At 34.4% G+C, this 70,082-nt stretch overlaps 8 protein-coding genes across 15 annotated transcripts; 3 read left to right on the top strand and 5 right to left on the bottom strand.

Moving 5' to 3' along the window:
* Window positions 1-20,008: 20,008 nt before the first annotated feature.
* Window positions 20,009-21,554, top strand: LOC18054505. The gene is made up of 3 exons (XM_006450849.2): window positions 20,009-20,702; window positions 20,809-20,981; window positions 21,085-21,554. The coding sequence occupies exons 1-3, from the start codon at window positions 20,208-20,210 to the stop codon at window positions 21,227-21,229; spliced, it is 813 nt and encodes a 270-aa protein (XP_006450912.1). The 5' UTR covers window positions 20,009-20,207; the 3' UTR covers window positions 21,230-21,554.
* Window positions 21,555-22,052: 498 nt separating this feature from the next.
* LOC18054504 (equilibrative nucleotide transporter 8) lies at window positions 22,053-24,053 on the bottom strand. The gene is made up of 2 exons (XM_006450848.2): window positions 23,513-24,053; window positions 22,053-22,770 (listed from the first exon to the last, which is right to left on the bottom strand). Exons 1-2 carry the CDS (start codon window positions 24,009-24,011, stop codon window positions 22,076-22,078), a joined length of 1,194 nt encoding a protein of 397 aa, XP_006450911.2. The 5' UTR covers window positions 24,012-24,053; the 3' UTR covers window positions 22,053-22,075.
* Window positions 24,054-27,953: 3,900 nt separating this feature from the next.
* Window positions 27,954-32,605, bottom strand: LOC18055404 (tRNA 2'-phosphotransferase 1). Of its 2 annotated transcripts, none has more exons than XM_006450847.2 (10): window positions 32,503-32,605; window positions 31,825-31,954; window positions 30,323-30,684; window positions 30,091-30,198; window positions 29,782-29,929; window positions 29,522-29,611; window positions 29,292-29,346; window positions 29,071-29,193; window positions 28,374-28,430; window positions 27,954-28,217 (listed from the first exon to the last, which is right to left on the bottom strand). In XM_006450847.2, the coding sequence occupies exons 3-10, from the start codon at window positions 30,514-30,516 to the stop codon at window positions 28,093-28,095; spliced, it is 900 nt and encodes a 299-aa protein (XP_006450910.1). In that variant the 5' UTR covers window positions 30,517-30,684; window positions 31,825-31,954; window positions 32,503-32,605; the 3' UTR covers window positions 27,954-28,092. The 2 variants fall into 2 exon arrangements, with proteins under 2 accessions (XP_006450910.1, XP_006450907.1); XM_006450844.2 differs by having other exon boundaries at window positions 30,323-30,672.
* A 1,551-nt stretch (window positions 32,606-34,156) lies between these two features.
* Window positions 34,157-38,474, top strand: LOC18055402 (protein WVD2-like 6). Of its 6 annotated transcripts, none has more exons than XM_024178177.1 (9): window positions 34,157-34,496; window positions 35,419-35,674; window positions 35,753-36,031; window positions 36,179-36,267; window positions 36,417-36,488; window positions 36,579-36,675; window positions 36,779-36,850; window positions 36,945-37,055; window positions 37,738-38,474. In XM_024178177.1, exons 2-9 carry the CDS (start codon window positions 35,423-35,425, stop codon window positions 38,149-38,151), a joined length of 1,386 nt encoding a protein of 461 aa, XP_024033945.1. In that variant the 5' UTR covers window positions 34,157-34,496; window positions 35,419-35,422; the 3' UTR covers window positions 38,152-38,474. The 6 variants fall into 6 exon arrangements, with proteins under 6 accessions (XP_024033945.1, XP_024033946.1, XP_006450905.1 ...); XM_024178178.1 differs by having other exon boundaries at window positions 34,157-34,501; XM_006450842.2 differs by having other exon boundaries at window positions 34,158-34,496; window positions 35,753-36,028; window positions 36,179-36,240.
* A 7,722-nt stretch (window positions 38,475-46,196) lies between these two features.
* LOC112095442 lies at window positions 46,197-49,955 on the bottom strand. The gene is made up of 5 exons (XM_024177373.1): window positions 49,373-49,955; window positions 48,788-48,985; window positions 48,001-48,628; window positions 46,695-47,859; window positions 46,197-46,556 (listed from the first exon to the last, which is right to left on the bottom strand). Exons 1-5 carry the CDS (start codon window positions 49,953-49,955, stop codon window positions 46,197-46,199), a joined length of 2,934 nt encoding a protein of 977 aa, XP_024033141.1.
* Window positions 49,956-50,637: 682 nt separating this feature from the next.
* On the bottom strand, window positions 50,638-51,366 carry LOC112095440. Its single transcript, XM_024177369.1, has one exon. It carries the CDS (start codon window positions 51,364-51,366, stop codon window positions 50,638-50,640), a length of 729 nt encoding a protein of 242 aa, XP_024033137.1.
* A 1,297-nt stretch (window positions 51,367-52,663) lies between these two features.
* Window positions 52,664-60,063, top strand: LOC18055401 (nuclear pore complex protein NUP1). Its single transcript, XM_006450837.2, has 8 exons — window positions 52,664-53,050; window positions 53,292-53,344; window positions 53,833-53,999; window positions 54,504-54,711; window positions 56,101-56,412; window positions 56,505-56,588; window positions 57,581-58,270; window positions 59,324-60,063. The coding sequence occupies exons 1-8, from the start codon at window positions 52,771-52,773 to the stop codon at window positions 59,771-59,773; spliced, it is 2,244 nt and encodes a 747-aa protein (XP_006450900.1). The 5' UTR covers window positions 52,664-52,770; the 3' UTR covers window positions 59,774-60,063.
* Window positions 60,064-63,431: 3,368 nt separating this feature from the next.
* LOC18055400 (axial regulator YABBY 5) lies at window positions 63,432-66,876 on the bottom strand. 2 transcript variants are annotated; one of them, XM_006450832.2, is made up of 7 exons: window positions 66,635-66,876; window positions 65,883-66,011; window positions 64,734-64,878; window positions 64,608-64,656; window positions 64,399-64,474; window positions 64,203-64,271; window positions 63,432-63,720 (listed from the first exon to the last, which is right to left on the bottom strand). In XM_006450832.2, the coding sequence occupies exons 1-7, from the start codon at window positions 66,710-66,712 to the stop codon at window positions 63,673-63,675; spliced, it is 594 nt and encodes a 197-aa protein (XP_006450895.1). In that variant the 5' UTR covers window positions 66,713-66,876; the 3' UTR covers window positions 63,432-63,672. The 2 variants fall into 2 exon arrangements, with proteins under 2 accessions (XP_006450895.1, XP_006450896.1); XM_006450833.2 differs by having other exon boundaries at window positions 64,755-64,878.
* Between the last annotated feature and the right edge of the window lie 3,206 nt (window positions 66,877-70,082).

The following is a 70,082-nucleotide window of genomic DNA, read 5'->3' as shown; positions in this document are numbered from 1 at the left end:
TTTTAATTTTCATTCTAAATATATAATTTTATTGGACTTTAAATTTATTAGGATGAAAGTCTATATATTCCAAAAAATAGTTTTATACTTTACGGGTATTTCAATCCTTACTAACAAACGAAGTACCTATTTGATAAAAATAGATAAGTATATTCTAATAAGAAACATAGTAACGTGTGAAACAATGTTTATCCGAAAAGTTTTAAACAAAATTTCAAGTCTCTTACGTGTTATTTTACTAAATCTATTTATCTATTAAATAAAATATAACAAACTAATCATAAACACGTTTTTTAAACTACTTAGAATTAGAGGTCCAGCTATTTTTTGCCTTTGAGGTTACCTACCCCGGTATTTTGTCTCATTGTAAATTAGTGGTTAGATTCATTTAACAAAGGGTGTGTTTGGTTATAGTATTAGGAGGGTATTAAATTATTGTTCACGTTAAATTAATGCAAGTATTATGTTTGGAAGAACATGGATATGGGTTAAGGGAATTGTGCTAATGTTAGCTAAACCCGCCTGTGAGTCGGGTTATTAGCTTGCATTTTGTTTTTTTTTTCTTCTTTTGCTTTTGCTTTTTATTTTTTGCTTTTGTTTTTACTTAATAATTATAATAATAATAATAATAAATAAATATGACTTTTTAATTTAATATAATATTTTTATTTTTACATTATAACTTATTAATAAATTTATAATATAATATAACTAATAATAAATACTTAAATATGAATATATTTGAAAAATATTAATTTAAAATTAATAAGAATATAAAATATTAATATAATATAATATATAATTTAAATTAATCACAAAAAAATTAATACACTATAGTGTAGCACCAAACATTGTATAGTATTATTATAATACAATGTTAATAATACAATATAGCATAATATAATACACCAGCATTAAAATAATACAATACAGTGTGTCAAACGTACCCAAATGATAAATAGATATTGTAATGGGACACTGGCAATATACAGTGGGGAGAGAATCGTGGATACAATTTTTTTTTTTTAATTTTTAACTAAACAAAATCTAGAAATATTAATTAGAAAGAATTTAAAATGATGCATTTTGTATTTTTATCTTATCCTTTGCGTTAGATACCTTTATTGGGCAATTATTTCCTACTCCTAAATCACCAATACAATTTTTTGTCGAGGCCCACCCGACAACGCAAATCCAACTTAATCTAGACTTCACCAAATGAATAATCTTATTCTCACGTGTACACAATCACGGAAGGCCTGACTTTTAGTCGTGTTGTCAATGGTTTTAGTATAATAGGGTAACCAAGTTCAAATTGAGAGATGAATCCTGCATCTCGAGAGTTTTTTTTTTTTTTTTAATTAGCCATTTTTATTTGATTTCTCTGTTATTTGAGACAGGTAATTATAATATGCCACATATTTAATTTTTAATGTCTTGATGGATCAAGAATTTAAAATTAGAACTTTCTTTTTTATAATTATATGGGTGATTATTGAAGTCAAGTCGTCCACGATAAAATTGTTTTAGATGGCTGTTATGTTAACGCACGCTCTAGATTTGTGATTATTTTGATGTTTGCCTCTAATCTATTGAAATTCATAACAGAGCATATGTTACTTGGAATCATTTGTTGCACATACTATGCTTGCTTAGGAACCCTTACTTGCATTGAAGCATTTGTTCCATCTATTATTAGAATAAGAAACCGTGACTTATGTGGCGTACATTCATTCGGGAATTACTACAGTGCTGTCACCACTTCGTTGTAAGTTTTTAGCTAAGAGTTATTTTTTATAGCAAATGACATTTCAGTACCAACTTATCAGGTAACTTAAAAAGAGTGCTGCTGCCTGTATGCCTAATTATTAGACGTTGGATATTGATGTTATCTAACGGTTGCAAGTAGGCGTGGCCCTTAAAATTATCTTTAACAATATTTAAAAACTTTTTTTTATAAAAAAAAAAAATATTATTTTCATTCATTCAACAAAGCGGATACGTTCATAATTTCTGTTAGAAATGAGCCCGACCAAATAACAATTTCAAAATATAATCTAGTAAGAGTGGGTAATTACATTATAAGATCTTGAGGTATGTTAGAATTTTAAAATTACAGAGATCTTTACTCTTATCTTGGATCTCTGAAATACATAAATTAAACAAAAATAATTGTAACACAATATTCAACAAAAGAATTAAAACGGTTTGTTACGGAGAAATTTTTTTAAAAAAAGTGCTTCGATAAAATATAAATTATTATTTTTAAATAGTAAAGATCTATATATATTACAATTTAGGGATAATAATTTTACCAAAATTAGCTTTGAAATCTGCTTCCACTAGCAATATCTAGGAAGAAATCTATACTAATTACATATTTTGTAAGAAGAGGAAAGAGCTCTCGTAGATACTTGAATTGGTATATAATCGTAGACACCAACCTACCGTTAGGTAAATGTCGAATGACACATGACTGATTTGTTTACTTTTATTCAAAGTTTTGGTTTTCTGTTTCATTCTTAAATCTTGTTGTATGATAATATGATATAATATTTCTATAATAGCAATGTGATTGTCCAAAGAAAGTCTTTTAAAAAAAATTATTGTTTTAGGATATAGTTTATAAATTTAGGGCCAGTTTGATAACACTTTACGTTTTAAAACAATTAGTTTTAGCTATATTGTAGAAATTATCAATTGTGAATAAAATCAGTTAAATATTTAATTATTTTTTTTAAAATATTATGAGTCTTAAAAGCAACTCTATATTTTGGTAAATCTTACCATTGAACTGCAATAAAAATACAAATGATTAAAATAAACATAATGTTGAATATAATTTATTTATACATTTATAAACATGTATATATAATATTTTTATTGTGTATAAAATAATTTTTGTTTTATTAACTTTATTTTGTTATCGTAATATAATAGGTAGTAATAATAATCTCCTTAAATTTAATATTTTTTTTCTAATTAGATTTTTATAATATATTTGAGTGTCTATATGGAAAGGTATCATATATAAACATGATTCTCAAAATCAGATATTGAAAGCTATTTCTTTGTTTTTTTAAAAAAAAAAAATCTGCTATAAGATTAGGTGATTTTGACAAAAATATTTTTTAAAAAATTAACTAAATATCAAAATTTAGGTTTTACCTTTTCAAAATAACTTTAAAAGTATGTTTGGGATTGCTTTGGATTGTCAAATAAGTGATTATTTGACAATTTAGCACAAAAAGTTTTTGGTGAACACTTGTTAAAACAAATTATTTGAGAATCATATTTTCAAATAATCTTTTTTTTTAACTATAAATTAAAGTGTTAGGATTAGCTTTTGAAAATTGGATTTTTTAAGTCTCAAATATTGTAATTTCTAATACCAATTTTATTCTTATTTTAATAATATATTTTCAAAAATATCCATGCATCAAAGCAATATAATATATAATATTTAGAAATTTAATTTTTCAAAAACAACAAAATGGCAAAGTCATTACTTGTGTTGGTAGTGTCGCTGATGCTGTCATCGATGTCTGGCAAAAGTGCTCCTAGTGCAACACCACGAATGCTATTAAACTCTAAATTTTCTTCCCTACGCAATGGCTATGTCGTCGTCAGTAGAGAAGAAACGATGGTGTCTCACATGCTTCCCAGATAAAATGGCAACTATAGTGCTACCATCAAATAGAGACAAATGAATGTGAGCCATCACTACTATCTGATATATCGCCAAATGCCGATCGTTGAATGATTGCCACATTGTTTTTAATTATTAGATAACAATTATATTTATTTAATAAAAATTTTATTTATTACACATGTGCTTTATTTGTTAATAAAAGATGAATTGTTATAATTTTAATAATTGTTTATTAATCAATTTGAAAATTTAAATAAAAATATCAATTTCTTAACAAAAAAGGAGGATATTTTAGTCATTGTACATGGACACCATGTGTTTAGGACCAGTTTATCAAACATGTATAACAATTTTTTAAGAACTGTTTTCGACAGATTTTGGGGTAGGAAAAGCCAAACCTATGTAGAACAATGAATTTGTATTTTTTGGGGAGACGGGGTATCTCACTGGTTTGTTGTGTGCGGTGCGGTGTATCTGAAATTCGGAGGAGGTGAGAAGGGGAGAGGGAGTGGTAACAATGGTGAAAGGTCAGAACTAAGAGAGACGTCCCTCGAAATGAGCTTCACGCCTGTAAAACAGTGAAATAGAGGTTAGAGGTGAAGCCGGGGTACCCCAGCGTTCACACTCCGACGCTCCAGTTAGCAAACTCAAGCTTTTATGACAATGAGAGCTGGCTAGGCCTCTGTAAATTAAGGTTTAAGGTTGAAGAAAACCTATTTTTTAGAGTGTGAGTGTTAATGGTGAATGAGAGCCTGATGGAGAATGAAACCTAGGCACCTTTATATATGGAGTACCTCAACTGCCATGTGGCGTACCCTTTTTGGCTAACGTCCTTTTATCTTTTTATGATTTTTGGGCCGTTATGTGCATGTTTGAGGCGTATCCATCCTTTGGAAACGTGGCGCGCGTTGGAGAGTAGTCTAAGGTACCTCTGCAGTAGCTGTCGGGTAGGCGGCTGAGGACCACTGTCCTTAGGATAGTGTCCTTGACTTTTGGCAAAGGTGGCTGGCGGTTGTTAGAGATGGCAAAACCCCGAGCCGGGTCCGGGTATTGCCATGACCGGACCTTGCCCGGAAGTAACCGGTCCGGGTCCGGGCCGGGTTTTAATCCGGATACCCGGATTTTATATTTTTTAATATTTTATGTGTATATATTTTTTATTTTTTGGTAATTTTATAAGTTTTAAATTTATTTCAATAAAATTTGACATAAAAATATAAATTTTAAGTGTTTAAAACTTTATATATGTATAATAAATAAGTCAAATAAATATAAAATATTTAAAATAATATATATTTTATAATTTTTTTAATAAAATCCGGGTTCCGGATTTATCAAGTGATGCCCAAGACCGACCCGGCTTCATACCCGGCCCGCAACGCCTGGGTACGGTCCGGGTCCGGACCGGGCGGGTATTTTTGCCACCTCTAGCGGCTGTCCCTCCTTTTAGCACAACGTTTTTTTATTTTTAATTCTGACAAAATCGAATAATATCTTTTAAAAGGTGGAAACGTTTCTTATGGCGGATATTTTCGGAGAACTCTCTTGCATCCGATCTATCGGGTACCTCTAATTGTGCGGGGTACCTCTATTTGTGTGGGGTACATCTAATTGTGCGGGGTATCTCGTATTATGTCGGATACCTCGAATCATGCCGAGTACCTCGAGTTATTATGGCTACCTTAAATTCTGCTGGAGTTATTCTGGGTACCTCGAGTTATTCCGGGTACCTTGAGTTATACTGGAGTTATTCTGGGTACCTCGAATTATAAGGGGTACCTCAATCTATGCGGGGTACCTCAAGTTATTCTGGAGTTATGCGGAGTACCTCGAGTTACTCTGGAGTTATGTCGGGTACCTCCGATTATGCCGAGTACTTTTAATCATGTCAGGTACCTCAGATTGTGCGGGGTATCTCGTATCATGTCGCATACCTCGAATCATGCCGAGTACCTCGAGTTATTCTGGGTACCTTGAATTCTGCTGGAGTTATTCTGGGTACCTCGAGTTATTCCGGGTACCTCGAATTATAAGAGGTACCTCAATCTATACAGGGTACCTCAATCTATGCGGGGTACCTCGAGTTATTCTGGAGTTATGCGGGGTACCTCGAGTTACTCTGGAGTTATGCTGGGTACCTTTAATCATGCCGGGTATCTCGAGTTATACGAGAGTCATGCGAGGTACCTCCAATTATGCCGGGTACCTCTAATCATGCCGGATATCTCTAACTGTACAGGGTACCTCGAATCATGCCTGGTACCTCGGATTACACTGAAGTTATTCCATTCATCGACATGTGGCGTTCTGTTATCTTTCTTATTTTTTCGCCAAACACCATGTATTGGAGTACACACAACAACTAGTTTGGTAATCGCGGTGGAGGCTTTTTGTGCGCTTCCCTACAGACGGTGCCAATTGTTTTCGACAGATTTTGGGGTAGGAAAAAGCCAAACCTATGTAGAACAATGAATTTGTATTTTTGGGGCAGACGGGGTACCTCACTGGTTTGTTGTGTGTGGTGCTGTGTATCTGAAATTCGGGGGAGGTAAGAAGGGGAGAGGGAGTGGTAATAATGGTGAAAGGTCAGAACCAAGAGAGATGTCCCTCAAAATGAGATTCACGCCTGTAAAACAGTAAAATAGAGGTTAGAGGTGAAGCCGGGGTACCCCAACGTTCACACTCAAACTCAAGCTTTTATGGCAATGAGAGCTGACTAGCCCTTTGTAAATTAAGGTTTAAGGTTGAAGAAAACCTATTTTTTGGAGTGTGAGTGTTAATGGTGAATGAGAGCCTGATGGAGAATGAAACATATGCATCTTTATATATGGAGTACCTCAACTACCACGTGACGTACCCTTTTTGGCTCACGTCCTTTTATCTTTTTATGATTTTTGGGTCGTTATGTGCATGTTCGCGGCATATCCATCCTTTGGAAACGTGGCGCGCGCTGGAGCGTAGTCCAAGGTACCTCTGCAGTAGCTGTCGGGTAGACGGCTGACGACCATTGTCCTTGGGACAATGTCCTTTACTTTTGACAGAGGTGGCAGGTAGCTGTCCCTCATTTTAGTACGACGTTTTTGATTTCTAATTCTGACAAAATCGAATAATATCTTTTAAGAAGTGGAATCGTTTCTCATGGCGGATATTTTCGGAGGATTCTCTTGCATCCGATCTGCCGAGTACCTCGAGTTACGTCGGGTACCTCAATTTATGTGGGGTACCTCTAATTGTGCGGGGTACCTCGGATTGTGCGGGGTATCTCGTATCATGTCGGGTACCTTGAATCATGCCGAGTACCTCAAGTTATTCTGAGTACCTTGAATTCTGCTGGAGTTATTATGGATACCTCGAGTTATTCCGGGTACCTTGAGTTATACTGGAGTTATTTCGGGTACCTCGAATTATAAGGGGTACCTCAATCTATGCGGGGTACCTCGAGTTATTCTGGAGCTATGCGGGGTACCTCGAGTTACTCTGGAGTTATGCTGGGTACCTCCGATTATGCCGGGTACCTCGGATTGTGCGGGGTATCTCGTATCATGTCGGGTACCTCGAATCATGCCGAGTACCTCGAGTTATTCTGGGTACCTTAAATTCTGCTGGTGTCATTCTGGGTACCTCAAGTTATTCCGGGTACCTTGAGTTATGCTGGAGTTATTCCGGGTACCTCGAATTATAAGAGGTACCTCAATCTATGCGGGGTACCTCGAGTTATTCTGGAGTGATGCGGGGTACCTCGAGTTACTCTAGAGTTATGCCGGGTACCTCTAATCATGCTGGGTACCTCGAGTTACTCTGGAGTTATGCCGGGTACCTCCGATTATGCTGGGTACCTCTAATCATGCCGGGTACCTTGAGTTGTACGGGAGTCATGAGGGGTACCTTCGATTATCCCGGGTACCTCGAATCATGCTGTGTACCTCAAGTTGTACGGGAGTCATGTGGCGTTATGCTATCTTTCCTATTTTTCCCCCAAACAGTAACATTTCATAATTTAAATTTACAAAATATACAACCATAATTACTTAGAAAATTAATTATTTCAAAATTTATCCTAAATAATGCAACCCTAAACATACCCTCGGTCCAATTCATTGTACAGCGCACACTTCAATAGGTGACATCGTTGGGTTTGTGTTGACCACCAAGAAAAAAATGTTTTAAGTTTCGGAGGCATAGCTAAGCTTCTATTTGTCTCGAATTAAGGGGAGCAAATTTTTTACACCTTACCTATATAGAATAGATGGATTAATTAACGAGATGTGATGCCTTGACGAAGGTAATGATGATGTGACATTAATGTGTTAAGTCATCTTATACAACTGATGATGTCAGGAATTAACGATAAAATTTATTTAAAAAATGATACGACCATTCATAAATTTAAAACTAAGATCGCTTAAATAAGATATGAACATGTGTCGATTACTTCTCAATTTTTAATGTATAATTTGTGGAGGGAAAGATCAGCGATAAAGATGTCCGTAAAAAGACCGAGCCACAATTTGTTTATTAAAGATTGACAAATTGGCTGATTTTTACAGAGTATTTAATCGTGTGGATAAGAAGGGAGAAGACAAATTTTGATTATAATATTGAGAGATGCATTTTTCAACTTAATCTTAAAATAGAGATTCAAGCACACAATTTCGTCACTAGTGCAGTCAATTAGGAAGAAACAGTGGTCTTATTAATATTACATTAGTATAATACAAATTTATAAATTTATTGATAGATGCATAACTAAAATCTTACTCGGACCTGCACAATATATTATAGGCTTATTTATAGTTAAAATCTAGTATGAAAATATGTCCTGTTACAAAAGAAAATTTTTTTTGTTACAACGTATGTTGAGAACTTAGATTTTTAATTTTACTCATAAGAAAAGGATTTGTCCACTATTATACTAATTAAAAGATTAATTTTCTTATTAGCATTACTAATAAATCGCTAGGGCAATACAATTTGATGAACTAATGATGCGTAAGTAAGGGATTCGTTGGCCAATAAAAAGCCAATGATGCGTGTCTAAATATTATTCAACAACACAAGCTTACTGCGCAGGTATGGCGAATTCGCTGAGATAACGACAAGTATTGCAAAAGAAACTAAAATACAAAGCCAAATCAAAACTCACCTATATTAAAACCAACCCTCCAAAAGAAATGAAATGTTTAAAAAATTCAAAAGAAATGAAATGTTGGATTCCTTTATTTCGAAATTTTGGTGACTGACATGATTATGGGAGGATTCTTTACCGGCAAAGCCCAAATGTTTTATGGAATTTTATTAACAAGATCACATCCGTCAAGGCCCAAATGTGAATAGCTTAACGTAGGTATCCAAATTAAAACGGACCCATCATATTTCGTGATCAAATCATCACTCTTGTCATCCTAAAGAAGACCATTACTATTGAAAATTTTCAAACTGACGACAGTTGGGCCAAAAAGCCGCACCAACAATAGGAAAAAGATTTGGGCCATGCTGGGCTGCGTCTCTTAGCCCAGGTTGAATTTTTTTCAATTGATTTTTTAACATTTTTTTATTACTAAAATTTAACTATTAGAAATTGCTTTTAAACAACCAGCTATGATTTATATATAACACCCACAGAGTAAAGCCATCAAGATTTTAAGCGCTAAAAGCCTACAACGCTCTTTATTTTGTCTAGTTAACATGTTAAAATATGTATTTTTTCATCTATTAGTGGCATCCTCACTTTATTGAAATAAAGATGTCCTCATTAAATTATTATTATTATTATTATTATTATTATTATTATTATTATTATATCGGTTGATGCAATAATAAAAACAATAAAATTTTTTTTAAAAAAAAACTAGCATAACATCAACTCTCATAAATTGTATTAATTATTGTAAGATTTGGCTAAAATCGTATCAGTGCACTTGAATGCATGGCTGTTAACATTTTTCTCTCTTTGTTCCTATGACAAAAAAAATTGAAATTGAAAATGGAAAAAAAAGGGGGTGTATCTAGTTAAAATATGAGGCCTTGTCAAAAAAAAAAAATGTATGCTTTCCTGATTTATTTTCACGTCCAGCCCACACCACCACCCACGGTCCATGCATGCATGCCTTTATGTATGCGCATTGAGTAATAATAATATTTGATATCTTTAAATTTGAAATGTCTCAAATACTCACAGGAGGAAATAACTTTAAATTTCAAATTTTACCCTTTCTTCTTCCTCTCTTCCTCTCTCTCTCTCTCACATTCTCCCCCTCTTTCCTGCATCTTCATTTTCGTTAAAAATGGAGGACTACCATACTTTCCTTCATTTTCTGATTTTTCTATGTCTATGGGAGCAATAATTTCACATAATCGAACAACCCTTTTCTATCCAAATCATAGTTATAAGCAAAAGTAACAATAGAAAAATCATGATACGGAATCTTGATCACATTCTCATTCTCAATGTGAAAGGTGTGCTAAATAATAATAATATTTTAATAACTCACACACACACACGCACACGCACGCATCTCCTGGTCTCCACTGATTGCTGAGAAGAGAAGTGGTTCGTGTCAGGTTCCGAGAAGACAAGTAGCCGGTGTGAGTGCATATTAAGTAATTACGACGACTGGGAATTGCTGAGAATGGATCTTGTTGAACAACTGGCAGATTCACCATTGATGAGAGAATAAAAAATATTAACTTTTTCAGTAAGCGTAATCCTGAAAATAATTATAATTAATTTAAAAATAGAGGTTAATATGATAAACTGAGTCTTTATGTATTAAGTTTTTTTTTTTTTTAATTTGAATTCCTATTTACCCTAGTGATTTCACTAATTTACAACAATTAATGTTTTTTTATTTGGTAGTGAGTTTGAATTTGATAAAGAATGACTAATGAGGAAAACAAACTGAAGTTTTAGTCATTGACCACAATATTGAAAAAAAAAATGATGTTATTTCTTGATCTTAAATTAGAAAGATGATGAAAATGCACTTGCCCGTCATTTAAAAATTATCAATGTTAGCTTTGCTTATTGTTTGTTAACGGAAAAATGAGAAAAAAAATGGAGAGTGGAGGCATTACTTTTATCTCATCCTTAACTTCCGTAAGTGGAGGAGAACAAAGGGGAAAAGAGGGGAGTGGGGTGTTACCTTAAAAGGGTGATTTATTCATTTTTTCGGGGTGCTGGAGGGCATCTTTTTCTCTCTTCCTCTCATGGAAAATCTTTTCTTTTACACTCTATTTCATTTTTATGCAAATTACTTAAAAAGATTTTGGTTTTTAAGGCAATGTTTATTAAGCCATATGAGTGGTGGCACAAGTTTTTTTGGCAAAGGCCCAGAAACTAACTTAAGCGTCGGAGGGTTCACGCCGGAAAAACTTCCGGCGTCTCTGACCGTCTTCTATGATTTTAGGTATTCGCAGGTTAATCGCTAGTGGTTGCAGGACATCTTGATGATTGACCAATCGATTCTCTACCAAATAAATCTAATGCTGATGCGGGAGTCTGGTATCAAGTCACTAACCGACTCAATCGGATTTCGGCATCAACATTTGGCGCCGTCTGTGGGGAATCGGTACAAAAAGCCAACTTCTTGTCTTTACCAATTTTTCATCTGGCCAAGCCAAAGGCAGAATATTATCATGCACAAATTGATAAGCCGTCTCAAACACGGAAGCCAATCAAGGCTGGATGGAATGCTTACCTGTAAAGGTTTTGGCTTATTTGTCGCTTTAAGTATATTGTCATTAAAATTCAATTTCCAATTGCTATGATGATTGATTTATCAAATCAGAGATGATTGGAAATTCTTTAATAACATGCATGTTTCAATATCGTGCATGATATATTTGCTGAAATTGAATATTATCCCTTGGAATTCGTTGATAATGTTCCTTTACAAAATTAGCTTGTTAGAATGGGCTTCATTCATAATTCAAGATTACTTGCTATTATACTTGCAAATGAATTAATTTAATATTTTCCAACAACATGCTTGACATAATGTTAACAGTTCAGATTTATTATGGCTAATTATTCAGTTTTGTTATGGCTAATTAGATGGGTAATGCTCCTACTATCATTATTTTGCTGATGTATTTATATTTCTTGATTGATTGTTCTCTTTTCATCGAACTCAAGATATAAAGTCTGTCCAAAAGAGCAATCGATTTGCGGTATTATCAATGTTCAATTTCTTAAAATAAAGATTACACAGATAGTTAAATTCATTTGGTGGTAAGCATAAAAAATCCACGGATCTTTGGTTTCTTCAAGATATTTCCTGCTAGTTTTACACCCCATCAATCAATCATGCAGCTAGTTTTCATGTTAAGAATATGCAGGGAAAGTATTTAGACAATTCTGGAATGAAACTCAGTTCTTTACAAGTTGAGGCAGAATTGTTAAAATTCAAATCAGGAGCTGTTCGTTAAATCGCCTCAAGGGATATGAAAGTTCAAAAGTGAGTTTGTTGCTTATTACACTACATATACTACATATATGCTTGAGAGAATGCTGCCCAGGAGCCAAGATCTAAACCCAGGTTCTGTTTCAATTTATTCAATATAAGTATCAAACTGATTGAGAGCATGAGTTATTCTTAACCATAGCTTTATTATATTTTCACAAAGAGAACATTATAAATTATGCATATATACGCTGTCTTTTGATGGTAGCTGTCATCCACTTTGCACAAATTCTCATAATCGTTAATGAGTGTTGGAAGAAGTATAATTAGCATAATCTGGATGAGGTCGAGTATTGGTATTTTGGCTTACTTTAATAATGGTTTTAAAACAAAACAAATTTTTATTGATGATGAGAATTGATAGGCATGTCTTCAAGGTTCAAAGAATTGATGAAGTTGGATTTTTGTTTCCTTCATATTTTATTCGTTTTGTGCCCGTGTTACAATATTGCAAGAATAATTCTAAGAAGGGAGCAAAGCAGAGTCAAGCTTGGGATTTGTTTGATGAAGTACCAATGAAATAATGCAGAGCACAATCTCAGGTGCACTTGCTCTAAAACCTCAGTTTTATATTTATCATTTAAATCCACTACCTGACTTCAAAAATATGATGGATGGGGTTTTGACTTATTAAGTCGTTAATAGAAAATAGTTAAGATTACATATTATAGAATATATAGCATAGTCATATATTAGCACACAACATGCTTGACCGAAGGATTGATGGAACTTGGGTTAGCATGAGATCGTATTTCCTTGATACAGTGATATGACTTTGCTTAAACTTTTATGTTACCATTTATTTGTTGATTACATATTTTATATAATATGATTTATTTTATATATAAATTTCAATATCTATAGTGTTAGTAAATGGTGCTCTGCACCTTTAGCAAAGGTCTTTAATAATCTTGCTAACCAAATATTATAGATGGTAATAAAAACACCAAAGATGTTTATCCATCAAAGGCCCAAACATATATAAATAGCTAAAGCACAAGTTGTAAATGTGAGCTATTTTCTGGACAAGTTATAAGTTACAGGTCAGGAATTAAATTTTTGATGGTTATCCATATTTAAGGATTTAAAGCAAAAATCTCAAATAAGAGCACATTGAACGCACACAAAGGCTTCAAAGTCTCAAAGCATGTTTTATGACGAGACAGGAAGCCAAGCATGCCAGGATCTGCTCGACCAAGCGAAGATGAGTAGACCACAAAAGTTCCAAAAATCTTCTAAGGCACACAAAGACTCCAAAGTCTCAAAACCTGTTTTATGGCGAGACAGGAAGCCAAACATGCCAGGATCTACTCGACCAAGCGAAGACGAGCAGACCACAAAAGTCTCAAAAATCTTCTAAGGCACGCAAAGACTCCAAAGTCTCAAAGCTTATTTTATGGCGAGACAGAAAGTCAAGCATGCCGGGATTTACTTGACCAAGCGAAGGCGAGCAGACCACAAAAGTCTCAAAAATCTTCTAAGGCACGCAAAGGCTCCAAAGTCTCAAAGCTTGTTTTATGGCGAGACAGGAAGCCAAGCATGCCAAGATCTGCTCGACCACGCGAAGACGAGCAGACTGCAAAAGTTTCAAAAATCTTCTAAGGCACGCAAAGGCTCCAAAGTCTCAAAGCCTGTTTTATGGCGAGACAGGAAGCCAAGCATGCCAGGATATGCTCGACCAAGCGAAGGCAAGCAGACCACAAAAGTTCCAAAAATCTTCTAAGGCACACAAATGCTCCAAAGTCTCAAAGCCTGTTTAATGGCGAGACAGAAAGCCAAGCATGCCAGAATCTACTCGACCAAGCGAAGGCGAGTAGACCACAAAAGTTTCAAAAATCTTCTAAGGCACGCAAAGGCTCCAAAGTCTCAAAGCCTATTTTATGGCGAGACAAGAAGCTAAGCATGCCAGGATCTGCTTGACCAAGCGAAGGTGAGCAGACCACAAAAGTTTCAAAAATCTTCTAAGACACGTAAAGGCTCCACAAGTCTCAGAGCCTGCTATATGGCGAGACAGGAAGCCAAGCGAGACAGGAAGCCAGGCATGCCAGAATCTACTCAGCCATAAGAAGGCGAGCATACCACCAAAAGTTATAAAAAGTTTAAAAAGCATGCAAAGGCCCCATAAGTCTCAAAGCCTCCTCGATGGCGAGACAGGAAGCCAATCTCGCCAAAATCTGCTCGACCATGTGAAGGCGAGCAGACAATGAGAATTCCAAAAAAGTTTCTAAGGCAAGCAAAGGCTCCAAATTCTCAAAGCCTCCTCGATGGCGAGACAATAAGCCAAGCTCGCCAGAATCTGCTCGACCATGTAAAGGCGAGCAGAGAACAAAAATCCCAAGAAAGTTTCTAAGGCACACAAAAGGCTTTAAAGTCTCAAAGTCTGCTTGATGGCGAGACAAGAAGTCAAAAATCCCAGAATCTGCTCGACCATGTGAATGCGAGCAGAAAGTAAAAAAAAATAAAAAAATAAAAAAAAGGGTACTACAAGTAAAAGGCTTACAGTCTCCAAACCTCCTCGCAATGAGACGAAGTCAAAGTTTGCCCGCTCTTGCCCGACCAAGATTAGGCGAGCAAGAGTTATATGAGTAAAAAATATTCTAAAGCAGATAAATGATTAAGTCTCAAAACCTACTTCAAGTGAGATAAATACCCGAACTTATGAAACCTGCTTTACATGATTATGCGAGTAGGAAAATGGTATATTTAAAGGCATGTAAAAGTTTAAAACTTGAAACTTTTTTGTTAATAGCAAGGTTAATTTTAGCAATCCCGAGCCGATTTATGCCAACCACCTCGAGGTCACTTTAAAATTCATATAGTTTCCAGTCTTGATTCGTTAAAACTCTCAACACTAGAAACTGGGGACTGGTGTTTGGTAACGGAAAAATGAGAAAAAAATGGAGAGTGGAGGCATTACTTTTATCTCATCCTTAAACTTCCGTAAGTGGAGGAGAACAAAGGGGAAAAAATGAGAGTGGGGTGTTACCTTAAAAGGGTGATTTATTCATTTTTTTTGGGTGCTAGAGGGCATCTTTTTCTCTCTTCCTCTCATGGAAAATCCTTTCTTTTACACTCTATTTCATTTTTCTGCAAATTACTTAAAAAGCTTTTGGTTTTTAAGACAATGTTTATTAAGCCATATGAGTGGTGGCACAAGTTTTTTGGCAAAGGCCCAGAAACTGACTTGAGCGTCGGAGGGTTCACGCTGGAAAAACTTCCGGCGCCTCTGACCGTCTTCTATGATTTCAGGTATTCGCAAGTTAATCGCTAGTGGTTGCAGGACATCTTGACGATTGACCAATCGATTCTCTACTAAATAAATCGAATGCTGATGCGGGAGTCTGGTATCAAGTCACTAACCGACTCAATTAGATTTCGGCATCAACACTTATTATGATCCAATAATTATTGTTGGGTCTTTTGCTTTCTATGAAATATGAATTCATGATAATGGCCAAATGATTTTTTACTTCTACAACAATTGTTTTTGAAAACTTACTGTATATTTGACAAAAAAAATACTTATGTATAATATAACAAAATTATTATTATTACTATTAAGGTTGTTACGTAACAGTTGCCAGCAAAAACTTTAATTTATCATATTTTTTATCCTACTTTGGTGTTGCCTAATGTCGTGATTGAGAAGAAATCAAAAGATTTTTGTTCTTCTTAAGCTTCCTCTCTTTAGGTCATGTTTGGTTGGGAGGAGAGAATATATGAGAAGAAAGTAATTTAAATTTTCTTTTTATTTTCATTGTTTGGTTTGACAAAATATATAAGAATTTAATTTCCATTAGAATTTAATATCCATCATAATATATAATTTAAATTCCACACTAAGTAATGAAGAATTTAAATTCCTCCTATATTAGAAACTAAAGTTTCCAAAATTACCCTTCATCTTTTTAACTTATTTAATGTCATTAATAATTATTATTTTATTAATTTAATATTATAAATGGACCACCGCCGGACCACCGTCGCACCTCGCCGGAATGTTGCCGGACCACCGGCGAGGTCGCCGGATCACCGCGGGGACCTTGCCGGAATTTAGCCGGACCACCGCGGGGACCTCGCCAGGAAATCGCCGAACCTCCGCCGCCGGCCATCGGACAGCCATTTTATTATATATTACTAATATAAATAGTTTAATATTTAAGGTAAATGATAAATTTGTTTAAAGAAAAAAATTATAATTCATTACCTTATCAAATTTTATATCAAACCAAACACCAAAATTTAATTTCACTACTCTTCTCCATTCCTTTCTTCTCACTTTCTCTTCATTCCACTCTTTTCATCTCCTCCATTTTCTTCAAACCAAACATGACTTTAGTTCCTTAGTTTGCAACAAAGCCATAAACCCTCAACTAAAAAAGACCTTTTTATTTTTTCATACTAATATACAAGATTATTACTGATATTACATATCGTGTACGTTAATCGTCTAAAGTACTACTCAAATTTTTAAAACCCTTATTAATAATAGAAGGGTGTCTACTATTATCTTATCTCTACTCAATTATTTATTACATCTCGTGTACATTAATCTTCTGACGCAATACCTTGATTTTTTATCGACACTAACCCCTTTAATATTTTTATGAAGGCTCGAACAGATCAAGTGTTCTCCCATTCCGCCAGTGGCTGTTTGGAAAACTAAACAAGATGTTCAATTGTAAATTGATGAGATTTAAAATAAATTAATTTAGAGGGGTCTATTTTAATTCAGGAAAAATTTGCCATGTAAGCAGCCATGTCATTCCATATGTGCTTGGGATTAAGATTTAAAATACTTTGCATTGTTGCAATTAATCAAAATTATTTTGCAATTCTTCTTCGAATTAGGACAGCTAGAAACGTTGATCATTTTGAAGCATAATTTTAACTTTTTAATACACATAATTTCTCTCCTCCAATATTTTGAGCTCTAATAGAATTGTCAACATATTTCAATTTATGAGAGCATGACTTGCATTAGTCGCTGGTCCGATATCTAAGTTAACAATTTGAGTGAAATCCATCTGTATTCAAAGCAAATGTGCTCACAGGGACTCGAATCGAAATTTGAATTAATTATAAGGCAAACTCAAATCAAAACACAGAAAAAGGTCATGTAAAAGATAAAAAGGTCACTTTAGCAGTCAATTATATACACAGCAAATACATTGGAGAATAGGCCCTACTAAAACGATCTTTTAATTTTAATTGGAAGCTGTAAGGAAACAGAACAAAATGATATACCCATTTAGGGAAAAGCTTGGGTTTGATTTTGATACGACTGTGAATGGTCTCGATTTTGCTTTGAAAATTCATTTTGAGGCTCAGATTTGTACTTGCCGACTAATGCCCATCCTCCTTGTCATAATTATAAACTTCGTATCTTTCTCTGTGCCCATTCACCAATAAGAAGATATTTCTTTCAATCTCTCTCGTGCTAGTTCAATAGATCTTTCACTATCTCTTGCTTTCATTGGCCTTTATACTGATCACTGATGGAATTATTATTATTAGGCTCGGTGCGGTCTACTTTTTTAAACGTAACTGTTAGTTAGTTTGTTTCTTCTGCTAATAGTTATTTTAATTTATATATTAAATTAATATTTATTTATGTTGAAACTGCTCTACCCTAGAATGTTGATAATATCTGTATGATCATAGAAAAAATTAAATCTGTCTTTATTATTATAATCTAACGAGTCATCATCAATGCTTTACAATAGATTAACTTTACTACAGCCACCGCCTTTAAATTATTGATTCGTGCATATTAATGACCTAATTAACTCTTGGTACAGTTGTCAAAGAAAAAAAAAAGGAAAGAAATGAGACAGAGAAGATAAGTGAGTTGACATTTATTTTTGGGATCATTTAAAAAAATTTATGATGCAATTATAATATCGTATTATAATTACATTCAGTAGTCGTTGAATGTAAATAAACTCTATTTATTTGAGTACATTCAACGGTTTAATATAATTATAATACAATACTATAATTATACAGTAACCGGACTCTATTTATTTTAAAATTTTTACATAATTAAAGTACTGTTATATATTTTAAATTTTGTTATTTTAAAAATTATCTTAATAATATCATATTACGATGGGATGCTTGAAAGTTGAAACTGAAATTTAATATAAAAAAAATAAATAAACAAATGAGAAAAAAATCAGTAAAAAGATCTCGTGTGGGAAGGCACAATGCTTGACAAGAAAAGAATAAAATAATTGACACGGAATGACGGTATCGCCCTTATGACGGCAAGTTGCAGCTTCACATCTTGACAAACGATCCCAAAAATAATTGACAAGGGGGCTGAATGATCATGCTGAATTAATTGATGATGGGTCCTGAGGCGCACGGCTACCGTTGAATCTAGGCATGGGCTCCACCCTGAGGCAACTTTTAATTCTCAATTGGCTACTGATATTACGTAGTGCGTGGACCCGCTCAAGCCAATTCCGCCGCCACTCATGCGCGCTGGTGGTATTTTCGTGAATATGAGAACATTCAGGGGTTCTTTATATTTAGTCCCCATACCGGGGAAAGGCTCGCGGTATTTCTCTTTCATGTTGCTGCCAGCAGTTTCGTGGAAGTGGAAGGGGGAAGGGCTTCACGTGGTCAGACTGAATCATAGCCGTAGGAGTCCATTATGAGTTGCATCAGACGGCAGATAAGGGGCCTATGCCACGTGATAATGTTTATCTAGGGCCTACTATGGTGGAATGTCAACCGGGAAGAGATTCTGTCCTGTGTACGGTTGGAGATGGTTCACTAGAATTTGTTAGGGCGTGTTTGGGAGATTCAGAACTAGAAGTGCTTCCAATTGGAATCCACATTGATACTTGTTTTTCTAAAGAGTATCCCAATAAATTCCTACGTTACATATAAATATATATGCAATATTCGTTGCTTATGAGATGGTACTATGTACTTTTTTCGTACACTTTAGAACATGTTTAATTCATCAAAATTTTGTTTATATCAAGAGATTATAAATACAATTAATAACTATATACGTGCCAAAATTTTATAAATTATTTTTCAGAAAACTTAAATAAATAATACCAATTTGCATGAACAATAATTGTAGTAGTAGTAGTAGTAGTAGTAGTAGTAGTAGTAGTATATTAATAATAATAATAATAATAATAATAATAATAATAATAGTAATAATAATAATAATTATTATTATTATTATTATTATTATTATATTTTTCACTGAACTATAAAGTTTATAATATTTTTTAATTATATAACCTAAATAATCAAATCCCCCTCTCATTAATGTGAGTGAAATTTGAATCATATGCCTCTCTTTTTAATACAGTTTACTAAATCAATTAGTTGGCACCTGTAAAATTTTTAGTTTTTAAGAAGTAAGGGGTAAACAAACCTTAAATAAATATTTTAGCCCTTATTTTTTCATGATTTAAATTTGAGTGACTATCTAACAAATGTTGATTGAAAAATCACTAGTCAAATTCCTTAAAAAAATAGTGTAATACAAAGTAAAAAAATCATAATATTAGCTATTTTGTATAATTATTGATTTTTTTCTTAAATAGTCTACAATAAATGGAGTAAGTTTTTAATTTTTTTTTCTCCATAAAAAAAGTTGATTAGTTTGATATCACTAAATATAAATAATATTATAATAGGAAATGTCTATGTTTAATGATGCTAAATATATAAATTTGTAACGCTAGTTTTCTAAAAGTGCTTGTTGAATACCAAAAGCACATTTGAACACTTTAATAGCCGGAGGTCGCCAAACGACTCGTTAAAAATCCCAACAATCAGAAACCTGTTATTATACCACGTGCGTCCACTGAACCGTATTTGTTAACTTATGATTCACCCGATCAACGGCCCAGATCCGTCCAGCAGTCTCTCCTCCTCTCTTGCTATAAAAATGACGCAAATTAGTTTTTCTTCTTCGTCCAAAACAGAACGGGCGTGATATCTTCCCGTTTTATAATTTCTCCTCCTGCTTGTCTTCTTGGGGAAAAAAAAGAACAAGAAAAAGAAAACTATTTAATTTTTTTTTTAAATAAAAAAGGTAAAAATACGAAACAGCAAAAATGCTTCTACGAAGCTCGTCAACGCCAATTCTGAACTCATGGATACCTCATGCGAAAGATTCATCACCGGTGTCCTTCACGTTAACGGCGTCATCATCTCCGTGTGATTCGTTAAAGAGCATGACGAGGACGCTGTCCGAGACGGATCTCCGGAGCCTCCCTCTGCCGAAGAAGAAGGCGACGAGCAACGTCTTCAACGGGCTGGCGCTGGAAGAGAAAGAAGACGAGTCCGAGACGGCGTCGTTCGACGGTGGGTGGTTAGGGAAAGAAGCGTGTGAGATTGGTGTTTTGGTGGGTGGTGGGATTTACGGTGGCGGCGGTAACATGTGCGGCGGTGGCGGTGGATCCGACGGTGGAGATGGCGATGGGAGGTGGGGTTCTTGGGATCCCAACAATCATGGAAACAACAGTACTGATCTTTACTATCAGAAAATGATCCAAGCTGATCCCCGCAACCCGCTTCTCCTCAGCAATTACGCAAGGTTTTTGAAAGAGGTAAACTTCTGTTCAAAAAGCTTTTCTTTCTATTGAAAAACTAATTCGGAATTTTTTTTTTTTAAAAAAAAACTGATCTGTTATGATTCGGGTGAACGGGATGCAGACTCGTGGGGATCTTTTGAAGGCTGAAGAGTATTGTGCTCGAGCAATTTTGATGAGTCCAAATGATGGGAATGTTTTGTCAATGTATGGTGATTTAATTTGGCAGAGTCATAAGGACGCTTCCCGTGCGGAGTCTTATTTTGATCAAGCTGTTAAAGCTGCTCCTGATGACTGGTAACAATCATTTCTTCTTCTTTGCATTCTTCATTGCTCAAACATTGTTGTTGAAACTATCAGTTAACTGACTCGACTCTATTTTGTTAATTTGATGTTTCAGCTATGTGCTAGCATCTCATGCTCACTTTCTTTGGGATGCTGATGAAGATGAAGAAGATGAACAAGTGGGAGAAGAACCAGCACCACCTAGTTACAATTTTCAACAGAGGCCTCCTTTGCCCCCTCATCTCGCTGCTGCTTATTAGGCCCTTCTTCTCCTCCTTTTTTTTTTTTTTTTTTTTGTATCATGCCTTAGATATAACCTTTTTGGCCTTTGTAAATAGAGTAATGATCTAGTGGTGTCGTTGCTCGTAAATTTACGAAGATTATCTCTCTACTGTGAGCAAAGTTTCTAACTGGATTATTACTTTTTTCTTTTTTTGTTCATATATCCCCCTGTTCTTTTAACAAATTTTTCCCCTGTTAAGATGGTTGTCTGGGTTAACCAATAGCTTCTCTTTCGTTCTTACTGTTTGCCGCCATGTCATGTACAGTAATAATAAGATATGGAATGAAAAGTTTTGTTTAATATCTTTTTCTCTCCTTACCGCGTGAATATTTATTATTGCGTTCATTTTGATCGATTCTGTCTGTCCCCCTTCTGTTTTTGGAGTTTTCCTACTATTTTACACTATTTGTCCATTCATAAACGCGGAGTTTTGCTTGCGGCAATGTTGTGGTTCGGTAATCAATGGGCCAATGGCCTAATATACGACACAATTCGTTTTTCCTTTTCTCTTCTTCAGCTTTTGAGAATTGAACACTAACTGTGGTGTTTGATAGCTTAGGCCTGCTTTGATGGTGGTATTAATTAATGCTGAGTGAAAGTGAAAGTAAAAATGCAGGTTTTCAAGTTCAGAAAATAACAAAAAGGAGTTTGAATAATCAGCCACATTGGAAAAAAATAAAAATTTTGGAAGTAGTTCAGACATCAGAGTCAATTGAACTCCCAACGGGTTTTGTTCTCTTCTAATTTTAAACATTTTATTGGAAGGCTGACTAAATTTTGCAAGAAAATTCTGCCATGCTACTACCTCGATGCTGTCAAAGGATCAAATCATCCAAACCCAGCCAAGAACGGAACCACCAACCAAACCAATTCCCAGGGACAAAATCATCACAATTGCAGCTATTTCCCCCTCTGCAACTGGTACCGTCTTCGGGGCAAGGATCATGATGACACTTGTCAGATAACCATTGGTAAACCCAAGCATTGATGTTAGAACTAGCACGGGTACTTCAGTTTTCAGCCACTTCGGTCCATGGAGGCAAGCTGCAAACAGAGGATAGAACACAAGTCTGCCGGTGCAAGCCCATGCTGCCTTTTTTATACTTTTTGGTACATATACTGCGGTTAAAGACTTCCCCACAAAATCTGAAACGTTATAAACTGTGATCAGCAGTACAGGATACCAATCCCGTAAAAGCTTGGATTCCAGGTCTTCGCCGATGAATCCTGGAAAAATTGAAAGAGTCACGATATATATAAGTATAACCCCGAAAGCTGGCAATCGAATTCTTCTTCCCACTCTCCAGATGGCTTGCCTGGAAGAGAGAGCATCATCAATAAGAAGTCTGTAATGCTGTTGCATAACTGGTAGTTTGTGTAACAAATTGCTACCCAAGCAGCAGCATAGCATGATAATTGTGCTGACTATGAAGTAGAAATGGGCACTTGTTCGGAGACCCTGTGGGGTCTGTGGCAGCGATGCCTTTGTTATAATCCTCAAGATGGAAACGAGAACACCTGTTGCAGAGTAAAGGATCTAATGAATCTAGGATGAAACATGCGCTGAAATTTAAAAGTTGTCATATGAATTGCTTGAGCTAGATGCAGGCAGGGGACGCAGCTGGTCTGGTACTAACTTGGCCACAGGAAACATGTCTAATGGTTTCACAAGGTCATTAACTCTTTCCAATCACCAAATTTATGATAAATTGGTAACTTATCAACTATATGGCAAATCGCAATGCAACCTTTCAGCATCTTCTTGGAAAGCGAAAACACTATCGGGCCATTGGAGGAAATAAATATAAAATGATATCACAACAGGGGATGAGTGCGCTATTCTGAGGTTCTTTCATGTTTTGAAAAATAGTGAAAGTGCGCATATGTCTTTCGTATTCCTGATAGTGTAAATTTTAGACAGTACTTTTCCCAGACTCAAGCATGCAATGATGCAACTTTAAACTTCTCCAAAAAGCAAAAACATGCACATTAGAGCTATGTTTCCTTAAACTTTATGCAACAGCACTTGAAAAAGTTTCATTTTTACATTAAAAAAACCAGTCGATCTTTTGATTCTTTGCCGACAAGGGAAGCAGTCTGTTTATAGTATGGTTTACTGTTAACAATCTGTTTATAGTATGGTTTACTGTTCTTGCAGATTTTATAATATTCTGCGTGTTATGGCACTGCCACTGAACTTTTCTGGCTGTGATTGAATCAGAAATGAATAGAGAAATAAAGGAGGAAAGTGATGTTGTACCTGAAGAAGCTGTTCCAGCAAAAACAGCCTGCATATATTGTTTTGGAAGTTTCCCAGCTGAACCTATTAAGCTTCCACCTACCAAGCCGTCAGCTAAACCACAAGTCACAACTGATGCCACTGTTACACCATAGGCTCCATTAGATCCACTGTAGTTCCGAGCCCAGTCTATAATTGGAGTCACCAGTAAGGAGAGAGCAAACATAGAAAATCCCAAGTTCATTCTTAATCTATAGCTCAGCTTGGAGCCCCAGCCACCCCAACATATCACTAAAACTAGAACCAGCAATGAAGAGGTCATGTAAGCTACAGAGAAAACCTTTTCAACATGCTTAGCCGGATAGAGGTAACCAAAGTAATCAACAGCTGTTATAAAAGCATTCCATGGAAGCAAATTCCCAGCACCTAGAAGGAAGTGGATTATATAAGCAACCTTGTACGTGTCTCTTGGCTCTACAGGTTGATCTCCAGCACTCTTCGCAGCTTCCATTTTTTGCATTCTTGAAAAAAATGTAAATTCAAACAGTCTTGTTGAAATTTAAGCTTCACAGTATCGGTTGAAATTTAAGCTTCATTCTAGGAGGGACCGAACATGCTGAAATGACTACTTGATTAGAAAGGCATAAACAAGTTGAGATGACTAAGCTAAACTTGTAAGTCAAGCCGAGCTCATCAAGAAGTACGGCTTACATCTTTGTAAGCAAAGCTGGTTATACGCGTAACCAATGTATCATATATTGGCATCGAATCAGCTCAATTGGCCAAGCGAGCGAGCTAAAGTTAGCTGCTTTCGCTGGCAGCTCCTCTAATTACTAGGACCATAGTTTTGATTGATGGGTTAGGATTTGGAATCAATGGGGACTCATGCTTGAAGAAAATTTGTGCTGTGTGGGGACGGGGATGGATGGACGGTGTTAGACGACGTAGCTTTTTCGCTCAACTGCTACACATGGGGGAAGCTCTTGCTTACAAAGGTTCGAACTTAGAACCTTAGCAGAAGTACTTGTTACTGGCGAATAACTTTTATCCCTGATTAATGGTATCTTAGTCAAGTCAGTGCTCTAATCTCGGTCTTTCCAGAAGCAAAACCAATATTCTCATTACTACACTCACAATATTTCCCAGTCATGAGTTGTGCAAAGCCTGAAAAAGTACCTGGGAATGTTCCGTTGTAAGCCTCGAGACTGGCCTTAATACTTGTTCTTTTCGTGAATGATGGCGTGAAATAGAAAGAGGAGGTCCTTTCAGCGTGACAAATGAGTGCTCTATTCATCAATTAACCATCCGCGTGCAGAATTTGATTCCTTCTGTAATATCAAGAAATCTTTGTCAGTGGTATTCAAGAAAAAGAAATCTTTGTCAGTGGGCTTGATCATGATCAGTCCCCTGTTTGACACGTGTCATTTCGACTATCGGCTGCCGTGGTTACTCATATCTTTTCTTCTCTACTTTCCTGACTTTACCATGCATCCAGCAATTTTCCACCAACCATTGCTCCTGCTGTTGGGCAATAAACTTCTCGGTGGAAAAAGGAGCTTCAGTAAAGATGCGTTAACAGGAAAGCTAAGTACTTATTGATCATAGAATTCTTTTTTTTCTTTTTTTTTTCCAATTACCATGAATACTTTGGCTACACAGGAAATTAAAATAAGCTCATTGATGTCGACAGAGACACGAGAGCCAGAGTGGCTTCATTTCTATATGGCATTATGCTAAAAGATTTGTCTCCATCACAGGGCACCTTCCACTCGAAACAACTCAGAGCATGTCAACCTTGATCTCTGTCTTCACTTTACATAGAAACTCATTTAGGATCAAACCCCTTCTGTCAACAAGAATAATCATCATAGTTTGAGAGCCCCGCATTGTTTGTCTGCCAAACTACCTTTTTCACTTAGAGCAACCGCTTGTTATTGTCAATTTATATAATTAAACTAGAATAAATAATTTATTGCAATATATTAATTTGAGTGAAACTATTACAACCCCTCTAAAAAGTTTTTTTTTTTAATTATATGAGATTATTGTTCAAATTACAACTCATATTAAATGTAATTAATAGTGATATTTACAATCAGACAATCATTGGGATAAGTTTATATTGAATCTTATATAGAACTACCTAAATTTTACCCTCTCTAATATTCGAGGAACGTCTACTTCACTCATATTTAAAAAGAAGAATACTACTTTTACTCAATTATTTTCTATTATTAAGGGATTAAGCTTTCAAAATGCTTTGTGGGGATTTGAAGTTTACGCTCAGAATTCTTGGACCAAGTGGCTTCTAAAAAGCTTTTAAAACTCCTTTCTTTAACTCAACTCCATTAAAGCATTAAAAGAAAAATAAAATTTTTTATAATATCCTACTTATTCCCAAAGTAACCCTAAATAGTAAAAGAGTAAAAAAAATGTTGATAAACCTGAGTAATGACAGAACAGATTTTCTTTCAAATTAGTACTTGCCTGGGTTTGTTAATTTGCAATATTTTAGGAGTTGCTGGTTTGTCGAAATTTTAAGAACAGTGCTAAGGTTTGTTGGTGTGCTCAAATAAGCCAGCAAGGAAATTTGAGTGGTTTGTTTTGATTAAAATAGATATTGAGTTTATTTTGACATGTTGACGTTCTGCTTGCTGATTTGTGGAGGATTAGTAAAGAAATTAGTTCCCACTTTATAAAAGAATTTTGGTCTGGGATAGAACTCATATAATTGCTTACAGTATTCATTTTGTCAGATCAACTGCAACAGCACAAGAAGTGCGAACTCAAAGCCTCAGCTTTATCAAATATTCTTGGCTATAAAACTTATTGCTGGATTTGAACACGTCTCAAGTTGTGTTGTTTTCCATGTGGTAATTAGATTTTAATTGAAATTTTGAACATATAACTAAATATGAGTGTAAAAGAGTTTTCGTTGAAATCAAGTTAACGAGTAAATTTTATTAAATACATATGTCTTTTAGGTAATTTCAATTGTAGGTAAAAATGAAAATAAATAAAAGGGGTTTTTATAGATCTTTAAAGAGGTGCCTCTAGTTCAATTCTATTAATTTTTAACAATAGCAAGAAAGAATGGATAAATAAATTAAAAATGAAACCAAAAAAATTCTTTTTTAAATATTAAGGCAAAAACAAAAAAGTATGTGAGAAAAAGAAAAAAAAAATGTCCCATATTTGAGTTTAAAATTTTTATCTATGTCTTTTGTAGTATATTTTAAATACCCAAAAATTTCATTTTCTCTCTGTTTCACCTAACATGTACAGTTGCACTATCCATATTTTATGTTTATTAGTACTCATGTTCGACATCCATCATTACATATTTTACATTAAGTGTTGTATATTTTCTACTCTTTATTTCATGTTTCATGTATCATGTTCAAAGGTCATTTGATTTTTTTTTTTTAAATAAGATGTTCAAAGTTACTTTAATAGAGTTTAATCTTTTATGTTTGAGTTAAATAAATTCCATTCTTTCCCATTATTAATTAAGAATTTTCATTAAATCCCCAATTATATATTTATGCTTGCATCTACCCTGGCTTATCACTCCCCTATCATAATTGAACAACAGAGTATGGTCCTATTTAGAATTGAGGTACCATAATTTTTAAGTTACAACAATTGTAAAAAAAATTGTAATTATGAAACATAAATTAATAATATATAGTAAAATAACAATTTTGATAAAATTATTAAAAATATAAGAATTTTTCTATAACATTTAATATTTATCAAACACTTTAGTATTGTAATTTTTAAGGTACCTAACCTCAACCCCAAACGCACCCTATGTATGTTTAGAAGCTTATTTTTATTGCGAATTACTATTTTTATAATTCTAAAGTGAAACTCATTGGAGATCCCAGGAGGGATAAAGATCCTCTCCTGACCTGAGATCTAATGAGCTTTTAAAGATCTTGTGCCATGTGTCTTTAAGTGATAATATATGTGTATGATTTAACTTCTTTATTTTCTTTATTTATTAACTATCAATCACCCATGTATTTTTAAGTGATAATGTATGAATAAAATTTAACTTTTTAAATTTTTTTTTTAATTTATTAACTACCAATCAACACACATATTTTAACTCAAATGAAGCTCCTCCAAGGAGACCCTATTATTCTGCCAAATGCCATAGGCACAAAGTACTAGTTGCTATTCCTACCGCCTCGCAAACTGATTTTTTTTTTAAAAAAAGAAATTTTCACTTATTACGTGGAAGCGCAGAACCTTTTTCCCTAGTCTCACGCACCAGTTTGTTATTCTTATTTTTCTTCTCTCATTTAATTTCTTTTTCTCTTTGATATCATCTCAATAGGTTGTTATTATTGTTATTATTTTCAATAGAATCGCACCAATAGCTGATAAACGATAAGATTTCAACTCAAAACTCACCATGGTTCTTTCTAACAGAAGATCAATAAGGGAAAAAAAGTGTCATCAACAATTACCCAACAATTTCCATAGCGCCTCAGTAAAAAATTCACCATTTGACATGGGGTTTAATTCATACAGAAACCATGAAATATTAGCGAAAAAGAACATCCCATTTCTCATATGCAACAAACCTCAGTTTAAAAAGATATAGGTCGTCTGTCCGGCCATGATTCTATCTTTTCAAAGTATTCAACTGGCACGACGCCATCAAATCCTTCTGTCAAGACGACCTTGTTGTCTGATATGTACAACTTCATTCCATCTGATTTTCACATAAGGAAAACACACAACAACAAAAATATGCGTCAGTTTTTTATTAATGCACTTCGTTACTGATAGCACAAGACCAACGTCCTAGCAGGTGAAATGGAATTCAATTTGTGGATGGTGGGTCCTATAAATTTGCATTTAGCCATACCTGCTAGAGCTTTTCTAACATTGAGAAAGATCAAAACATTAACATCACGTCTCATACCTGAAAAACAACCAGACGCATATCATCAGCGACAATCTAAACTGTTTCATTTCAGTGTTTGGAATAAATTGAATTATGAATGACTAGTCATTCCCACATAACATACACATAAATAGCAATTGAAGCAATTTTTTTTTTTTCTGCTGATATAATTTCATCTTAGATATAAAAGATGGATTTTATGTTGAGCTTACTGCCATGAGCAGCTGAGAAATTTGTCCCATCTTCCGTAAGGAACATATGCCTAGGCTATGAAAAATGCATGAGTCCAAAATATCACTTCTAATAACTTTAAATGCTTGGGCTCTTGACTCTTTTGCTCTGCCTGTGTTGCATTCAATTCCAAGACACAAAAGGAAAATTCTCTGTGGCCTCTCCCACTAAAGGCAAATGTTCATAGAATTTTGCTATAGTTTATTAGGAATTGAATGAAGGGGCTTCGAACACATAATGCACCCTCTTTAGAGCATCCTTAGCTGCTACTTCCACATCAGTTCACAGAGAGTAGGTGTAACATATAAAATAACTAAATTTTCAACAGATTCAATGACATTTTTCTTTTCATATGAGACTAAAAGAAATAATGAAATCATGAATGCTAAAAGCTATACTGACAAAGAGCTTTCTTAGAATATCTTACCACTGATTACTTCACCATCAGTTGGCAAGCCACACGAGAAGTGTACATGTAATCTCTTCATGCGCTTTAAACCAGACTCCAAAATTGAATCCAGATTCCTCTTATAGGTTCCATGTACGCATACTGCCACCAAAGCATAAGAAATCCAGTTTGTCGAAGGAAAAAGCAATATAGTATACACATAAAGGAAATACAGAATAAGAAGGACAGAAGTTGTCCACCTGAAACTTCTTCAGCAGAAAGGATTGGTTTTAACAAGCTCTCAGATTCAACTGTCTACCAAGAACACAAAAGAAACCCGTTTCGTTGCCAAGAAAAGAGACTTCATTAAATCCAACAAAGCACACACATATTAATAAATAAGACATTTATTTGAAGGGGAAATAAAGGTCATGCCATAAACATAAAAACAAAAGCCAAATGTGAAAGCGAAAATATAAAGATATATCACCGTAATTGTGTGGCCTTGATTTGCACGTATTAGAAGTTCTCCATTTTCCTCCAGAAGATTAAATCGCTGCTTATTATCCTTTCTCACAGCCTCGAATTAAACAATAGACATGCAAAATAAAAGTGACTGGTAAAAATATGCACTTCAAAAGGATATAAAGTGAGTTTAATGGATTAACTTTTTCCAAATAATTGGGCATAGCCATTGCTGGAAAATAATAGAAAGAAATAGCAAAGGGAGAAGAATTTCACTGAACCAACCTCCCAGATGTCATCAACTGTGTGTGATCTTAATGGAATCTGGGCAAATGTTTTCAAATTCAGCTTTAGTAAATCTTCAACTTTGACGAATCCATCACTCCGCATATTCAAATTTAACTCAGAAGCCATATGACGCAAAATACGTGTCCTGAATATATATTATGCTAATACATCAAAATATGCATGTAATGTTAAAACAAAACGAAAAAGTATTAACATAATATATGTCTCAATTTGCCTATGAGAAAATGTCAAAACTAAAACGAAAAAGGACAATAATAATCAAGTTAATCGTTATAATTGACTTACAAGAGTCTACCAAGAGCATCAATTTTATCCTTGCTGCCGCTGCCACCACGGCTTCTCCTTCTTTCTCCGTCATTTTTAATGTCATGACCTCTTCCTCTGCCACCACCACTGTCAAATAAATAAAAACTTAATTTATAATTCCTCCTCAAATCCTTTCTCAGTTAAACCTTTGAGTCCAGCTAAATGAAGAAGTGAAGTGAAGAAATAATTTCAGCTGCCAATATTTATTAACCTTTTACTGGACTGAGCAAAAGAACTGAAGGATGAGGAGCTCTGATTGAAGTGGTTTCTGTTGTCCATGAAACCTAGGGCAACAGACCTGAAGAAAAGGGAGGCCGAGAAGGAAGATATACTGATAGGAACACGTGGCAGATACACGTGGCAGCACTGTAAGATTCTAATGTTGCTGGCCACACAACTCCACATCACATGGATTGATCTCGCTATGGTGACTACAAAGCTTGTTTACACTTGCACTTGCAGCGCCAGGAAACTGTTCCTCTTACATTGCATGTGGCCCATTCATCCCCACAACGTTGTGTTTTCACTTCAATGATTAAACTCTAATCACGAGCCCTAAAGCTAAAACTTTTACTGGTCAAATTACAATGAAACAACAATAAATAACTATAACAATGCTTGAATTGTAATATTTTCATATATATATATAAAGTATAGTTTTACATGTTAATTATGAAAAAGTTTCATTTAGTTGACTTATAAAATGCTCTAATATTGTCCTTAAAACATAACTAAAAAGTACAAAAATAAGCAGAGATTTTTGACAATATCTAAAACGGCCCCAAGAATTTAGAAGTGTGACAAAATAATCCTGAACATAAATATCATTAGTTCTAAAATTCATTCCTCTGCAACTCCCGCTTCTTCTTCCTTCTCTGGATCATGTATAATTTTGCTTGGTATCAACAATTCTATTATTTATCTTCCTATATTATAAACAACAATAATAGGTGTTTCAGTTTGGATTTTGTGGCTTATAATTTTTGCAACTCTTCAAGATTTTTGTCAGATAAAGGGCATATACAGTACACATACCATATTGTATAAATAATAACAAAAATACCAAAAAGGATTAATTGAGAATGCATGACATTACACAGACTTGCAGTTTGAGATGCATGTGAAATAAATGAAAATACTGAAGAAAAAGAAGGCAGTAAACTTGATCAGAGTTTATTGTATTAATGAATTATTTTTCAATTAACACAGTAGCCCCAACCAAGTGTACTGTTTTTTCTTTCAGAGTACCGTTAAATATTTCTATTTAAATGTCATTGCTCAGAATAAATTACAAAATTTGAAACCTATCAATATCCTTGTTTCATTTCACATTCTTATTTTACTCCTTTTCACAGTAAACTTGTTTATCAAAAAATTTTACAATAAAACTCAATCACAACCGAAACTTTTTATTATTATTATTATTTATTTAAAAAAAAAAAAAAAAAACTCTACTTGTCAAAGATATTGGTAGAGGATCTACTTCAAAAAAAAGAAAAATTACAACAAACAGATCCTTTAAGCTAGTGTCACTTCACTGTCACAGCCAGCAATGCAACCTTCATAACACAGTAATCAGTTATACCATGAGCCATTAATCAATAGTTTCACAATCAAGGTAGGAAAAGCTAATAATCAGTTGATAAAATTATCTTTCAGACCTAAAGAGAAACATCAATAAAAGGGGAAACAAAAGCCTGTAGCAACATGTACCTGAGCCTTAAGCATCATCAAAATTTTGCTCCCAGAAACACTATTCACTTGAGCAATCCAGTGAGAATCACAAAGAATAACACCAATTTGAGATGGTGTTAGACTCGCAATTGCAAATATCTGCCTCCACCTGAAAGATTCAAAATAAAAATAAGATTCAAAGAAAACAAGGTTTAAATCAGCAAACAAGGGCAAATATATGGAAGAATCAAAGTACCTAAATAGAAGTTCAAAATGCTTTCTAAGTAAAGTATTTTTCTAACAAACATCCCCAGTATACATTACCATAAAACAGACAACCAAACCGGAAAATTCACAGATGGATTCCAAAACCAAACATGATAAGTAATTTCAAACATTTATAAATGCAATGAATAATTAAAAGACCGTCCCAAGAAACACTGAATTCAATTACTAAAACATAAAACTAAAATGATACGCCGCAAGTAAACACAGCAACTGATTAAGTTCCCTATCGACGACAAAGCACGAGATTCATATTTCCTTCTAAAATCATTGGAAAAAAAAAATCTATCAATAATCTCAGCAGCCATAACATAAGAAAAAAGAAACCAGAAATAAATAAGAGAAATCGTTTGCTTGTAAATTAAATGAGTTCCGAATCGGACACTGCAAAATTGTTGCCGTAAGAAAATTAAATCACGGAGAAGAACAAACCCTCGATTTTACCCACGCTGGCGACGAGCAGAGTTTCGCTGCTGCTCTATCTCTACGTCACTATTTTGAATATGACTATAATTATCTCATGCTTTTTTTTCCCATAATGCTTAAAAAAAGAAATTTGTTTGTTTATTTTTTTTCCTTATTACTATTATTTTAAAAATTAATATGAACATTTTATTATATAAATTAATTTACAGCAACCGGTTTAAAACCGGTTGAGTAAAAAAAGGCGGTTTGGCTGCCACAAGGGCACATTTTCAAATTTGTTTTACACAACAGATAAATTCAATTTCAGTAAAACCTCTCCATAGTTATTAAGATACGGTTATAAAAATAATTATTTTAACTCTGTTATCCTTAATACAATGACATAAAAATAAAGTATGCACTTTATTAATAATTTATTAATGCAACATGTCAAATATACTGGACAAAATTATGATACCACAACTGTATCAAGTCATTAGAGTCAGTTCACAGTTGTCGCCATAACTAGATCTAATGATTGGATACAGTTGTGATATGATACAACAATTGTACTATAATTGAACTCATACCGTGACTAGACTTTCACCTCTAACTGCAAATGAATTGCATCAACTTTAATACAAAAAGCATATAATATAATTCCACCGAAATGTCTTCCGACTAAAACAACAACATTAGACGACTTATTAATTGCCAGTCTCGCAAGCAACATGTTTAAACCCGAAAATCGCTCTATCATTGCATGGATTATGAATATCACTAAGCACCCAAAGAGTCTCAATAGGATAGCCAGATTGACAACTAACAAGCTCCGCAGCACACTTACAATTAGTAAGTGTACATCGAATCGAAGATCCTCCAATTACATTTTACAATTGGGGTATCATCTTCTCAAATATGACATATGCATGCACCATAAAGAGAACGATGAAAGGTGAAGTCGTTTTCTGCAATAGCAACAGAAGACCGACCTTCGTTAGTGTCGGTTGAGAACTCCTTTTCGGATTTTGGGCATTTTGGTACTTGTTTCTTTCTACTAGCATTTAACTTGTTTTCCTGCAAAGGCGGTACTTGTTTTGGAACAAGAAGTTACAGTGGATTTAAGTTTAAAACCCACTGTCTAGCTGGTAACAAGTTGCTTTCATCATTAAATAACATTTTGTGTATAGATCTTAAGACATGTTTAGTTCCTTGTCCTTCATTTTTGAGTTATCTTTTTTTATCAAATTCTTTCACTTGTTAACAAAACTCCTTAGAAAATCTTACTATTACCTTTGTTTGTGAGAATAATCCTTTTAACATTGAAGGTAAATTTTCTTAAAATTTAAACTCGGGTGATTAATTAAATAAAATTAATTGAAAACTAGTCAGCTAAACACCCCCAAATAATATTTGAGCTCAAATGACAAAAAAATAATAATTCTACCATCTCCAACATTATACACAAACATTTTCCTACTAATTAGAATATTAAATGGTTTCTAAAATTCTATTACTCACAAATTCATTTTTATTATGTAATAAATTACAACAATTTGTAAAAATGTGAGCACCATATGATGTAAATAGTATCTCTGACACAACATTATCCAGTTAAAATTTAAAAAAAAAATGAACGCAAATTAAATCACCCCACGTTTGTTATTTAATATCAACCGTCTGTAACTGCACATATACCTTGGATTTAAACATTCTCTCAACTCTTTTGGCTGATGAAATGGCATTGTGATTGTGAATCCAAAATCCAAATCAGCCATTTCTTGTTCTACTCTGTCAATTTAATTCTTATTTAAATCACCATTAATCTCACCTCCTAGTTCCTTTTTCACTCCTCTTTAATATTTTACCGGCCCCCCTTCACAGGAGCAGGAGAGCAAGTACAAATTTTAGTAGATATTTTATCCATTTTGAAAGGGAAAAAAGAGAGATACCATCTACTGCAAAGGAGACCCAATGGCGCTCTTTTTGATCTGACACTTTCGTTTAGTTCACTTTGATGAGTAAAGTTGTTCAAATCTCTACTTTTTTTTCTGAAAATTTGGTTCCAAGAATTACGACAATGGGGGGGGGGGGGGGGGGGGGGGGGTTTAACGGGCAAGAGAGTGGATTTTGATGTGTTTAATAGTCTGCTTCTCCGGTTTTATTTTGTTGATTGGCATTCATTCAGCTTTAGGGTTTTATGCAAGGGTTTTCGCTTGTGTTTGCTTTAGTTGTTGGTTACTGTAAATTTAGCGCTAATTTAATGAGAACTGTACTGCCCTCTTGTTGATAATGATGGTGCTTTAGCATTCTAATCTTTTTAAGTTTGTAGCGCTTTTACTTTCGTAGATTTTAGTTTCCAATTGTTGTGTGTGCAATTTGGATGAATAGGTCTGCTTGTTTGTTTGTTCGTTTGTTGGAAAGGATGATAAATGGGTTTGTTTGCATATGTCTTTCTTGAAAATTTTAATCTATGTTTATTTTTCCTTGAGGTTCGTATTTTAAATAAATTGAAAGTGATTTCGTTGCCATGTGTTCGCTGTATTTGAATTTGAATCGTCTTTAAAGAATCTTTTTGTGTGCTTGTTTAGTTGCTGGGACAGCTTGGTTAGAATTTTCTATTACTGAGTAGGAATTTATACTGTATGGAGCTCAATGCAACAATTCGTTTTTCTTCACTCTAATGGGACATTTATATTTTAAATGAAAAAAAAAAAGAGAACTTTTTTCTTTGGTTGTTTGCCTATCATTTTCTCATTATCTAAAACTGGGAAAATAATTTTGAAATGAGTGTAATGACAATAGTGACTTCTATTTTCTGCTGTAAGTTGAATTCTCTTTTCATTCATTCTCTTTTTATTCGTTTATTTTGTTTATATTGCTTACCTTTGTGGTAAAAGCAAACGCTGATGTAAATGTGATGATGGATTTCAATTGTTACAGTGCGATGGAAGCCACTAATCTTATTATTGGAGATGAGATTGACCCCCAAAATGAGGCTTATAACTCTGGTCAGGATGAACTGATGATGGAGAAACTTAATAAAGCTTATAACATTGTTACACAAAATGAAGGACCCAATGACAGTACTAAAACAGTTGAGCTGGCTACCGAGAGTACAATTGCTGACAGTTCCTCTGATAAAGATGGAGAAGTATCAACCCTTCAAGAGGAATTCATTGGTTTGACCCTACATAAGGTGCAAAACTGTCAAATAGACATTATGTTACCTTTCCCTTGATATGATATCGGTCTCACTGCTGTTTCCATTTTGTAGGAATCAGGAGTTGAAAAAAGGAAAAATGCAGATAACTCCAAGAAAGGTCCAGTTAGGGAAGTGAATGAGAGGGGTTCACGACCAAAGAGCGTAGCAGCTTTGGCAAAGAAGAACAAAGATGGGAAAATCGGTTCAGTCACCTCAAAGCAGCCTCTTGCCATTGCAACTAACAGGAGATTATCCAATGACACGCTTTTCTCGGGAAGCACCACAGGCCTTGATTCAGGAAGGCCAGCAAGAATAGTATCTGCACCTAGGCCTGCTCATCTTTCCCAGGTAGTCAGTGCTTTCACCATTTCTTCTTTTAAAAGCTAAATAAAGCTTGGACCCCATTCCGTCCCCAGTTAATAATCATTTCCGTCAGTCTACAAGATTAGGTATAGGGCCTTATTGCTCAAACTAATACTTCCTTTTTTCTTTGTGCAGCAAACCAGAATGTCTCTCACATCATCACCTGCCACAGACACTAAAGATTCCATAGGCCTAAGGCAAGGCTGTTATGCATCTAGATCTTTGTACATTTCCTTTCTCCTTTCCAACTCCATGAATAATAGTGTCAAAGAGGACTTGGACTTGAAAGCTAAATTGTTTCACTTGTTGTAAATTTGTCGTTACAATTCAAGAAACCTTATTCAGGTAGTTATTTATTTGTATATCACTGTAGGGAAAAGGCAAGACATCAAAAGCATCTGAAACAGGGGCCACCAGAAGTTAAAGAAGGCACACATTCTTCTTCGTATGTTTTCTAGCTCTGGATGTTTCTAACCTTGACATTTATGTCTCATTCTGGTCTTACTAAGAACTTGTTTCTCCTTTTATGTTACAGGAGCCCTGAAGGAGATACAAAACCCCAAAGAACAGGTGTCCTTCCTGCCTATGGCTTCAGTTTTAAGTGCGATGAGAGAGCTCAAAAACGTAAAGAGGTTCATTAGATTCCTCTTTGCACATTGACTTTTGATTGCTATTTTATCATCAATTGGACAACTTCTCAATTACTACTTATTTTATTTACTTTTGGTTGTGAAGTTCTATGCAAAGCTTGAGGAGAAGATTCATGCAAGGGAAGTGGAAAAAACTACAATACAGGCGAAAACCCAGGTGATGTTTTTACTTGAATAGTTGTATGCTCGTCTGACTTTGTTTCTCTCCTAAAAACCTGTCCTTCAGCTGATGTGGTGCTTTAATTTTATAGGAGAATCAAGAAGCAGAGATTAAGATGTTCCGGAAGAGTTTAATGTTTAAAGCAACTCCTATGCCTAGCTTCTATCATGAACCTGCTCCACCAAAGGTGGAGTTGAAGAAGGTAACGTGTTTTCTATTAACACTTTAGTTCGAGCTTCTGTTTATTGTTGTGATTCTCTTAGGTCATTTAGTGCAATTCCTACTGTCCCCACTGCTAATCTAGAGGTGATGCGGACAGCAAAGATTATACTTGGTTGCTGCCCTTCTCTATCGCTTGTTGGTACATCTTTATATTCATTGAATGAAGCATAGTGATGTGATTGTAGTTACTAACTTCTTGCTACTTGCCCCATTCCCTTTCCAGAAATCAGCTTTAGTCATGAATTCAATGAAGAATGATAATAGATCCCTAGTGTTTGGCAAATGATGGAGTCAATTTGCAAGAGTTTTTTGTTCTGTACTTATCTTGTTTTACAAGACTTCATGCTCTTACTAGTTTTTCTTGCTGATAGTTTGTTTGCTTTGATATTTCACTGACAAGCTGGATCTAATGGGGGTTGAAATAGCATTAATGGTGCAAAATTGCTTTGTTGCATTTAGTGACCTTAGGAAAACCCATAGTGCTTGTTTTGTGGTTATTCCTGTTGATCAGGTACATCTAAGAAAATGTTCAACGAGTTTCTTTTGTTATTCCTGGAAAGTGTGAACTTGATTTTAACTTGAATTTTCGCATGTTTTCTTTTATGAAGTCAATATATATCTTAGGTATTTTGACAATAGCTTGGTTTTCATTTTGATGGCAGACACCACCAACCAGAGCTAAATCTCCCAAGCTTAGCCGCTCCAGGAGCTCACGTATCAAAGACTCAGATGGAACCAGTAGCCACAGCTCTCAATCAGGTCGGTTTAGTCTAGACGTGAAACTCACTCAGAATAGGGTTGCCAAAGGATCATCCCCTCAAGACTACAAGAAACCTCTTAGAAAGTCGCTTCCCAAACTACCCTCTGAGAAGACTACACTGGCTAACACAACGGTAGATTCTGCTTCCATTTCTCAGCTTTCAGAACAGCCTGATTTGGAGCCTGAAGCGGAGTGCATTTCTGAGCCAAGTGATAGTCAGGGTGGTATCAATTCTGAGCCAGTAGCTGAAGAGCTAGAACAAGCTACTTTAGAGGAGCCAGAGACTGAAGCCACTGCTTCTAAAGTCTCAACATAGGAGCATTGATTACAAGTCAATGCAAAATGGAGGAGCTCCAGATTCTATTTGGACTAAATTAGAACATGAATCTAGAACTATTTGTCAACGAAGTCGCGAAGTATGTTTCATTATAGAGTGGTAATGTAAACAGTAACCTTGCAAGTCTGTGGCTAGTATGATATGTCACTGGTATGCTTGGTTGTGTGACTGCTTGGGTGCACAAATGGATTTGAATTTGTAAGTTTCAGCATCGTATTGCTCTGTCAGGCTGTTAAACAATTTCTTATTCCGTTCATCTAAACATTAGGCTTCGTGTTTCCATGTTGCCTTATATTCAATCATCTTTTACTAGAGGAAATGCTCTGTTAATCATCTTCAGGACTTATGAATACTAAATGAATCACTAATTGTTTAATATTGATATGTTACAATCAAAATAGTAGAATACCACCAATATAATCAAACATCTATTGACACCTCATCTTAGATCAAGTCTATGATGATATCTAATGGGAGTATGGACTTGTTCTTAGATCAAGTATATGAAGTATGGCTTAAATTTCTACCATTACTAGTAATTGAGGAATATACGCTCTAGCCACAAGAGTGGGGGAAATATTCATTTCCGCCGATTTAATAATTGGAAGGGAAAATATATTGAGTCCCCACCTTAATACTCCGAACTGTGTTGTGAGAGTATAGCCCACGCTTAGCCTAGTTGAATACTAAATTAATCATTGTTTCTTAGATAGTATTCGTGCAATTAAAGTGCTTTTAGAAGACAATTTTTTTTTTCCTCGAAACATAAATGAAGATATCTTTTAAGTTATAATCTTCACAAAGTAATTAGATTTTAGGGAAAAAAATTTGTGTGAGATTGTCTTACCGTTCAACATGTTAAATAATAAGACAGTCTAATAATACTCTGTCACATGATAGAATAATGGATCCAAAAGTAAGATTTACAAATTTTTTAACATTAATAATAATTCTAATAGTGTGACCCATTGTCTCAGTCACATGGGAAAGCATAATTTGGGTTATCCCACAAGCTTAGCAATGTATAATTTCTCCGATTTAAGATAAAAGAAAGTTGTTTTTACAACATTTATAAAATCAAGGCATGAATATCTATTTGTTCAAAAAAATGTTCATAAAAGATCATGAAAAATGTATTTTCATTTTTTAAAATTATATTATAAAATGCTAAAATTACATCATAAATATGCGATTATAGCATAGTTAATTCAAAATTCTACTTTTTTTTCTTGAAATTGTTCAAAATTCTGATTTGATGAATGAAGCTAATAAATGGTGGTGAAATATGTTCACTTATATAGTTTTATATTAAAACTATTAATTAATATTATGTCAAACATATTTCAAATAATAATTTTTTAAGGCCATATTTGGTATTGTGATTGGACAATTGTAACTTGAAAGTTATAGCATTAAAAATGTTTGCCATAATACGCACTCATTTATATGACGAAAAATTTATAATATCTTTGTTATTTAGATAGTGCTATTTACATTCTGAAAATTACTTTGAACACTCTAATCTTGATAAAATAATTTATTACAAAAATACTCATAATAGTAATTACTATTAAGGATAATCTTGTATGAGCCAATATAATACAATTATTTTGAATATTCATTTTCACACTCATTCACTTTATAATTATATTCCCTTAGACCCTAATTTGAGACTAGTTGCACATTTCAAGCTATAGCTCTTGGAATTTTCTACAATTCTTATAAAGTAAGAAAACCCTAATTTGCGTAACTTCAATCCCTAAGATTATAAAATATCATGATTTTCACATCATCATAATTGAGAGAAAACATATTTTGATTCACAGTAATTTTCTTGATAAAGTTTCATGGTAAAAATTAAAGATTTAGCGAAATTGATTTCTCTCTCCTGACCTCTTTAGAGTGATTCACTTTTATGATCAATATAAAATTAACGTGATATATCTATATATGGGTGGAGGGAGAACCAATTTCAATAAAACTCTTATTCTCACTTTTCATTAAAGTGGACAGTTGGATTCTCCCAATTAACCAATATGATTTTAGCCCATTATTTATTTTATTATTTAAATTTCAATTACAACCCACTCAATAATGTGGTACGTGGGCCAATAATAAAATATGTCAACTTAACAGTTTAATAATAATAAACATTATGTGCATAGTAAGAGCTAAATTTTTACTTGCATTAGTTAAACCATAAAATAATCATTAAACGAAAACTTATATGGATCATAGTGGTTCTACATCATTATTTCGATATAGTTTCTTCTATGTATCACAATATTAGTTTTATACTTAACATGACCTATAATGGGAAATATAACAATAACAGTTTAACAATCATATCATCATTCATGTATATACCATTAAATCAAAAAAGATATAAAAGAATTAGAAATAATATTTAAATGAGTTCAGACTATCAAATATATTAAGACCCTAAAAACTTAAATATAATGTCAATAATGGCATCCAGTAATACCGACCCTTTATACATGTTCATTGAAAACCTTAAAGTTTAATCCTTTTGTTAAAGGATTCACAATCATAAAGTTGATGCTAATGTTTAGCACCTTTCGAATACCTATCGTTTTTAGAGAAGAAGATTGTTGCGGCATTAGCATAATAAATCTTCAGCGACTTAACATTATTGCCAACAATTCTAAGCCCTGAAATAAAGTTTTGTTGCCATAACCCATGCATAGTGGCCTCAAAGCATGCCACAAACTCAGCTTCTATAGTGCAAGTGGCAATGACATATTGAACTTAAGATACCATTGTCGGGAGGCTTGCTTAAGTATGCATATTGATTTATTTTATTTACATATGAGGTGTTCATTTCCTTCAGCTAAAAAGCCTTAAGGTTGGACCATATAAACATCTTCCTCTAAATTTCCTCTTAGAAAGATAGTTTTTACATCTATTTGGTGCAACTCTAAATCATAATGAGCCACTAATGCCATAATAATTCTAAAGGAGTATTTCTTAAAGACTAGTGCAAAGGTCTCTTTGTAGTCAATATAGTTCTTTTGAGTAAAATCTTTGGCAACGAGTCTAGCCTTATATTGCTCTATGTTGCCATTTGAATCTTACTTGGTCTTATAGACCCATTTACACTCAATTTGTTTACAATCTTCAGGTAATTCAATAAGATCCCAAACGTTGTTGTGATGCATTGATTTCAACTCTTCTTTTATGGCATCTAACCATTTATCAGAATTAGTACTTTCTATGACTTGTGAAAACAAATCTGAACCTTCAACAATTCCTTAATCAAATTATGTCTATTGTAAGTAAACCACATAATTATTAGAAGTAACAAATTTTCTTTGTCTTTGAAATCTTCTTAATGTTATTTCTTGTAGTTCAGCTGCCACAGATTCATTATTGATGACTTCATTATTTAGTACTGGATTATTTATTTGTTGTTCTAGAAAGTTGTTAGTGTGTACAACAATTTTAGAAGAAGTAACAGGCAAAGGAACTTGCACTTTAACTTCTTGAATTTTCACTTTTCGTAGTTCCGTAGTCCCATTAATTTTGCCATTTTCAATTAACCTAACATTTCTAGATTTAACAATTCTCGTACTATGATTAGGACAATAAAATATGTATCCTTTAAATTCTCTGGATAACCAATGAAATATCAACTAATTGTTCTTGAATCTAATTTCCTTTCATGTAGATTATAAGTCTTTACTTCCGCCAAACAGCCTCAAACATGAAGATGTCTTAAACTAAGTTTCCTTCTCATCCACTATTCAAAAAAAAGTCTTTAGAACTGTCTTACTATGAACCTTGTTTAACAAATAAGCGGTCGTCTTTAACGCTTCCATCCATAATGATAAGGGTAAAGATGAGTAATTTAACATACTCCTAATTATATCTATTAAGGTACGGTTATGTCTTTCTACTACATTATTATGTTCTTATGCACTTGACATTGTGTATTAAGCACATACGCCACGTCTTTTTAGGAACTTAGCAAATGGACCAAGGCATTGTCTATTCTCGATATATCTTCCATAATATTAACCTCATCTGTTAGACTTGACAATTTTTACTTTTCTATCTAGTTATCTTTCAACCTCATTAATAATATACCTATAGGGCATCCACTGATTGAGATTTTTCATGCAAATAACGTGAAAAATCATCAATAAAGATGATGAAATACTTTTCTCAACCAAAAGATGGAACATCTAAAACCAAGTATTGTCTTAATATGATCCACTAAGTTAGACATTTTTAGGCTATTTCTTAACTTGTATCTACTAAATAAGTGGTCAGCCGAAATGAAGAATTGAAATAAATATAATTAAGACAAAATGCTATAGCAAACATAGAGCAACACATGTAAATTAGTCAAACATCTATTAAGACTATTTATCACTCAACCACAATAAAATTTAGTTCATAATTTACGATAGAACAAGAAATAAAATTGTTAAAGCCATCCAATACATCCCCATAAGTAAATAGAAAACAAGAAAACAAGAAGAAAGACTGAGTTCTGCTTGGTCTTTATGATTTCTCCTTGAATCTTCTGTTACAGTCCTCAATCTCTCTCTTAATTTTTGTTTTCTTGTTTCTGTTCAGTGATCTCCTTGGATGACGACTCCCTCTTTTTCTTTTCATGTGTGCTCATTTTATAACTCAGAATTAGGGCAACCAAAAGTGTATGACACGTATCCTCCATTTTTTGAAACATCGATCGCAATCTTTTAGTTGTTTTGCGTAAAATCCAGTCTGTCATTACTTCAGGTTGCTATAACAACGGCTACATCATCTGCACTATTCTAGACTTGTTTCAATTCATCTGTAGTCAAGTTCTTTCATTGTCTCTGTAAGTCTGTTGCAGTAGCATTCCTTCCTTAAAACTTGAACTTTCGGTCACCTATAATTATGCATATAATGTAAACACAAATTATTTTTAAAACAACTCAATTTATTAAAAATAAATTAAAATAGATGCTCATGTAAGTTGTAACTAAAATACAATAAAAACACATCATTTACTCTCTAAATATTATTGATTTAAGTTTAAAGTGCCATGATCACTCTCATTATATAGAGTTATCATCACACATTAATGCTTTAAACTCAAATACATAATATAAATTCAGATAAAATTCACATAAACTTTAAGCGCATATTAAAGTTCACTTTTGGGTGATATAACAATACACTACAATAAACATAATTGATGCTTGACTTTAATTTCACATAACTATTAATTAGATACACACATTAACTAGACATGTCTGCTTTCTTTGGATGTACTAAACGTATCTAATCAAGTATACTAATTACCCACAACCATAATCATAGATTATAAAATTAATTAATCAACCTTTGAGCGATTCTTAAATACTTTATAATCTATGAATTTCAATATACCCATATAACAAAATCATCATGTCATTCAATCATAAGCATTACAATGATTATGAGTACTTGAAACTGAATTTAATTTGACATCTATGAAAACTTTCTCATTTATCCACTTTGGTGACTAACAAATTATATGCAATATAGACATCAAATTGCATGAATATTAATAAATATATGTGTTCTACATAAATTAATATTTGATTGTTTATTAAACTTTTATACAAAATTTCAGATTTTATAATACCTTAAGTGACATTAATGATGTTTACGAAAAAGTCGTTCTTAATATTTAAATCACATACTTTCCTTCGGCCACCACCAACAAATTCTGTTTAGGCTTGGCAAAACCCCGGGTCCGGTCCGGGTTTGGTGCAACCCGGGACCGGACCGGATGCCAAAAATTAAAACCCGGACCCGGACAAAACCCGATTTTTGTATGTCCGGTCCGGGCTTGAGCCCGGCGTGTCCCGGGTCCGGGTTTTGTCTTCCGGGCTTCTAAGCCCGCAAACAAATATTTCAAAAAAAAAATTCTTTCATTTTTATTAAAATGTCACAGATTAAAAATAAATTGAAAATAAACAATGGCTCCCTTTTAATCAGTAGAGTCATACAACTATCTTAAATTGAAAATAAATTTGATTAAGATGTAACAAATTGGTAGAAGTTATCCAATAATGGTCAAAGCGGCAGATGGTAAGTGGCATGCACCAAGCAACTTAATTAATTAAACAATAAGCTTAGTCCTCCGTTAATGTGTGTACATGTACATCTGCAAGTCTCACAGCCTCACACTCTCACAGCAACAGCAAGTCAGCAACCATGCACAAAATTGACCGAAAATAAACACAAATAGCAACAGCCAACACCAACAGAGAAGCAATCAGCAAAAATGCAACTGGGAAGACAAAATATGGAAGGAAAAAAATCAATACCTGCGGCTGGTAGTGGTGGCTGTGATGGCAGAGTGATAGACTGATGGTGGATGACAAAGTGGCAATGGAGAGTTGGAGACGGTGGCGCTAACGCTGACGACGCCGGAGGGGGATGCACTGCGCTGCTGCCGCTGCACGAACGACTCCCGTTACAGCCGCAACTGAGCAAAACCGAGTCAGCAAATGCAAACGAGAAGAGATGATGCCGACGGTGACGGTGGGTGCTAGCCGACGGTGACGGTGGCAGCGTCGCTGCTCAGCTTATACCTTTGGGTTGGGTGTTTTGCGATTTGGGGAATTAGGGATTTTCGGATTTGGTTTTGTGATTTGGGTTTGGGTAGGTAACTGGTTTAGTTTTTTTTTTTTTATCAATTGGGAAAACGGGTCCGGGTCCGGGTTTTAGGTTTTGGGTGCTGAACCCGGACCGTGCCCGGATATGTCCGGGTTTTAAATTCTAAAACCCGGATCCGCTTTTTCTGTATATGCGGTCCGGGTTTTGCCCGGACCGGATTGGCCGGGTCCGGGCCGGATCCGGTCCGGGCGGGTTTTTTGACACCCCTAATTCTGTTGGACTTAACTGCAACAAAATTGTAAACTTTTGTGAAACACATAAACCAAAGACACCTTAAGGTGTCTCATGAAAAAAATCAAAAGAAAACCTTAATTTTATCTTTATGTATTGCGCCGCCAACAGCCAAAAATCATCATGGGCCTGCCCCTTTTTTAGCTATTTTATAACAAAATAATATATACAAAAAATTTCCATGTCAATAATTTTCTTTCTACCTTATGTATATATGGAATAATAATCCAAATTGGCATATACCCATAAAGACAATTGAAAATTAAGAGAGACTTCTTACAAATTTTAATAAAAATTATGAATTCTTAAACTATACTCTAATATCAATTGTTGGAATTTTCTTTAATTGTCATAAAGTAATAAAACACTAATTTACATAAACTTCAATATCTAAGATCACAGAGTATCATGGGTTTTGCATCATCATAATTGAGAGAAAACATAAATTGATCCATCGTAATTTTCTTGATCAAGTTTCATTGTAAAAATTAAAGATTTAGTAAAACTAATTTCTCTCTCTTGACCCTGTTAGAGTGACTTACTTTTCTTATCGACAAAAAATTAACGTGATATATCTATATGTGGGTGGAGAGAGGGCCAATTTTAATTCAACTCTTATTCCAACTTTCCATTGAAGTGGGCAATTAGATTTTTCTAATTAATTAATAGGATTTCAGCCCATTATTTATTTTATTATTTAAATTTCAATTAGAATCCATTTAATAATGTGGCACGTGGACCACTAATAAAATATGCAAACAACAGCTCTCAAGAAAAAGAAATTGTAAATATAAAATAAAAGTTAAAATTATATAGTAAATATAATTTTTAAATAATAATTTTGATGAAAAAAATAAAAATATTATAGATATTTTATTACATAAAGGGTGGATTAAATCAACTTAGGTCTCAAATTATACCAGCATTTACTAAACAATTTAATGTTGCAGATTTTAAACAATAATACTTGACCACAATACAAAAAAAGGCCTCGGTGAATAAAGAGGCATGCTGCTCAAATAATTTGTCTACATATCAGTGACTTCTAGTGTATGGCAAGCAAATAAACCAAGTTGAGTTTTTTCGTATAAAAAATGGCACCAAATTAAGCTCTAATGTACCAAATTAAGCTCTATATCTCGTATTGAATTAGACAAAGCACAACAGTCTTCAATAATAAGACTAAAACTACTAGGACCCGAGAGATTATTAACTAAAGCATTGTACACATTTAAATAATCCATCTCAATAGTAACATTAGACAGTTGTAGTTGCTTAATCCAACTAAGGGCCTCTCGAACACCAAGGGCTTCAGCATCATGAGCACTAAATATTCCAGGAATGCTGCAACACCTAGCTGCCACAAATGCACCATTTGAGTCTCGTATAACATTACCTATGCCAATATAACCCCTGGAAGCAAACATGGCTGCATCCACATTACACTTTAATCTACCAGCCAATGGAGGTTCCTAACAAATTGCACCGTGACCTATAAGAGAAGGCTAAGAAAACAGAAACTGATGCTTCCTGACAAACTGCCAGTGAAAAAGAAAATGACTAGTAGAATTGAGGAGTTGCTGCACACCAAAGGTCTTCCCACGCCAAACCATAGCATTTCGATTCTGCCAAAGACTCCAACAAATCATAAGAGCAAGTTGAGTTTGTTCAAGGCTATACTTGTTAAACAAAGCTTCCAACCAGAGCAAAAGATTTGACCCATCCCCAAAGAATCCAATAGAAGAGGTCATCCAGCAATTTCTCGCAAAGGGGCATTGAAGCAATATATGACAAATACTTTCAGAACTAGCATGGCAAATAGGACAAGCAGGGGGTACCTCTACATATTTTTTGAGGAGATTCTCAGTTGTAGGCAGGACATCTATCAATGCTCGCCACATGAAGTGCTTCACTTTACTTGGCACTTCTAATCTCCATAACCGATTCCAAATACTACAAGAAGGCATATCTAAACATGGAACCAACATATTGTAGCTGCTGCGAACCGTATAAACCCCTTTGGCCTCATGCATCCAATACCATGAATCTGCATTGCTTCTGTTGCTCAGAGGGATCTGCCATATTAGATTCTTATCCCTCTCATTAAAAATATCATTAAGAATATCATAATCCCAAGTTCTAGTGCTAGGGACCATTAACGAGCTAACTGGAGCGGACTTAACTTGCTCACTCAATAAAGTGTTGATAAATCCACACTCACTGTCAGGAAGCCATGGGTCCTTGCCAATAAATGTTTGCTCACCATCCCCAATTTGAATTCGGCTCCCTTCAATAACAACCTGCTTTGCTGCCATAATAGACCGCCATGTGTAGCTAGGATTATGCCCCAAAGTAGCTCCAGCAAAAGAAGTTCGGGAATAATACCTCGCTTTGAAAATTTGGGCAACTAAAGAGTTCGGCTTTGTCATCAATTTCCAGCCCTGCTTCCCTAACATAGCAAGATTAAAAGCATGAAGATTTTTTAACCCAATTCCCCCAGCTGACTTGGGTTTACACAGAGCATCCCAGCGCATCCAGTTAATACCTCTCCCATGATTACAGCTATTACCCCACCAAAAGGAGTTCATCATGATCTCAAGCTCCTTACACAACTCTAGCGGGAGTAGGTATATATTCATCACAAAATTTGGCACGGCTTGAGCAACCGTTTTTAATAGAATTTCTTTCCCCGCTCTAGATAAAAACTGCTTATTCCACCCTTGAAGCTTCTTCCAGACCTTCTCCTTTATAAACTGAAAGACATCGCTGCATTTCCTATTAATTTTTTAGGGCAACCCCAAATATGGTCCATGGTTTGCTGTTGCCAAAACCCCAAGAGTAGTACAAATCTGCTATGCAGTATCGTTGTTCACATTCATACTAAATGAGATAAAAGATTTGGCATAGTTAACACACTGCCCAGAAGCATTGCCATATGCACACAACACCTGCTTGACTAAGTTAGCTTCCACTTGGTTTGCACGAAAAAATAAGAAACAATTATCTGCAAAAAGGAGGTGAGATATTGCTGGAGCCTTCCTAGCAACTTGAACTCCTTGAATCAATCCCGCTTTCTCATATTTAGCAATTAAAGAGCTAAACCCCTCAGCACACAGTAAGAAAAGGTAGGGTGATAAAGGGTCTCCTTGATGAAGTCCTATTCTCAGAATAATAGGGCCCACTTCATTACCATCCCTAAGCACGCTATAACTTACTGTCGTAACACAAAGCATGGCCAACTGAACCCATTCATTAGCAAAACCCATCTTCGACATCATTGCTCTAAAAAAGTCCCATTCAACACGGTCGTAGGCCTTAGCCATATCAATTTTCAGTGCTGCAACCCCCTTCTTTCCCTGTCGTTTCCTCTTAAAAAAATGCATTATTTCGGATGAGATTAAAATGTTGTCCGTTATGGCTCTTCCGGGAACAAAAGCACTTTGAGAGTCAGAAATAACAAAATCAAAGACAAGCTTCAAACGGTTAGCAAGCATTTTGGCAATAATTTTATAGAGCACATTACACAAAGCAATTGGCCGCATATCTACTAGAACCTCAGGCTATGCTTTTTTAGGAATAAAAACAATGAATGTTTTATTTAAATCCAAAGGGAATTGTTTATTGGCTATAAAATAAAGGCAAGCAGCTAAAATATCTCTCCCCACAATATGCCAATTTTTTTTATAGAAAGCAGGGTTCATACCATCAGGTCCTGGCGATTTGTCAGGGTGCATACTGAACAGAGCTTCTTTGACATCAGCATCAGTGAATGGAGCCAACAGAATCCGATTTTGCTCAGCCGTAATAGAAGTCATTACAGAGGAAGTTACAGCCTCACTATTGCTACCACTTAAAGAAAAAAGCTCTGTAAAATAAATTCCAATGGGTGTATCAATTTTCCCTGAGTCAGCACACCACACCCCTTGAGCATTACGTAATTTGACAATGGTATTTTTTTTCTTCCTTGTAGATGCCATTGAATGAAAATAGCGAGAATTCAGATCTCCTTCTTTCAACCAAAGGGCCTTAGCTCGCTACTTCCAAAAAATTTCGTGACTGTGTAAGAGCTCATTGTATTGTTTACGAACTTCAGTGAACTCCATAAGACCTTAAGTATCGCGACGGCCTCGTAAGATTCTCATACTGGTCTTGTATTCCTTTAGACGAATACGAAAATCACGAACCATATGCCCTCCCCCAGTCATCAACTTTAACCCACAAACCGAGAGTTTTTGTTGGATTAAAAGATCGGTTGTATCATCCCAGTTGCATTTAACTATTTATTCACAATCAGCTTCGCGAAGCCAAAGGTTCTCAAAACGAAAACAGCTGACTCGAGAAGCTGGATGAAAGTTATGAAATGGATCCAAAAATATGGGTAAGTGATCTGAGCTATCAGCCTCCATACTCCGAACTTGAGCATTGGGAAATTTGTCACGCCAAGAGGATGAGGCAAAAGCTCGATCAAGGCGCTCTTCAACCCAGTTGATAGTTCCTTTACCCCTTTCCCAAGTAAACTGATACCCAACCATTCCCAAATCCGAAAGCCCAGCATCAGAAATGGCACTTAGAAAACTTTGGATTTTCCAGGCAGCATGAGGCCGAGAGCCATTCTTTTCACTAGAATCTAGTAAGTCGTTAAAATCTCCAAGACAAACCCATGGAAGAGTAGAGAAAGAGGCAAGTTGACGTAGAAGATGCCATGATTCACGCCGACGATTGGATTCTGGGTAACCATAAAAACCCGTGACCCTCCAAACCCCCATCTCCGAATTTGAAACCTTAACATCAATAAACGTACGCCCATATTTCAAAAGCTTCACCTTAAAGTGAGATTGCCAAAACAAAGCAAGCCCACCACTCCGGCCCATACGATCTACTACAAACAACCCTTCGTAACCCAATTTATTTTTTAAATTTTCTAAGGGAGCTCTACAGCTTAAAGTTTCCATAAGAAATATAAAAGAGGGCTTTTTATGCTTGACCAACTTGGTCAACACTTGAACTATTCGTGGGAGGCCCAGCCCACGACAGTTCCAACTTAGGGTACTCATTGTTGTCAGTGGGCCTGAAAGACAGGTCCCACCGCTGGCCCGTTTTTTGGAGCCACATCTATATTCATCAAATTCGAAGGCCCATCCACTTCTGTCCCTCCTGTGAATTCCAGTCCAAGTTGAGCCCACCTTCTTTTTGTTTCCTTAACAATCATTCCTTGCCCAAATTCAAAACCACATTCCTTAAGCAAATCATCCTCATTGTATGCATGTGCCACGTCATTTCCTTTTTTAATCCGTTGACTATGAGTTGGCTTGCCAACCACTACTGCCATGTGAAGCTCTTTATTTCCATTGACTTCTATTCTAGCACTGTCATTATAATTGGAAATGTCCGGTATTGTGGGATTCGTTTCACTAATTACCCTTGATCCCCCAGATGTCACGCAACTGCCAACTAGGGATTCACCCCCTTCCAACGGCCCTGAACGCAACCATCTCTCCCCGGAAGCCATGACATTTCGTCGATTGGGTGCCTTCATCCCTGGCCCAAACGGTTTCAGATGGCGGCAAGGTCACAATCATATAGCTTTAGACACAATTTTTCTGTATGACCTAATAGGCCACATATGAAGCAGAAAATATTCAATCTTTCATATTTGAATTCAATCAACATCCACTCTCCTCTTTCTTTTTTAAGGCGCATTCTTCTCTTCAACGGTTTTCGGACGTCGAGCAAAACTCGTATACACATATAATTCCTCCACACTCCCATGAAATTGTTAGCATCGGAAGATTGAAATTCTCCAATGAAATTACCAATATTTTGCAGGACTTTGGCTGTGAGGAAACCAATGGGAAGGTTATACACTTGAATCCAAAAGGAAGTGTGAAATAGAGGCACACTTTGTGGTTGTTCATCCGTGCCTAACCTTTTCATAATCAGCAAGTATTGATCAAACGTCCAAGGGCCAGAATCCAAAACTCTTTGTATATCCACCTCATGAAAAAATTGGAATAAGAACAAGGTAGGTGATAAATCTTTTATGCAGATTCCCTTTCCAGGCCTCCATAAAGCTGCCATTGTATTCTTCATGGCTGGAAAATTGATAGCTTTATCAGTAAGAAAACGCCCCACCAGGCAGAATTGAAGATTAAGATTTTCTCCTTTCTCAGCCTGAATCTCATCCTCCTTAAAGACCAAACCAACTTCCTCTTCCTCATCAATCGATAACTGAGAATACACCTCCCTCACTTCAGCCTCGGCAATAGCAGTAGTATCAGCCATGGTGATGAAATAGAGTAATACCAGATAGAGAAAACCAACGAAAAACAAAAGCAGAAATCTGCCAGTCAACAAAGCATAACTTGTCAAGAGGACAAGACAATACCAAACTTGTCAAAAGGACAAGACATATGCTGATAGATCTGTATTCTTCCTTAGCTTCCACTAAGATCATGAAAAATAGAGAGGACCAATTTTAATTCAACTCTTATTCCAACTTTCCATTGAAGTGGGCAATTAGATTTTTCTAATTGATTAATAGGATTTCAGCCCATTATTTATTTTATTATTTAAATTTCAATTAGAATCCATTTAATAATGTGGCACGTGGACCACTAATAAAATATGCAAACAACAGCTCTCAAGAAAAAAAAATTATAAATATAAAATAAAAGTTAAAATTATATAGTAAATATAATTTTTAAATAATAATTTTGATGAAAATAGTAAAAATATTATAGGTATTTTATTATATAAGGGGTGGATTAAATCAACTTAGGTCTCAAATTATAGCAACATTTACTAAACAATTTAATGTTACAGATTTTGAAACAATAATACCTGACCACAATACAAAAAAAGGCCTCGGTGAATAAAGAGGCATGCTGCTCAAATAATTTGTCTACATATCAGTGACTTCTAGTGTATGGCAAGCAAATAAACCAAGTTGAGTTTTTTCGTATAAAAAATGGCACCAAATTAAGCTCTAATGTACCAATTTATTTTTTTTAAATAAGTCCATGCACCGATTAATCCATTCACAGTTAGCTTTTGATTTATTACTCTTCATTTCGAAAGAAAAATTCATGCTTAAACATCAAAATATGCGATATTAATTTGATTATCTACACTTGCAGTAGTTTGCTGAATAGCTTTTGTTTTGTCACTCTTCATTTTGGAAAGAAAAATTAATAATTGAACATTTAAATCTCTATATGCAATGTTAATTTGATTATCTTCCTGCAGTCGTGTATTGAATTATTTGAATAGTTTATGAGTATATTGAGTAAACAAAGATTGTTCATCTAAATAGATATTTTTAATATTTAAAAAGAGTGTACGAATTAAAATTAAAATTTTTAAATTTAGTTAATGAATATAAAGAATAATAAAATATTAAGAATAATTTTTATTATTTTTTTATCAGAATTAAAATTAAAAATCATGTTTTATCACACACGTAATCAATCTTTTATTCGCAGCATGAGTTTTCTACGTAGATTGACTTTCTGGGACCCACAATACATGAACTCGGGCGTTAAACTCCTCGTCAAATTGGCTGGAGACTTCAGACTAGTGAGTTGCGACAAAGGGACAAAGTTGGAAAAAGCCAAAAAGAAGAGTCGAAAGCGCGCTTCCACAGTAAGCACAAAGCGAGAGCTTTCTTGTGAGAAACTAAAAGGAGGGATGGGAACGAACAACGAAACGACGTCGTTATCATTAGCGCAAAACGCAGCGCACCGAGGCGCCGGTGGAAAGTTAATGAAACAGTCATCAAGGAAACCACCGGCGACGCCCTACGCGCGGCCGCAGCAACAAAGTCGGTGGCTCTCGAAGCTTGTCGATCCGGCTTACCGGCTCATAACAGGCGGCGCCACACGAATCTTGCCCTCTTTCTTTTCAAATTATAAATCTCATCAACACTCCCTTCCTGCTCCTACCGATCAACAACTAGAAGATCATCACGGTTTGTTGAAGCCGCTTAGTAGCACTTTTCGTTTATGTTTATTATTTAATGTGATTAATTTAGGTTTTTCTTAGGGGATCGAGATTGGTTTCAGTTAATGCCTTTTTTTATTATTTAATAAAAAGCTGTTCAGCAATCAGTGTGAATTATCTTTTTTAGTCATTTCGAGCTGATTATTGTTTATAAATAGGAACAATCATTTTATGGAGTAATTAATTGATTTAAAGTTCTTCTGGAACAGAAATATTGGATGCAGAGGAGGAGGAATGTGCTGAAGACGGTGCTGGTGTAAATGTATGATTTATTTTGATAATCTTTTTTTTTTTGGTGCTATCAAAGTGTTATGAGGAACCAAGGCCCAAGACAAATTTGTTCAGGCTCACAGTCACACTTGCTTCTTGCACTTTGAATTCGTTACTTAGGTTTTAACTCATTTTGGGGTTTCCATCATGCTTTGCATGCCCTTTCATGATAAAAATTTGTTTTCTTATTAAAAAAATAATAATAATGTCTGGGCTACAGTGACTGATGCTTAGTACTTGCAATGGAGGAGTGCAAAACAATTATCATTTTGTTTTTTGGGTTTCAACTTTTCCATTCTGTAATTCGTTTGAATATGCAAAGTTTGCATTTTTCGTCTTTTATTTTTCATCTATCTGGGGAGCATTATTTGAAGTCTTTGTGATGCTTCTCTCATAATTAAATTTATGCCTTTTTCTTTCTTTACTTCAATAAGGCAATGTATTTTTCTTATTTTTCACTGTATGATTGAATACTTGCAGCATGGAGAATCCAGATCAACTGATGTTGCTGGTCCTAGCAGCACTGCTGATAGATCAAAGAATGGTTTTGACTTTGATGGGTCCAAACAAGACAAGAGAGAGAATGCAGCTGATAATGACAGGCTTTCTGAAATTGAGCAGCTATTAGAGGGCAAAAGCTTTTCTAGGTATATGGTTATTGATTACATTGTCTATTTTCCTTGATAGAAAAGAGCTACATCAGCCTAGCTTATTATTGATAATTGCCTCTACAACTGATCTAAGACAGCTTTGATAATTTGGGATTCCTTAAATAGTAACTTTAGCTTTGAGTTACAAGACAAAAACATAAACCAAAAATCAAATCAACCTTGTTGTTCAAATTGGACTGGGTGCGGGAATTGCAGAAATGCAATTCTATCCCTGCATAAGCACCTTTACTGTACCTGAATTACTAAGTCTTAAAATATGTAAAAACTAGCGACAAAATCCTTTCCACGTACTTCTAGCGACCTCTGTTTTGTTAGAGCATATTTGTGCTGTATGATGTTTTGTTGTTATGCGAAGAAACTACTTATGTAGTTTTTTTTTTTTTTGGGTTGATTTGTGGATTCCTGATCCAGTTTGCAATTCTTCTTTTTCAATTCAGATTTTCTGGTTTTTATTTTTAACGAACCTTATTCAACGTGCAGGGATGAAATTCATAGATTGATAGAGATAATACATTTAAGGGCTGTTGATCTTCCTGAACAAGAAAAGAAACTACTAAGCACGAATGCAAAAGGAGATGCTGAGAGGCCCATGGTTGCACTTGAAAATCCAAGAAAGTCAATTGAAGAAAAGCAGGAAGATTTGAGTAAAACTCCCTGGGGAACCTCAACTACACCTCTGCAGTCATCTGTGAGTAGAGTAAATTGCTCTGATCATTTTTCGCCTGACTTATGCCTGGGTATCAGCCTTGTTTTGCATAGTTAATCTTGAAAAGTTCTTGAATTGTTTAATATCTCATACATTGATTTATGGATATTTTTCCAACATATCTAGATGAGTACGGGACAAAATATTCCATTCTTGGAGAGTTATGTTATGGGTACGATAGCATTTTTTTCATTTTCTGCTATTTCACACACAAATATCTAGCATATCTAACACTGAATATCGAGTTTGGGATAGAATGAGTTCACCAAAATGTGACATCATTGGATGTAACTTGGAATTCATGAGAACAAATGTCTATATTATAATAGCTCTATATGGGCAGAGGTTTTGGAGCTGTTGTGTACCGTTGAAATGGATACCTTCTAAGACTTGTCTCTGCACATAAATATCATGTGTTTTTGGAATGTTGTCGCTCTTCATCCCCCAATTCTTGTTCTGTGAAAATGCCAAATGTGGATGGAAATACATCAACGCACAGTGAATGTCCTTTTCGCATTTGGCTTTGCAAAGTTACTTTCATCAACTCTCAAATCAGTCAATGTTCTGATCTTTGCAACTGTAATCAGAGTGACAAAATTGATGTGCTTTTTCTTTTGATAGAAGACAAATATTGTGGATGTATATGAATGGAAGACACATTCTGGTTTGAAGTAATCATCATTCCTTTTCTTTTGTATTTGTATACTTAATTAATAACGGTTTTTTCATTCCTTTAGTTATTATTATTATTATTTTTTGTTTGAATCTGTTTTTGAGGTCAAGAAGATCCACTTTGGTAAAGAACTATTTGCTATGGTGCATTTGGGGTCATAATAGAAGTGATGGCAATCAAAAGAGGGTTGATATGGGATAATAGTGTAATTAGTAATGTCTTGAAAATTATTTAGTAGAAGAAGAAGATTATAAGACAGGCTTGAGAGTTTTCTTTTATAAAGATTATCATTTGTCCTACAAGAAATGCAAATAGATAAGGGATTAGGATTCTCTCATGATCTGATATATTCCTGAGCAAAAATACATGTGAGTGATTGGTAGTTAATAAATAAAGAAAATAAAGTTAAACCCTCCCGATACACTATCACTTAAAGAGGCATGGCATAAGATCTTTAAAAACCCATGGGAGAACATATCAGGAGAGGATCTTAATCCATAGATAAGACCCTTTTGCATATACTAAAATATTTTACCTTGTATTGTTAGATACATTGAACCTCAATATGTTTTATTTCCCCCCCCCCCCCCCAACCCCCGCCCCAAAAAAAAACTACAAAACAAAATATAACCTTAATATGTTTCCAATTGTATGATCTGATGTCTTATTGGTCTGATTTATATTTGTCATTTTTGCAGATGCAAGATAAAGTTGGTGCTTCACCAATTGATATTGCAAAAGCATATATGGGAACCCGAACATCTGAATTAGGCCTTGGTTCTAAGAGTTTATTATCGAAAGATGAAAGAATATCACCAAATGGCAATGAATTTGCACTAAAACCATATTTTCCATCACCATCACATAAGCCATCAACATGCTGGCCAGGTGCCATGTTACAGGATCAACGTGATTATCTGACCCCACATAGTGAAAGAGGTAGATATGGGCTTCATAATTTTCCCCGAACTCCTTATTCTAGAACCATCTTTTCCAAGTCCAAGTCCAGGGTATGTGGAATTGTCTTTAATTGTGCCGTGGTGCCTTTGAACTTGATTAGTTGCAAATGATCTGATTCTTTGCTTCTTTTTTTGAGTACCAGCTGACTCAATTACAAGGTGATAGCAATAAAGGCCTGAACACATCAACTCCTTTGCAGCAGTCGCAAACTCCTATATACGGGCAGGTACTTCCTTATAATAGAAGTTTTGATAATAGCTTTTGATGCGTACTTCTGCTATAATGCTGGTTCGTTTCCTTTTAGTAATTTGAAAAAGTTGTTAAGAAAACATTTTGTGATGAGCTGATTGCTTGTGTATGACTGATGTTTCAATGGTAAACAAATAGAATTGCAGCTTTTCAAATAGGTTGTGTTTGGGATATTTGAGAATAAGCAGCTAGTGTTGCCTGTGCATGTTAGCACAATCATGCATGTTAATAGAGTTTTTTACTATAGGTTTTTCCTTGAAGTGTCTTTGACCATTTGCTTCCTGCTCTCTGCATCTTTACCTGATGAAGTTTTCCTTTTTTTTCTTTATTTAAATTTTCATAAGCGTAGGAAAAGCCTATTACAATTTTGTTTCTATTGGGTATAAGCCTTCTTATAATATCTTTGGAGAGAACTATGAAATCCTTCTATGATTTTTTGGAAGGAGGATATCCTCATTATGTGACATGGTCATAGAACATTTTCTCCTCAATGGTAGTCAAAAATTAAAACTCTACATCCCAAAAAAAGGGTCAATTTTAAACATCCCTTTTTAATTAAGAATAAGCTGGATTCTTAGGGTGTATGATTCTGCTATGTATAGTTGATCTATCCAAGTACTATTGGTTTTGGTTAAGTTGAAATATTATCAAGCATAGTGAACTATAAAGTTATCTGTTTATATCTTAGCATTAGATTTGTGTAAAGCAACATGTGTATACTGATATCTTTGCTTCCTAGGTTTTTGGGTTGTCATCTCATATGAATAGTTGCATCATGCTTTCATGTGGGGGTCGACGATCTGTTTATATGCAATTATGCATGTGTGCTTTTACATTAAGCACAACAAATAGTAATTTCTGGGAAGCCAAATGTGACATTGTGGCAATAATTTTTGTACTATTATGTCAGACTGAATTTGCATCAATTAACTTTTGATTCTTGTTTCCTTTCTCATTGTTCAAATACAGTTGAAGTCAAGTAGAAATGCATTAGATAATGGCCAAGGATCAGCTGGACCCATTCGTAGGACACGGCACAAAGCTGCTGTAGAATCTCTGGCCAGAGGGTCTGTGAAGTTTCATTCCTCTGTAGATGGCCTTTCTCCAGTGGGACATTCCCATTTTTCAGAATTTCCTGCTGTGAAGAAGAATTTAGAACTTGGAGGAACAAGTGGCTCTTCAATATTCCAGTTAGCAGACAGGAAGCCACTAAGCTCGGAAGTAGGCGTCCCACCTGTTCATCCACATTCTAGTCAGATGGCTAGGACAATACTGGAGCATCTTGAGAGAAACCTGCCCACTCCTAAAGATAAGTCTGCTGAGTTGGGGCTAGCCACTTCTCGGAAAAAAATCCAGTCTTCCGTTAGTGCTTCTGTGGTGAGCGAGCAGAATATTTTTCTGAATTTCGGAGGTTGTGACTCTAGTAAGAAGGGAGATGAGGGCGACAACAAAAATTCCGCACAAGTGAATGAAGCTAGAGTGAACTCCTTTAAGGTTACTTCTCCGGAGAATACTAAAGTATCTAAAGATGGCATAAATGAAACCTCTTTAGCTTCAAAAACAAAAATTGATGGCGTACTTCCCATACAAGGTGGCCGTGCGGGATCTTCTCACGATTTCAGGAAAAATCAAGATTTTGATATCGAGAGTAAAAATGAGGTATTTTACTCTCCTCCTTGATTATTGTGTTTTATGTGAATGCTTGCTCTCAATTTCTTGGCCTTGCAAATTCTGTGTGTTGAATGACAACATGGTGGGCAGTGGACTTCTGAGGTTCAACCTTCAGGTCCTGTAGTGGCTGCCTTCAGGATAGAGCCCTAATTTTCCTTTTTTTTTTCTTTTTTTTGGGAGGGGCCATGATATAGGATAGAAATAATTTGGAAAGGAAGTAAGATATTAGATGATATTGGTGGCCAAGGGGGCCCATTGAAACTTCACCACCGGGCCTTCAATTCCATTCTGTGGTGGTTGTTGTGTAACTGTGATAGAGTAAGATAGGACTTCATATTGTTCCATCAAATTTTTGCCTGCAGAGCAACCAGGGCAGCCAGGAATGAGCTGTTTTTGTTTACAAGACATAGCATCCCTGTAAGTTGAGCAGTTTACCTGGTAGAGTTCACAATTTAGAAATGTAGTTTTAACTGGTACATCAAAACATGGGCACGTAATAGAATTACTGATATATTGTTGATTAAACATGGAGGTTTTCATCCGAGTACCTCTAATCAAGGTAGAATTGGGATCGATGGAGAGAAAAGAAGAGAAATGCTTAACACAACCATGCTCACACTTGAACATTAGTTATTGAAATCAGGGTTTTGCTTCACCTTCTTGGAAATTTTGGTTTCTGATTAAATAAAATTTGTATAATTGGAACTCTTGAAAATGTGATTTTATTTTTTATTCTGGTTCTCTTATTGCTATCTTAATGGAGTTGTTTTTGTTTATGATACGGGAATGATGCATATCCTTCATCTTGGTTGCATGTATTCCTTTCCCCACCCCCTTCTCCCCCTTTTCACCCTAGAGTTGTTTACTATAGATGGACTTATGTTGCTCAGTGAGATTTGTTTGGAACAGCAGACTTTTTGTAATTTCAAATTACCTCATTTATATGTCGTCTTAACTTGGGTTCAAGTGTGTTTTGGTTAATTGTCATCAAGTGTATTCAGATTTACTTGAAACAAACATAACTAATTAACTATTGTGCAGAATAACTCAAAGACTGTTCCAAATGCTGCCGATAGCGGGGTGCTAAATTTACAGAAGAAGCCTCCATCTCACTCTGTAGGGGACACTAAATCAGTTTTGCCTTCTATTTCTGTTGGCAAGCCGAACTGGAAGTGGACATTTTCTTCTGATAGTAGCACTGGCTTCAGTTTTCCTGTTTCTGCATCCAGTGGGGTATTCTCTGAGCCTCCAACACCATCCATTTTGCCATCATTCCTTGCTAATGACGTGCAGCAGCCAAAAGAAGGACCTGCAGTTCCTAAGTATAGCTTTGGGTTGAATACATCTACTTCTCGACTTGTTTTTGCTTTCCCTTCTACAAGCAGTGCCCCTACAAATGATGATGCTTCAGATCTTAAGTTCAACTTCAGATCAGACAAGACGACAAGGATATCTTTCAGTTCAATTGGGAAAGATGCCATTTGCTATTAGTGAAATGACTGTCATTTTTCAATTTTTCTTTTTCTTTTGCATTTGGTTTCTATACCTAGATTTTTGTTTAAGCTTTGTTTCTAGTAGAAGAGTATTGTTATTGTGCTTTCACCTTCATTTAGATCAAAGAAGCAAGCAGTAAAGGAATTGCCTAAATTTAAAAATCTGTCCATAACTGCTGCTGCAATTCTTGGTTTACAACTATTAGCTTAGTGAGAAGTAAAGAGCTGCTCAAATTTCTTTTTCTTTTCCTAGCACATTGGGAATCAGATCATCACAATCGCATGTTATTCTCTTATTTTCTCTGTTGGCTCTTTTACTCTTTTTTTTTTTTTGGTTTGTTTTTGTTTATTAAGTGTACAACAAGCCCCAGTTGAGATGTGTTTTGTATTTCTGCAACAACTACGTGCACAACACAAGAATAACAGGTGGCCCCACATTATTTTATTTATCTGGCTTAGATGTAGAAGAGGGAGGATGTGATGGTGAATTAGGCAAACCAAAGTCCAATTATGAATCTATGCTGTCCGGGTCTTTTGTTTGTTGTTTGAGTTTCTCATTCATTCGCACATCACATGGGTAATGGGTTAGGAGCTAACGGAACCTGGTGGTCGTGGATCGATTCGTGTTCACACATTTTCAGAATTTATATCGAAGCACACACACACAAGGGATAGGGAACAGGATGCCAATGGAATCACATGTTGCTCTTATATTCATCGCTAGGTACTTATCCCAATTAATCTTAGTGAGTCAGTGAGTGGGACCTCCCATCCCCTTTAAAGATGATGGATGATCAAAAGTTATCATCAAATGTGGGGTCCACACACACCTTCGATTCGAATGACAATGCACCGTCAATCACCATTCATTCACCAACAACATTCCTGAATGAATGAAGCCAAATTCCAAACTTCAACGCGAATGCGGAAGGAGAGGGGGTGAAGGTGTGAATGGGAAATGTGATGAAAAGGAGTCAGACATGAAATGAAATGACACTGATGAATTCGAAACCAAATTGAATGCGGTTTTCAGTCATGAATTTGACGTTTCAGATTCTACATGTCAGATTCTCCTCTCTCTCTCTCTCTCTCTCTCTCTCTCTCTTTTTTTCTTTTTTTTTGGGGGGGGGGGAATGCCTGCAGCCCGGCCGTCCGTATTGCTACTGCCCACCACTATCATCCCATTTATGAATAAAATAACAAGTGCCATAAAAAGTAAAAAAATTTCATTTGACAGCTGGTAATCTACTACAATCCACTTGCAGATCCCCAGGACATTCAGTCGTTACCCTACTTGTTTTTATTAATTAATCTTCCCTCGTCTTCAATAACTTCTATCTATGTTGTAACAATATACATGTGTGTACAAATGGAACCCAACGTTATTGCTATAAGGTGGCACCATTAAATTTCAGTCCAATTTTAACTGTACGAGTTTGAAGGAAAATCATTCAATGATTTTCATACAATGCGAGTGGAATGTATTATCATCGGGAAATGAGCAACGATTAAAGTGAAAAGATGATGCTGAATTACTCATCACTTCAATTGGGTGGTTGTGAGTGGTGACTCATGTGTGGTGACCACATCCTCACTTCATTCGACAGTAAGCACAAACAACACGTAAGATGGATGAAAATTGTGGAGATGAAATCTGATTATGAAAAGTTTGATTGGAGGTAATAATACATTTTGACCAGTTACCACCATATAACTAGAGTAAAGTCAGGTATTCAAAAGATCGAAGCAATCTGAAAAAAGTGCTTGCTCTACCATTAGAGCTTTTGAGAAGCCAATAAAAATGGTGGTCCACGAACTGCTACTTTTCACAAGGGTCATCGATTTTATGAGTTGTATGCTATGCTTGGCCGGACAAACTCTTTTTTTGAAGGAGAAAGAGAATACATTTTATTCGATATAATTTATAAATTCATCATCAAGTTAAATTGGCAAAACAAATATCTTTTGTTGATGGTATAGCCTTCAGGAGATCAAAGAACAAATGGCATGTCATATTTCATGCATGATGCAATATTTACCCACTGTGAAATTTGACCTAATGCATCTTGAAGATCGGGTTGCATGCACTTCATGATTTTCTCCAAAATTATCACGTGTCTTTTGTAATTGTTTGACAAATGTTGGATTACTTGAGGAAATCATTTGCGTACCAAATGGTTTACTTGACAGTTAATTAAGACCATATAATCATAACACTTGACCTAGTGTTTTTTTATTAAATATCTATCTATTTATATTTGATAATTGGTGATTTTATTTGAGGAAAGTTATGAATTAAAAGTTAGACCACCTCAATTCCATACAGATCCCTGCAAAAAAATCATTTTTGTCTTGAAAAGATTGATGACTAGAGAATCAGAACATTCTGAATTAATAACATTGCACTTATGGCAGAGGACTGATTATGTAAAGGGTAATGGCTGGATCTAAATAACATGGGTAGATTTCTCTCATATATTAAGCAAATTTTTAGGATAAATCATCCTTATATAAATCAAGACATGTTGTGATAGATTTGTCCTTTTTTAATTATAATATAGTATATTGCAATACAAGATTAAATGAAAAAAAAATCATTATCCTAGCTATACGGAGAATGAATTAATAATGATAAATAATAAGTGATAATATATTTTTTTTAGTAGAGACTAAATAAAAAATAGTGAATCATCTTAAAAATTATTTATGGAACATCACTAAAATTGGGAAAAATCAAGAGCATTGTTTTTTTTTTTTATTTACTTCTTTTCATGTGTATACTTCTACTAATTATGAAAATATTTATTCACACATGGAAAATAGCGCATAAATAGAGAGCAATGCTCATAGAACACCAAAGACTATTTTCTAAAATTAATTTTCATGGACTATTTTCACTAATTACTTCTTATTCACTAAGTTCCATTTAAAAGTGAGGAAATGTACCCAAAATGCAAAGTATGATTAATATACAAATGACAACAATCACACTATAAATAAGTTCAACGATCATTCATTTTCTCTAGGAAAAACTTAAATGTTACTGCTTAATGTTAGTATGAAAATTAGGTACCAGAGATTTTATACATAAACTTTTTTTGAAATCAAGATTTCTAATTTTCCCACTACTGAAATCAATATATACTACTTAATTCCTTTTTGTCTTCATAATATCCAAAAACTTCCCTAGATTTAAAATTTTAAACAAAAAAAGCGATAAATAGATCGTTCGTTTGATCATTTATCTTGGGAATATAATATATATATTTATAAAAAAATTAAGAAAAGTATCTTATTATTAATTTTTTATTTAAAGCGAAACATATATTTCTTTTTTTAAGACTTAAATTTTAATTTTTATGATTTATTTAATTTATCATAAAGGTACTACTATGAGATTATACTATCAGAGAGGATTATTGGGTATTATAAACTCGTATATATAGATTTCAGAAGAGGAAAACTTGCAATCTCCCCTAACTGGAAAATTCAATTTACGTATGTAGTTCACATTTTAAAAATGTTGATATTAATATACCATTCAAATGCATAACTTTTTGTATTATTTCCTTGAGAACAACTATTTAGAACCTATTTCCAACATTAAAAAACTATGTATATGCAAAAGTATTTACAATATCTTATGGCTGAAAATATCTTGAAAACTTATTCGAGTCATTTTCTTCACATTAAAAAGTCAAAGGATTCACAAAGGCAAGAAACAAATGTAGCTTACTTCAAATGAGTAAATATAATCCCTTAAATAAACAACTTGAGACAAATAACACTGAAACGAGAGGATCCACAAATGTCCTTAAAACACATTGCATTGATCAAGCCTTTCTGTTGCTTCACGAGCTGAAGACCTGATGATGAGGTCCTGAAGTCTCAGCACTATCATTTATTTCGAAGCGCAGTCCTTGACATGAGGCGGTTCCCAGAAGCCTACAAGAATTTAACAAAAAAAACTTGAATTACTAACGTAGGCAACAAAATGTGCAATGCAATTAATATACAACATTAACCTGTATTAGTAGTTCAAATAGGCAATATTAATTACAAAAAGTTCAAAAAAATAAAAGAACAAAATATAATTTCAACATGCTATATATCCATTGCAATCATACCAATCTGAAGACGGTGAAATATCATCAATTTTATAATTTAAGTTGCTAAGTAACTAATTAAATAAGTAAAATGATATTTTAGTTCTCCCATTTAGTACTCTCTGAATAAGGAAGTAACTTCTATGGAGGCTCTTCAAATATTATGAAGTCAGTTGCTTCGAATAAATTTGTTGCCACAGTATACAATGAAAATTTTCGTAATTGAACTATAGTATAGGTCATCTATGTAAGTCTTTTTTTTTTTTTTTTCTCATGCATTAGTACAGTAGGGAAATTGTTTACTAGTACTCTGGTACTTACATCATCGAGCTTAGGTTGATTGTTGGCCTCCAGCATCAGCCCAAAATGGATGTGAGGGAAGTGTGCCCACTACCAGAAAAGCACAAGTAATAATGTTGTTTAACCAAAGAAGAAAAAATATTGAAGTAATAATCAATGTTTTAAGTAATCCATTGAAATTAAGTTTTCTAATTAATTTGCAATGTGATTCACTAACATTCTTTGCGGCAGTACTGAATGCTTCCCTGTGGCTGATATCTGGATTATTAGCCTTGATCCTCTGAATCTCCTCTCTACATTATCATGAATATTTTATAGCCTTAGAAATTAATGATAAAAGAGAAGAAAAAGAAGCTGTAAGGAGAATGTTAATCATATATATATATATATATATGAAAGACGCTGATTACGAGTTGAAATCATTACTTTATAAACTGGTTGTATGCAGAAGGTACTCGCTGCCTCTTCTCGGGAGCTGAGCATGAAATTAACAGCACGTGAGCTTGTGTATAAAAAATTGATCTTCAGTGATTAAAATGCAAAAATACTAACTAGTACTATGTGGTGACTCACGACGATTCACAACCCTCTCCTCAGTGGCCTTGTTAGTGGGTGTTCGCATTGCTGAAATCTTGTTGTTGCATTTGGACGAGGAACCCAAATCAATTCTGCACTCGGGTGACGCGTAACTTGGAGCCTGTAAATATTATTTGAATTAGTTTAAAAAGAATTAAGAACCAGCAGATGCGATCTATCACTTATTGGTAATTGTAAGTAATTACTAAACTGAAAATCATAACAATTGAAATGCACTAAGCTAGCTCCTTAGGGTGCCTCAAGTTGTTCATCGAAAAACTAAATCACTAGTTGTGAAAAGAAAGTAGAAAGAAATATTGTTGGGGTATTGTAATCTTTGTTGCAACAATAATAAAAGGAGAGAGAGAAATGCGGAAAGAGTTGAAATGATGATTTATGAAATTAAAAAAAAAAAAAAGGATGGGGGGGCCGTGGGGGCTTTGAAGTGACTGAATCCGTTATAGATTTGTATCAAACAAATAACTGAACTGAACTCGGGGCAGAGGCTTGAAGATGTCAATCTAAAGCCCCAGTTCTGTCAATTTTAGTTTTGCTTCCAAAATAGAGGACAAAGGCTCTTGAAAGAAATCATTAAACCTAGATCGAGATGCTCATGTCAATCAAATCAAATCAAATCAAGACTGCATTTTCATTTACATACATACATATATATATAGTTTTTGGTTGAATAGTAAAGTAAAAAAGAAAACCCTAGCTAGTAAGAGATTTTTTATTATTTTTTTCCCCGATATAAGGTAGTAAGAGATTATGAGTGCTATGTGAGTGAGCGAGCCAGTATTGATGGGGTTCGTTAAGCTATGACGCAGGCCACCAGCTATAGCCCTGACACAAAATACAACTGTGGCCGCAAAATACAGCTCTACAAAAACCAAAAAAGAAAGAAACAGGTATCGGTTATGGCGGCTGCTAGGTTTAGGTTTCTGAATAGAGAGAGAGAGCTTTGAAATACTCGATCTGTGCCTTGAAAGCTTCGATTTCCTCAAAAAGAGTAATACCCAGAAGCAGGAGCAGAAGCTGAAGCAGAAACCCTAGATTTCCGAGGCTATACACAGTAATAAATTAATCAATGCCCTATTATTGTTATTATATATGAATGAATTTCACCTGATGATGATGAACATCTTGCCATGACAGTGACTGAAAAGCGGCTGCCATATTCACGGACCATAGATTGGAGCAGTGCCCGCATCGGACAGTCACGATGTCAAGCAAGCTACTGCAAGGAACACTCACCTGCACACACACATCAGATCATCATTTACAAACTAGTTAATTTCAGAGACTCGCCTGATCTGATAAAATCAAAATCCAATTTCTTTAATTAATAAGAAAGAGAAAATAATTAAAAAAAGAAACACATGGGTGCATGAAACTTAGTTTGAGCTTTGAAAGGTATGGATGGAACGCAGGAGAAAAATCAAAAGGTGATGAATGAGTTGTCTTCATCATCTTATCATCCAAAGCTTGTTTAATTTGGACGTTTGTATGCATATTATTATGATTAATTAAATTATATATTAATTAATTACTCTCAGATAATATATAATCCCCCTCTCTCTAGTCGTTAGCAGTTCTGGACCTTCAGGTATGACTTTTCTTTGACTGCTGAAAAAGAAGAAGGGTAAAAAAAAAAAGAAAGTCTAAACGATGGAGACTTGACTGTAACAAAATCAAGAAATCCCAGCAAAGCACGAGAAACTGATCACACAATCAAACACTTAGCTCTTTTATCAGGATCTTTTTTCCTGCGAGGTTTATACATAATACTTGGAGAGAGAGAGAGAGAGAGAGAGAGAGAGCCCATTAAAGCAAGAATCAATGGGATGAGGTCTGAGATGAGAAGAGATGGGAGATACCGCGAGAACTATGTTGCAAAAGTTGCAGGGGATGTAGCAGAGTTGCTCAGGCGCAACATCGATGCCGCAGCTCGACATGTCTTTCAACCAAACTGATGATTATTAATAAAAAGAAAACTACCAAGCTCCTTAAGCTTGACCCAAGAGAGATGATGAAGAATTGAAGAGAGATAAAAAGAGAGACTAGCAAATTGCGAGAAACAACACTCTCTCTGTCTATATATGCTGTATATGTATATATATGCGTATGATATGAGAGAGAGAAAAAAGCTTCTTTATATTCTCTCTCTCTTAATACCCCTTGCTTTGGAACCAGGCTTTGTATCACAACAGTAAAACCTTTATATATTATGTACTACTAATTAATACATGTTTTTTTTTTTCGAAAAAAGTGAAATACAGGATCCAATGAGAGAGTATTGAGAAAGAAGAAGAGATCAAATAAATGGGGTTTTTTAGTGCCCCAGGCAAGCAGCAAACGCTGGGACCTGCCATGAAAATTATTTTAAGACAAAAGGTTAATGATTTTTATGGAGAACCGGGTTTTATTTTTTTGAGCGGTTCAGCGAGCATATATAGCATTAGCATTAGAAGCTATATTAAGTAGATAACTGAATTAGGGTTTGAATTTGAAGTGGCCTGATGAGAAAGAGGAGATTTCGAAAGCATTGCCATTTTTTGTTGTTATTATATATGATGAAATGACTGTGACCACTCGTCAGCTCTCTGCTACACACACCGCGGACTATGGGGGGCGAATTTTTTGAAATTTTTATTTTATTTTATTTTATTTTGCTACTTAAGTAAGGTATATAAACTTTATCACTAATGTTTGATACTCCGACATTGAAGTCTCAATTTAAACTTTAATTGTTGTGATATTCATTTATTGGATGGCCGGTGGTTAAATAATTTTATAAATTATGAAATTCATAATTTAATAGATGAACGACATATAGTATTGAGCTAAAATTTAAATGTTGTGTTCTCTAACATTAGTACAACCTTATTTATTTTTATAAAGATGATCATTTAATGATCAACTTAATTAATTGTTTATTAATTGTGTAAAGGAGAGTCAATACATTATATATGTCAGACTTAGTTAATTAACAATCGTGAATGAAGAATGAATGAATAAATAATGAACAAGAAAATGGTACTCGTGCGCATGATTGATTAATGATTAGCAAAAGTATAATTGTGATTAAGAAATGACATTAAGAAATAGGGAAGAGGACAAACACAATAAAAGCAGCGTCCATATATCCATAAGAGGACAGGAGAGAAGATGAGAAAATAATAACATTATTAGGATCTCTTCTTTGTCGATTAACCCAACTTGATAACGGACTCAGCAATGCTGCTTCCGCTTGAGTCACTTTCCATGTCTGCTCTAATGAATAGTCATGAGACTTTGCATTGGCAGCTATCAAATTGATTCAGACATTTTTTCTCATTCAGTTTGCAAACGGTAAATTTAATTATGACCTTAAATTATGGTCAAATATCTCAAGCACTTTAAATTCTCACTTAGATAAGATCACTAAGTCAATCTTTTACATTCTCAAATAATGTAATTATATAATCCATTTGACAACTTCATCTTTCCATTCTACAATAATGTTTAACTAATTGTTCTAAAAAAGTCAAACTTAATTATAACAGTAGTGCTACACATCCCAAATTTTTTATTCCAAAAAGTTATCCTAAAAATTTGGAATGTGTAGCATTACTCTAATTATAATGCACCATTTCAAAGTATTTAATAAATTTTTAATAAGGATGAAGATTTACATATATGGCTCAATGATCGTCTTTAATAATTAAAAATATAATTAAAATCTCAGCTCATAAATGAAACATAATTAATTTTTAAGGATACTATCGGTCATCCATCCAAAGAGTATCCAATAATTAAAAATACTATAAAAATTTAAATTTGATCTATTTTGCATCCATTGCAAAAATTCTACAAAAGTTTAATTTTGATTAGTATTACACCCTGAGCAGAGGCGGATGCAGCACATGACTAGTGGGGGCTCAAGCCCCCATTGGTCAAAAAAAAAATTTAAAAATAAAAGAAAAAAATATTTTAATTTTCTAATTAGCCCCATTAATTTTGTTAAAATAGTCATTATAAAATATAAATCCCATAAAATTTAAACTTTGATTTTTAAGAAATATAAAAACATATATTTTAATTAAAAATAATGGTAGCCTACTACTCAAAATATTTTCTATTCTAAGAAATATGATTAATTCTTCCGGTTTATATAATAATAGTAGAACAAACATTTTCAGTAATAAAACTCATGAAGAATCATCTTTAGAATCGGATGAGATAAGTGATAGTTTGGTTGTTTATATAAGAAATAATAAATTTATTAATATTGATAATGAATCTATTGCATAATATTTTTAAAATATAAAAATACATAGAGACTAATTATAAATATTTTACATATTCAAAATTTTAATTTTTTATATTTTACTATTATCTAATTTAGCCCCCGGTAAATTATTTTTCTAGATCCGCCACTGACCCTGAGTTTACAATGTGTATCAACTGTCCATGCAAAAGGATAGAATTTTCCTTACAAAATGACAAAACAAAACAAAAGCAATCACAAATTATAATAGTCATCGTTTGGTATGGATAATTTTAATTTATTAGTGGATAGTTGATACACATTGTAAACAGTGGGTATAAAACCAAACAAATTAAAACTTTTGTAGCATTTTTTATAGTAGCATACTAGCATAATCTTTAGGGTGGATGACTAATAATTTTACTTTATTTTACATGTAAAGAAACGTAAAATTTTGATTGAAGTTTAGCTCTGATAATATCCGAATTGAGTTGATAGGCATGGTACTAAAAACAAATATTAACACGCTACATTCTTTGCTTTGATACCATCTTGTACATATGGCAATTTAATGAAGCAAAGGTTTGAAGTACTTAGTAAACGATTGATGAAAATTTCATATGTTGTATTAATTAACAACAATATGATAAAGTAATTATTTTCATTACTATAATGATGTGCTTACTAAATGGGAATCAAAATGGGTTAGAATCGGAATGAAGAATTGGAATCAAAATAAGTTGTTTACTTAAGTTGTAGGAATCGAAATCGGAATAAGTTGTATAGACATTGTTGTGTTTACTTTGTCGTGTAATCAAAATCAGAATGAGTTAAATTGTTACAAAAAACTATAAATTCCTTAATTAATTATTGTGATAATTATTATTGTTAATTATTATTATTATTAACAATTTAACTCAAAAATTATTATTGTTAATAAATTAATTAATTATAATAGTTTTTATCAACAACAATAGTAACATAATAGAAGTAGTAGTAATCATTATCGTCATCAACAACAACAACGTCAACATCATCATCATCATCATCATCGTGAAAACGGACGGTGAATATTG

The sequence above is a fragment of the Citrus clementina genome, unplaced genomic scaffold (genome assembly GCF_000493195.1).
Source record: "Citrus clementina cultivar Clemenules unplaced genomic scaffold, Citrus_clementina_v1.0 scaffold_1, whole genome shotgun sequence".
Classification (NCBI taxonomy): Eukaryota; Viridiplantae; Streptophyta; class Magnoliopsida; order Sapindales; family Rutaceae; genus Citrus; species Citrus x clementina.
Note: the sequence above shows the minus strand (reverse complement) of the source record. Positions and strands in the feature narration are given on the sequence as shown.

Excerpts from the sequence above, each read along its gene's own strand:
- LOC18054505 (XM_006450849.2), top strand. The coding sequence starts at position 20,208 with ATGCTTCTACGAAGCTCGTCAACGCCAATTCTGAACTCATGGATACCT. Across the intron at positions 20,703-20,808 it reads ACGCAAGGTTTTTGAAAGAG|ACTCGTGGGGATCTTTTGAA; the intron begins GTAAACTTCTGT and ends AACGGGATGCAG. Across the intron at positions 20,982-21,084 it reads AAAGCTGCTCCTGATGACTG|CTATGTGCTAGCATCTCATG; the intron begins GTAACAATCATT and ends TTGATGTTTCAG.
- LOC18054504 (XM_006450848.2), bottom strand. The coding sequence starts at position 24,011 with ATGCAAAAAATGGAAGCTGCGAAGAGTGCTGGAGATCAACCTGTAGAG. Across the intron at positions 22,771-23,512 it reads TGCTGGAACAGCTTCTTCAG|GTGTTCTCGTTTCCATCTTG; the intron begins GTACAACATCAC and ends ACTCTGCAACAG.
- LOC18055404 (XM_006450847.2), bottom strand. The coding sequence starts at position 30,516 with ATGTGGAGTTGTGTGGCCAGCAACATTAGAATCTTACAGTGCTGCCAC. Across the intron at positions 29,347-29,521 it reads ATCAAGGCCACACAATTACG|ACAGTTGAATCTGAGAGCTT; the intron begins GTGATATATCTT and ends TGTTCTTGGTAG. Across the intron at positions 28,431-29,070 it reads TGATGGTGAAGTAATCAGTG|GTATGAGACGTGATGTTAAT; the intron begins GTAAGATATTCT and ends GTTGTTTTTCAG.
- LOC18055402 (XM_024178177.1), top strand. The coding sequence starts at position 35,423 with ATGGAAGCCACTAATCTTATTATTGGAGATGAGATTGACCCCCAAAAT. Across the intron at positions 36,032-36,178 it reads CTGCTCATCTTTCCCAGGTA|CAAACCAGAATGTCTCTCAC; the intron begins GTCAGTGCTTTC and ends TTCTTTGTGCAG. Across the intron at positions 36,268-36,416 it reads TGTTATGCATCTAGATCTTT|GGAAAAGGCAAGACATCAAA; the intron begins GTACATTTCCTT and ends ATATCACTGTAG.
- LOC112095442 (XM_024177373.1), bottom strand. The coding sequence starts at position 49,955 with ATGGGCCGGAGTGGTGGGCTTGCTTTGTTTTGGCAATCTCACTTTAAG. Across the intron at positions 48,986-49,372 it reads TTGGCTTCGCGAAGCTGATT|GGAAAATTGATACACCCATT; the intron begins GTGAATAAATAG and ends GTGCTGACTCAG. Across the intron at positions 46,557-46,694 it reads GGCAGAATCGAAATGCTATG|GAACCTCCATTGGCTGGTAG; the intron begins GTTTGGCGTGGG and ends GCAATTTGTTAG.
- LOC112095440 (XM_024177369.1), bottom strand. The coding sequence starts at position 51,366 with ATGGCTGATACTACTGCTATTGCCGAGGCTGAAGTGAGGGAGGTGTAT.
- LOC18055401 (XM_006450837.2), top strand. The coding sequence starts at position 52,771 with ATGGGAACGAACAACGAAACGACGTCGTTATCATTAGCGCAAAACGCA. Across the intron at positions 54,712-56,100 it reads CTACACCTCTGCAGTCATCT|ATGCAAGATAAAGTTGGTGC; the intron begins GTGAGTAGAGTA and ends TCATTTTTGCAG. Across the intron at positions 56,589-57,580 it reads AAACTCCTATATACGGGCAG|TTGAAGTCAAGTAGAAATGC; the intron begins GTACTTCCTTAT and ends GTTCAAATACAG.
- LOC18055400 (XM_006450832.2), bottom strand. The coding sequence starts at position 66,712 with ATGTCGAGCTGCGGCATCGATGTTGCGCCTGAGCAACTCTGCTACATC. Across the intron at positions 64,879-65,882 it reads AAGATGTTCATCATCATCAG|GCTCCAAGTTACGCGTCACC; the intron begins GTGAAATTCATT and ends TAATATTTACAG. Across the intron at positions 63,721-64,202 it reads ATCAACCTAAGCTCGATGAT|GCTTCTGGGAACCGCCTCAT; the intron begins GTAAGTACCAGA and ends AAATTCTTGTAG.